The following is a 72,089-nucleotide window of genomic DNA, read 5'->3' as shown; positions in this document are numbered from 1 at the left end:
AGTTCTCCAGAGCTTTCATTGAAATGATCTTTTTCACCATTTAATGGTTCCAAAATGAATGGAAACCCACAGTGCCTCCAACTTAATCCTTTAAAAATGGATAGATAAATACCATGCAATCTTTGAAATTCCCATGACCAGGTGGCACTGGAGAAGCTTTTGATGTTCTGTTGCTGATCATGAGTATACCAGACAGGTGCCTTGATTGACGGGTTTCATGAAAATGATGAAGAACAGAGATGCCAGTAAGGTGGGGCCTGCTGAGTAGTGGGCCTAGAGCAGTGGTGTGCAGGTGTGTGATAAAACATCTGTGGTGAGGCAATGTGGATCTGCCATGGGCTTCCAAATGTCTTGTGACTTACATGGTGCAGCCAGCAGAACCTTATATGTAAAGGCACCTTGTTATATGGAGAGGTTTCAGAACAATTTTCAGAATCAGGTTGCTATAATCAAGGGGCTAAGCTCTGTTGGATGGAAGCATAATTGGTGCATTCTCCTAGGACCCTGACCCACCACACGTGACAGAACTCCCTACAGCACTGTGTCCCAGTTGAATGCCTTGTATTTCGTGAAGCAAATACCAAACTCCCAGTGCAGCAGCAAGAAACACCACGAAACGTGGAGGATGACCAAATGGCTTCACAGTCCCCAAGGGAAGACACTTAGCCCCCAGTGGACACAGTTTACCTACAAAGAGAGAATTCAGCACTTCTGCCTCATGTTCATTGGAAAATCAGAAACCGTGTCCTCCAGGTCACATAGATGCAGACCCAGCTTTGATGGTCTCACTACAAAGGAAGCTAAAGCTCCTGACAACAACATATATTTCAAGAGCCCAACCTCAGAGGCAGTTTCTCAAGAAGTCTTTAGGTCAGCAGAGCTCCATGTTTGTGGAGTGTTTATCCTGTCCCTTACTTATGGAAACTCCTCTACCACCTCCAAAGTTGTGAACTCCTGAGCATTTTTCATTCCACATATGTATTCAAAGATTTTCTAACTCTTCTCCTCGAATTGCATCTTACTTGGGGCAAGGGTATTGTCAAGGCATTTTTCTGGATGACAGTGGGGCATTTTGTGTAGCACATATTTGCATACACATTGGATTCATTTTCCTTTTTTCCATTCCGAATACTGAATCCCTGACACTAACCCATACCCTACTAGACTCTGACTACGAATCCTAATATGATAGAGAAAAATAACCCAAACAAAATAGAAATACAAGCAGTTCAGAGGAGGCATGGTGTGTAGTTGGACAGGCCTTTTGCATTCTAAAGGGTAGATGTTATGAATCTAGTCCAATGTAATAGTTCATGTGTTTTTAAACTTAACAAATATGTGAATTCCTGTCTCCCTTTCTCTGCAGCCTATTAAGCACATGTATTTTTACATGCACATATAGATTCCTACCTGGTTTCCCAGCTACATTCTTGTGAGGTGGCTGACTTGGCAGATACAAACTGTGAGAAGAAATCACTCCTCCTAAATGCTGTTGGAACTGAAAATCAACCTATGGGTGAGCTTCCTACTTGAACAACATGATACATACATCCATGTTCAGTAAAATAAATATTTTTGGATCTTTGGATGATATATATTTCATGATGAATTTCAATTGGCATATATATTTTTACTTTTTAATGTCTCTGTGTGTGTGTTTTGTGTGTATATACATATGTATATATACACACACACACTCTCCAGATTTTTCAAAATATAAAATATATGTGTCTTATTTTACACTCCCTAAATTCATGTTCATGTATGTGGATTTATAATCAACTTTTCACAAGATTATTCTCAGAAATATTCATCCACCTGAAATACATATTTGTTTCCTAGTACTGAAAACTAACTTCAGGGAATGGTGCATAAAAATCCTAACATTACTACAGTAACTGACCCTGTTTAATATCAGTGCAAGTAGACTCCTATGGGACATGATGTGTATTTTCACATTTATTTTTATTCAACACTGCTACATTACTATTTCTTCAGTTGATGCACATCATAGGATATATATTTCATCCTCAAATTCACAAATTTCTAGGCATTTGGTTCAATTTCAATTAAATCCTGCTTCAGAACACATGTATTCCTCCATGTTTCTTGACTGGTCTTTTCATGAGACTTCTTTGCAAACACATAATTTTGGATTTCCATAATCACTTTGGAACCAAAACTCACACACTCCTCATGGTAAACCATAACCCTAATATTACCATTAGATGTATAACTGGTTGGAATAAATGATCGTGTATCAATATATGATTTCCTATATGTTTTCAGATATCCATTCAATCCATTATTTAAATTGGAACCAGTTATGTTCTTTATTCACAGTATGGTCTATTCATGCATTATGTCTATACTCATAGACCCAGGGTACACCTATTTGTACCCCCAAATTCTAATTTATAGGTCTTCAACATATTGCTTCCCAAAATAGTGGAAGAAATGCTCATGTCACCTGATATACATATATATTTTATCACAGTGATATTCTGGACACAAAATGCAAAGGTCACACTTATGACTGAACCTAAGCCTAATTGGAAAGTGAGCATGGATTACTAAAACCAAACTTGTCTAGGTTGCCTAATGCTCTCAAATGTCAATCCTATTGGTGACTACACATTTGTTTCTGCCTAAGATTATATATTCAACCTCAACCCTGTTGAAAATGTCTAATCCTATCACTCACTTTATACTTTGCCTGATTTCCTAATGTCTACATTCATAACTGCTTTCCTACATATCTTCCCCACTTCATCATTGTGACTGACTCTTCACATATGCTGACATTCACATTCACTCTCTAACAGACAGCCTATTGCTAAAGAACTTTTGGTCCAAATTTTATACCCAATCTTCTTCCAAAACCTACTGACTATTTCCTAATCCTACCTACTATCTCTTTTTGACTGGATCTTCTCTTCTACATTCAGTCATCCAAGGTACAAGGTCCTATGCCATTGTATATGGATTTATGAGAAACATCTGTACAGAATGTAATTCAAAGCTAAGTATCCCAATCAAGGGCCCAATGCCCTTCTGGCCTTCAAATCTTACTTAGATTTCTGTTTTCATACATATATTTCACCTCTATATTATTATAAATATCACAGGTTCCCAATACCATTCTTCATCCAGCAGAATGATTTCCTACCCAAATCGAACATGTTCTTAACCCCAAGCATTCACTGTTCCCTCAATCTAACTTTAGAGAAGAGCAGGGACAGAGTTGGTCTTACAATACAGGCATGTAGGAGATCTTCCAGCTGCTGAGAACCTCAAAGGTCCATGCAGAAATGATCCCTGGAGAAGATATAGGCGGCTAGGAAGAACCTGAGGGAGCAAAAGTCATCTTCCGTGGCAAACAACTTGGTCAGGATGAAAGGATGTGTCTGAATGAGCCTCTCTCTTCTTAATGTAGACAACATGGACCAAACCAGGCCTGTGTGGAGAGCTTTTCCTGGGTGCCTATGGTTGATATACCATTCTAACTTGTGAAATGTCACAGGAAGCAGGGGCAGCCTCCATCTCATGGCACCCTTGAAAGCAACAGTTAGGACAAAATGGTTTCCAAGGCAGTGACCTCATAAAGTTCCTAAAGGAAGTGACCTCACCACACTTCCTTGGTGATGGAACTCTCTGAACTTGGGATCCAGGAAGCCAGGCACACAGAGGCAGTCCCAGTGCAAGTCCCAGTGGGCACACTTGTCTGGATTTACCAAGGACAGAGTCAGTCTTTCTTGATACCTACAGATGTGAGGATGGCCAATTGCCAGTACAGATCTGAAAGAAGTCTTTCCTGAGAAAGCAGGTAGTGGCTCACCCCTGGCTCCTGACAACTTCACAGAATTGGCCAAGAAGGCCAGATCTGAGACAGGACAGGCCATTTTGGGGGCACATAGTATGGCCCACCAGTCAGAGGACACTGCGTGTAGTCACAGACCTCTTTGGGGGAAGGAGGTGGCTTTGTGGGTGTGGGTGTGAGATTGTGGTTTGGTCTCATGTTAGGAGAAGAGCTAGGAAAGGCGGTTTGTTTGGTTTGGAGTGGACTGTTTCTAGCAAGTCGTTTGACTAGGCGACTGTTGCTATGTCTGTGTATCGCACTGTGTCCGTGGTTGTAGACATAAGGAAAGAGAATGCATCAATGGATGTGTCCTGTCTAGTAGAAAGCTTCCAGCATTCATCCTGCTTAATTTATGAATGGACTGCGGCTTGCCTTATCCATGGGCAAAACCTACTATCTTCCTAAATTCCTGTTTTCTTCCTGAATTCTGGCCACTCTTCAGAATAGGTTCATGGTTTTGTGTTTAAGATATGTACCACCTCCAAGCTTGGTGATATGGCCATGTACTAGATAGCTGAAAGGAATGGCGAGCATCTCAGTAAACTCAGATATCAGTGGGCCCAGTAAACTCTCAGTGGAGAAACCCTGCTTAGGGCCTTTTGCTTACCTATTGTTCTGTTTCCCTGGATGTCAGCAAGGTCTTTGCCTCAGGACATCCCTTTGTGAAGCCTGAAGAAAACAGTTTTCAAATGCAAACAAACAGGCATCTCTTGTGGCTCTTTGCTTAATTGCTTTGCAAAGGGATGTGTCTGAATCAGCCTCTTGGCCCTGTGTGAGGCTGTGGCTTAGATTGTCAGCACCTGATGGATCTCAAGAAAGATCCCATATGTGCATGCAAAGCCAATATGGCAACAAAGCAGTCATTGTGGATGAAGTCTCTCGCCTTCCTCTGTAAGTTTCCTGAACTCCATCAAGTCAGGACAGGGATCCTTTGGGTCAAATGAGTTTTTGAAAGCCCTGCAGAGGCTAGCCATTATGTGATTGCGTTTTCTCATGACTCCAATTCACACAATGAATCTATACCCCACAATCAGCAGGCTTCCAAGTGGAGAAGCTGAGCAGTTTTAAAGGTAGGCCTATTTGATCAATCCTGGTTCAAAGGAAGGGTGTCCAGGCCACCCTGACATTAGGCAAATGAGGGGCAAGGGAGCTTATTGTGGACACTGTCTTAGGCTGCGCCCCTCATGGAAACCTCCAGCCAGAGGTTATGAGGAGTGTCTATATGGAAGAAGATGAGGGCCTTGTGGCAGTGTTTTGGTTTGAATTGTGGTCATTTGTGTGGCGGTGGAAGAGATGACTGGGTCCGCCTGGGCTTGAACTCTGGTGTGATACCCCTTGGAGACTGAGTTCTGGAACTGACCTCAGAGAAGTATTGCCAAGAATTGAGTGGGGATTTTCCAAGGCCACGCATGAGAATCCCCCCTGGAAACTGAGATCGAAGCCCAGGTTGACTTTCCACAGACAACTGGGAATCTCAGCCAGGATATCACATGGTTTTATTCTTAAAGACCTGGCAGCCATAGTTGAGAGTCAAAACACACATGGACCTCACATTGTAGACCTCAGTGGGCCTGGTTTCATGTGACATTTTGGCCACTCTTTGGGAAGCCTTGTTTGTGAGAGTTCTCCAGAGCTTTCATTGAAATGATCTTTTTCACCATTTAATGGTTCCAAAATGAATGGAAACCCACAGTGCCTCCAACTTAATCCTTTAAAAATGGATAGATAAATACCATGCAATCTTTGAAATTCCCATGACCAGGTGGCACTGGAGAAGCTTTTGATGTCCTGTTGCTGATCATGAGTATACCAGACAGGTGCCTTGATTGACGGGTTTCATGAAAATGATGAAGAACAGAGATGCCAGTAAGGTGGGGCCTGCTGAGTAGTGGGCCTAGAGCAGTGGTGTGCAGGTGTGTGATAAAACATCTGTGGTGAGGCAATGTGGATCTGCCATGGGCTTCCAAATGTCTTGTGACTTACATGGTGCAGCCAGCAGACCCTTATATGTAAAGGCACCTTGTTATATGGAGAGGTTTCAGAACAATTTTCAGAATCAGGTTGCTATAATCAAGGGGCTAAGCTCTGTTGGATAGAAGCATAATTGGTGCATTCTCCTAGGACCCTGACCCACCACACGTGACAGAACTCCCTCCAGCACTGTGTCCCAGTTGAATGCCTTGTATTTCGTGAAGCAAATACCAAACTCCCAGTGCAGCAGCAAGAAACACCACGAAAAGTGGAGGATGACCAAATGGCTTCACAGTCCCCAAGGGGAGACACTTAGCCCCCAGTGGACACAGTTTACCTACAAAGAGAGAATTCAGCACTTCTGCCTCATGTTCATTGGAAAATCAGAAACCATGTCCTCCATGTCACATAGATGCAGACCCAGCTTTGATGTTCTCACTACAAAGGAAGCTAAAGCTCCTGACAACAACATATATTTCAAGAGCCCAACCTCAGAGGCAGTTTCTCAAGAAGTCTTTAGGTCAGCAGAGCTCCATGTTTGTGGAGTGTTTATCCTGTCCCTTACTTATGGAAACTCCTCTACCACCTCCAAAGTTGTGAACTCCTGAGCATTTTTCATTCCACATATGTATTCAAAGATTTTCTAACTCTTCTCCTCGAATTGCGTCTTACTTGGGGCAAGGGTATTGTCAAGGCATTTTTCTGGATGACAGTGGGGCATTTTGTGTAGCACATATTTGCATACACATTGGATTCATTTTCCTTTTTTCCATTCCGAATACTGAATCCCTGACACTAACCCATACCCTACTAGACTCTGACTACGAATCTTAATATGATAGAGAAAAATAACCCAAACAAAATAGAAATACAAGCAGTTCAGAGGAGGCATGGTGTGTAGTTGGACAGGCCTTTTGCATTCTAAAGGGTAGATGTTATGAATCTAGTCCAATGTAATATTTCTCCATGTGTTTTTAAACTTAACAAATATGTGAATTCCTGTCTCCCTTTCTCTGCAGCCTATTAAGCACATGTATTTTTACATGCACATATAGATTCCTACCTCGTTTCCCAGCTACATTCTTGTGAGGTGGCTGACTTGGCAGATACAAACTGTGAGAAGAAATCACTCCTCCTAAATGCTGTTGGAACTGAAAATAAACCTATGGGTGAGCTTCCTACTTGAACAACATGATACATACATCCATGTTCAGTAAAATAAATATTTTTGGATCTTTGGATGATATATATTTCATGATGAATTTCAATTGGCATATATATTTTTACTTTTTAATGTCTCTGTGTGTGTGTTTTGTGTGTATATACATATGTATATATACACACACACACTCTCCAGATTTTTCAAAATGTAAAATATATGTGTCTTATTTTACACTCCCTAAATTCATGTTCATGTATGTGGATTTATAATCAACTTTTCACAAGATTATTCTCAGAAATATTCATCCACCTGAAATACATATTTGTTTCCTAGTACTGAAAACTAACGTCAGGGAATGGTGCTTAAAATCCTAACATTACTACAGTAACTGACCCTGTTTAATATTAATGCAAGTAGTCTCCTATGGGACATGATGTGTATTTTCACATTTATTTTTATTCAACACTGCTACATTACTATTTCTTCAGTTGATGCACATCATAGGATATATATTTCATCCTCAAATTCACAAATTTCTAGGCATTTGGTTTAATTTCAATTAAATCCTGCTTCAGAACACATGTATTCCTCCATGTTTCTTGACTGGTCTTTTCATGAGACTTCTTTCCAAACACCTAATTTTGGATTTCCATAATCAATTTGGAACCAAAGCTCACACACTCCTCATGGTAAACCATCACCCTAAAATTACCATTAGATGTATAACTGGTTGGAATAAATGATCGTGTATCAATATATGATTTCCTATATGTTTTCAGATATCCATTCAATCCATTATTTAAATTGGAACCAGTTATGTTCTTTATTCACAGTATGGTCTATTCATGCATTATGTCTATACTCATAGACCCAGGGTACACCTATTTGTACCCCCAAATTCTAATTTATACGTCTTCAACATATTGCTTCCCAAAATAGTGGAAGAAATGCTCATGTCACCTGATATACATATATATTTTATCACAGTGATATTCTGGACACAAAATGCAAAGGTCACACTTATGACTGAACCTAAGCCTAATTGGAAAGTGAGCATGGATTACTAAAACCAAACTTGTCTAGGTTGCCTAATGCTCTCAAATGTCAATCCTATTGGTGACTACACATTTGTTTCTGCCTAAGATTATATATTCAACCTCAACCCTGTTGAAAATGTCTAATCCTATCACTCACTTTATACTTTGCCTGATTTCCTAATGTCTACATTCATAACTGCTTTCCTACATATCTTCCCCACTTCATCATTGTGACTGACTCTTCACATATGCTGACATTCACATTCACTCTCTAACAGACAGCCTATTGCTAAAGAACTTTTGGTCCAAATTTTATACCCAATCTTCTTCCAAAACCTACTGACTATTTCCTAATCCTACCTACTATCTCTTTTTGACTGGATCTTCTCTTCTACATTCAGTCATCCAAGGTACAAGGTCCTATGCCATTGTATATGGATTTATGAGAAACATCTGTACAGAATGTAATTCAAAGCTAAGTATCCCAATCAAGGGCCCAATGCCCTTCTGGCCTTCAAATCTTACTTAGATTTCTGTTTTCATACATATATTTCACCTCTATATTATTATAAATATCACAGGTTCCCAATACCATTCTTCATCCAGCAGAATGATTTCCTACCCAAATCGAACATGTTCTTAACCCCAAGCATTCACTGTTCCCTCAATCTAACTTTAGAGAAGAGCAGGGACAGAGTTGGTCTTACAATACAGGCATGTAGGAGATCTTCCAGCTGCTGAGAACCTCAAAGGTCCATGCAGAAATGATCCCTGGAGAAGATATAGGCGGCTAGGAAGAACCTGAGGGAGCAAAAGTCATCTTCCGTGGCAAACAACTTGGTCAGGATGAAAGGATGTGTCTGAATGAGCCTCTCTCTTCTTAATGTAGACAACATGGACCAAACCAGGCCTGTGTGGAGAGCTTTTCCTGGGTGCCTATGGTTGATATACCATTCTAACTTGTGAAAGTGTCACAGGAAGCAGGGGCAGCCTCCATCTCATGGCACCCTTGAAAGCAACAGTTAGGACAAAGTGGTTTCCAAGGCAGTGACCTCATAAAGTTCCTAAAGGAAGTGACCTCACCACACTTCCTTGGTGATGGAACTCTCTGAACTTGGGATCCAGGAAGCCAGGCACACAGAGGCAGTCCCAGTGCAAGTCCCAGTGGGCACACTTGTCTGGATTTACCAAGGACAGAGTCAGTCTTTCTTGATACCTACAGATGTGAGGATGGCCAATTGCCAGTACAGATCTGAAAGAAGTCTTTCCTGAGAAAGCAGGTAGTGGCTCACCCCTGGCTCCTGACAACTTCACAGAATTGGCCAAGAAGGCCAGATCTGAGACAGGACAGGCCATTTTGGGGGCACATAGTATGGCCCACCAGTCAGAGGACACTGCGTGTAGTCACAGACCTCTTTGGGGGAAGGAGGTGGCTTTGTGGGTGTGGGTGTGAGATTGTGGTTTGGTCTCATGTTCAAAGAAGAGCTAGGAAAGGCGGTTTGTTTGGTTTGGAGTGGACTGTTTCTAGCAAGTCGTTTGACTAGGCTAGTGTTGCTATGTCTGTGTATCGCACTGTGTCCGTGGTTGTAGACATAAGGAAAGAGAATGCATCAATGGATGTGTCCTGTCTAGTAGAAAGCTTCCAGCATTCATCCTGCTTAATTTATGAATGGACTGCGGCTTGCCTTATCCATGGGCAAAACCTACTATCTTCCTAAATTCCTGTTTTCTTCCTGAATTCTGGCCACTCTTCAGAATAGGTTCATGGTTTTGTGTTTAAGATATGTACCACCTCCAAGCTTGGTGATATGGCCATGTACTAGATAGCTGAAAGGAATGGCGAGCATCTCAGTAAACTCAGATATCAGTGGGCCCAGTAAACTCTCAGTGGAGAAACCCTGCTTAGGGCCTTTTGCTTACCTATTGTTCTGTTTCCCTGGATGTCAGCAAGGTCTTTGCCTCAGGACATCCCTTTGTGAAGCCTGAAGAAAACAGTTTTCAAATGCAAACAAACAGGCATCTCTTGTGGCTCTTTGCTTAATTGCTTTGCAAAGGGATGTGTCTGAATCAGCCTCGTGGCCCTGTGTGAGGCTGTGGCTTAGATTGTCAGCACCTGATGGATCTCAAGAAAGATCCCATATGTGCATGCAAAGCCAATATGGCAACAAAGCAGTCATTGTGGATGAAGTCTCTCGCCTTCCTCTGTAAGTTTCCTGAACTCCATCAAGTCAGGACAGGGATCCTTTGGGTCAAATGAGTTTTTGAAAGCCCTGCAGAGGCTAGCCATTATGTGATTGCGTTTTCTCATGACTCCAATTCACACAATGAATCTATACCCCACAATCAGCAGGCTTCCAAGTGGAGAAGCTGAGCAGTTTTAAAGGTAGGCCTATTTGATCAATCCTGGTTCAAAGGAAGGGTGTCCAGGCCACCCTGACATTAGGCAAATGAGGGGCAAGGGAGCTTATTGTGGACACTGTCTTAGGCTGCGCCCCTCATGGAAAACTCCAGCCAGAGGTTATGAGGAGTGTCTATATGGAAGAAGATGAGGGCCTTGTGGCAGTGTTTTGGTTTGAATTGTGGTCATTTGTGTGGCGGTGGAAGAGATGACTGGGTCCGCCTGGGCTTGAACTCTGGTGTGATACCCCTTGGAGACTGAGTTCTGGAACTGACCTCAGAGAAGTATTGCCAAGAATTGAGTGGGGATTTTCCAAGGCCACGCATGAGAATCCCCCCTGGAAACTGAGATCGAAGCCCAGGGTGACTTTCCACAGACAACTGGGAATCTCAGCCAGGATATCACATGGTTTTATTCTTAAAGACCTGGCAGCCATAGTTGAGAGTCAAAACACACATGGACCTCACATTGTAGACCTCAGTGGGCCTGGTTTCATGTGACATTTTGGCCACTCTTTGGGAAGCCTTGTTTGTGAGAGTTCTCCAGAGCTTTCATTGAAATGATCTTTTTCACCATTTAATGGTTCCAAAATGAATGGAAACCCACAGTGCCTCCAACTTAATCCTTTAAAAATGGATAGATAAATACCATGCAATCTTTGAAATTCCCATGACCAGGTGGCACTGGAGAAGCTTTTGATGTCCTGTTGCTGATCATGAGTATACCAGACAGGTGCCTTGATTGACGGGTTTCATGAAAATGATGAAGAACAGAGATGCCAGTAAGGTGGGGCCTGCTGAGTAGTGGGCCTAGAGCAGTGGTGTGCAGGTGTGTGATAAAACATCTGTGGTGAGGCAATGTGGATCTGCCATGGGCTTCCAAATGTCTTGTGACTTACATGGTGCAGCCAGCAGACCCTTATATGTAAAGGCACCTTGTTATATGGAGAGGTTTCAGAACAATTTTCAGAATCAGGTTGCTATAATCAAGGGGCTAAGCTCTGTTGGATAGAAGCATAATTGGTGCATTCTCCTAGGACCCTGACCCACCACACGTGACAGAACTCCCTCCAGCACTGTGTCCCAGTTGAATGCCTTGTATTTCGTGAAGCAAATACCAAACTCCCAGTGCAGCAGCAAGAAACACCACGAAAAGTGGAGGATGACCAAATGGCTTCACAGTCCCCAAGGGGAGACACTTAGCCCCCAGTGGACACAGTTTACCTACAAAGAGAGAATTCAGCACTTCTGCCTCATGTTCATTGGAAAATCAGAAACCATGTCCTCCATGTCACATAGATGCAGACCCAGCTTTGATGTTCTCACTACAAAGGAAGCTAAAGCTCCTGACAACAACATATATTTCAAGAGCCCAACCTCAGAGGCAGTTTCTCAAGAAGTCTTTAGGTCAGCAGAGCTCCATGTTTGTGGAGTGTTTATCCTGTCCCTTACTTATGGAAACTCCTCTACCACCTCCAAAGTTGTGAACTCCTGAGCATTTTTCATTCCACATATGTATTCAAAGATTTTCTAACTCTTCTCCTCGAATTGCGTCTTACTTGGGGCAAGGGTATTGTCAAGGCATTTTTCTGGATGACAGTGGGGCATTTTGTGTAGCACATATTTGCATACACATTGGATTCATTTTCCTTTTTTCCATTCCGAATACTGAATCCCTGACACTAACCCATACCCTACTAGACTCTGACTACGAATCTTAATATGATAGAGAAAAATAACCCAAACAAAATAGAAATACAAGCAGTTCAGAGGAGGCATGGTGTGTAGTTGGACAGGCCTTTTGCATTCTAAAGGGTAGATGTTATGAATCTAGTCCAATGTAATATTTCTCCATGTGTTTTTAAACTTAACAAATATGTGAATTCCTGTCTCCCTTTCTCTGCAGCCTATTAAGCACATGTATTTTTACATGCACATATAGATTCCTACCTCGTTTCCCAGCTACATTCTTGTGAGGTGGCTGACTTGGCAGATACAAACTGTGACAAGAAATCACTCCTCCTAAATGCTGTTGGAACTGAAAATAAACCTATGGGTGAGCTTCCTACTTGAACAACATGATACATACATCCATGTTCAGTAAAATAAATATTTTTGGATCTTTGGATGATATATATTTCATGATGAATTTCAATTGGCATATATATTTTTACTTTTTAATGTCTCTGTGTGTGTGTTTTGTGTGTATATACATATGTATATATACACACACACACTCTCCAGATTTTTCAAAATGTAAAATATATGTGTCTTATTTTACACTCCCTAAATTCATGTTCATGTATGTGGATTTATAATCAACTTTTCACAAGATTATTCTCAGAAATATTCATCCACCTGAAATACATATTTGTTTCCTAGTACTGAAAACTAACGTCAGTGAATGGTGCTTAAAATCCTAACATTACTACAGTAACTGACCCTGTTTAATATTAATGCAAGTAGTCTCCTATGGGACATGATGTGTATTTTCACATTTATTTTTATTCAACACTGCTACATTACTATTTCTTCAGTTGATGCACATCATAGGATATATATTTCATCCTCAAATTCACAAATTTCTAGGCATTTGGTTTAATTTCAATTAAATCCTGCTTCAGAACACATGTATTCCTCCATGTTTCTTGACTGGTCTTTTCATGAGACTTCTTTCCAAACACCTAATTTTGGATTTCCATAATCAATTTGGAACCAAAGCTCACACACTCCTCATGGTAAACCATCACCCTAAAATTACCATTAGATGTATAACTGGTTGGAATAAATGATCGTGTATCAATATATGATTTCCTATATGTTTTCAGATATCCATTCAATCCATTATTTAAATTGGAACCAGTTATGTTCTTTATTCACAGTATGGTCTATTCATGCATTATGTCTATACTCATAGACCCAGGGTACACCTATTTGTACCCCCAAATTCTAATTTATACGTCTTCAACATATTGCTTCCCAAAATAGTGGAAGAAATGCTCATGTCACCTGATATACATATATATTTTATCACAGTGATATTCTGGACACAAAATGCAAAGGTCACACTTATGACTGAACCTAAGCCTAATTGGAAAGTGAGCATGGATTACTAAAACCAAACTTGTCTAGGTTGCCTAATGCTCTCAAATGTCAATCCTATTGGTGACTACACATTTGTTTCTGCCTAAGATTATATATTCAACCTCAACCCTGTTGAAAATGTCTAATCCTATCACTCACTTTATACTTTGCCTGATTTCCTAATGTCTACATTCATAACTGCTTTCCTACATATCTTCCCCACTTCATCATTGTGACTGACTCTTCACATATGCTGACATTCACATTCACTCTCTAACAGACAGCCTATTGCTAAAGAACTTTTGGTCCAAATTTTATACCCAATCTTCTTCCAAAACCTACTGACTATTTCCTAATCCTACCTACTATCTCTTTTTGACTGGATCTTCTCTTCTACATTCAGTCATCCAAGGTACAAGGTCCTATGCCATTGTATATGGATTTATGAGAAACATCTGTACAGAATGTAATTCAAAGCTAAGTATCCCAATCAAGGGCCCAATGCCCTTCTGGCCTTCAAATCTTACTTAGATTTCTGTTTTCATACATATATTTCACCTCTATATTATTATAAATATCACAGGTTCCCAATACCATTCTTCATCCAGCAGAATGATTTCCTACCCAAATCGAACATGTTCTTAACCCCAAGCATTCACTGTTCCCTCAATCTAACTTTAGAGAAGAGCAGGGACAGAGTTGGTCTTACAATACAGGCATGTAGGAGATCTTCCAGCTGCTGAGAACCTCAAAGGTCCATGCAGAAATGATCCCTGGAGAAGATATAGGCGGCTAGGAAGAACCTGAGGGAGCAAAAGTCATCTTCCGTGGCAAACAACTTGGTCAGGATGAAAGGATGTGTCTGAATGAGCCTCTCTCTTCTTAATGTAGACAACATGGACCAAACCAGGCCTGTGTGGAGAGCTTTTCCTGGGTGCCTATGGTTGATATACCATTCTAACTTGTGAAAGTGTCACAGGAAGCAGGGGCAGCCTCCATCTCATGGCACCCTTGAAAGCAACAGTTAGGACAAAGTGGTTTCCAAGGCAGTGACCTCATAAAGTTCCTAAAGGAAGTGACCTCACCACACTTCCTTGGTGATGGAACTCTCTGAACTTGGGATCCAGGAAGCCAGGCACACAGAGGCAGTCCCAGTGCAAGTCCCAGTGGGCTCACTTGTTTGGATTTACCAGGGACAGAGTCAGTCTTTCTTGGTACCTACAGATGTGAGGATGGCCAATTGCCAGTACAGATATGAAAGAAGTCTTTCCTGAGAAAGCAGGTAGTGGCTCACCCCTGGCTCCTGACAAATTCACAGAATTGGCCAAGAAGGCCAGATCTGAGACAGGACAGGCCATTTTGGGGGCACATAGTATGGCCCACCAGTCAGAGGACACTGCGTGTAGTCACAGACCTCTTTGGGGGAAGGAGGTGGCTTTGTGGGTGTGGGTGTGAGTTTGTGGTTTGTCTCATGTTCGGAGAAGAGCTAGGAAAGGCGGTTTGTTTGGTTTGGAGTGGACTGTTTCTAGCAAGTCGTTTGACTAGGCTAGTGTTGCTATGTCTGTGTATCGCACTGTGTCCGTGGTTGTAGACATAAGGAAAGAGAATGCATCAATGGATGTGTCCTGTCTAGTAGAAAGCTTCCAGCATTCATCCTGCTTAATTTATGAATGGACTGCTGCTTGCCTTATCCATGGCCAAAACCTACTATCTTCCTAAATTCCTGTTTTCTTCCTGAATTCTGGCCACTCTTCAGAATAGGTTCATGGTTTTGTGTTTAAGATATGTACCAACTCCAAACTTGGTGATATGGCCATGTACTAGATAGCTGAAAGGAATGGCGAGCATCTCAGTAAACTCAGATATCAGTGGGCCCAGTAAACTCTCAATGGAGAAACACTGCTTAGGGCCTTTTGCTTACCTATTGTTCTGTTTCCCTGGATGTCAGCAAGGTCTTTGCCTCAGGACATCCCTTTGTGAAGCCTGAAGAAAACAGTTTTCAAATGCAAACAAACAGGCATCTCTTGTGGCTCTTTGCTTAATTGCTTTGCAAAGGGATGTGTCTGAATCAGCCTCATGGCCCTGTGTGAGGCTGTGGCTTAGATTGTCAGCACCTGATGGATCTCAAGAAAGATCCCATATTTGCATGCAAAGCCAATATGGCAACAAAGCAGTCATTGTGGATGAAGTCTCTCGCCTTCCTCTGTAAGTTTCCTGACCTCCATCAAGTGAGAATAGGGATCCTTTGGGTCAAATGAGGTTTTGAAAGCCCTGCAGAGGCTAGCCATTATGTGCTTGGGTTTTCTCATGACTCCAATTCACACAAAGAATCTATACCCCACCATCAGCAGGCGTCCAAGTGGAGAAGCTGAGCAGTATTAAAGGTAGGCCTATTTGATCAATCCTGGTTCAAAAGAAGGGTGTCCAGGCCCCACTGACATTACGCAAATGAGGGGCAAGGGAGCTTATTGTGGACACTGTCTTAGGCTGCGCCCCTCATGGAAACCTCCAGCCAGAGCTTATGAGGAGTGTCTATATGGAAGAAGATGAGGGCCTTGTGGCAGTGTTTTGGTTTGAATTGTGGTCATTTGTGTGGCGGTGGAAGAGATGACTGGGTCCGCCTGGGCTTGAACACTGGTGTGATTCCCCTTGGAGACTGAGTTCTGGAACTGACCTCAGAGAAGTATTGCCAAGAATTGAGTTGGGATTTTCCAAGGCCACGCATGAGAATCCCCCCTGGAAACTGAGATCGAAGCCCAGGGTGACTTTCCACAGAACACTGGGAATCTCAGCCAGGATATCACATGATTTGGTTCTTAAAGACCTGGCAGCCATAGTTGAGAGTCAAAACACACATGGACCTTACATTGTAGACCTCAGTGGGCCTGGTTTCATGTGACGTTTTGGCCACTCTTTGGGAAGCCTTGTTTGTGAGAGTTCTCCAGAGCTTTCATTGAAATGATCTTTTTCAATATTTAATGGTTCCAAAATGAATGGAAACCCACAGTGCCTCCAAGTTAATCCTTTAAAAATGGATAGATAAATATCATGCAACCTTTGAAATTCCCATGACCAGGTGGCACTGGAGAAGCTTTTGATGTCATGTTGCTGATCATGAGTATACCAGACAGGTGCCTTGATTGACGGGTTTCATGAAAATGATGAAGAACAGAGATGCCTGTAAGGTGGGGCCTGCTGAGTAGTGGGCCTAGAGCAGTGGTGTGCAGGTGTGTGATAAAACATCTGTGGTGAGGCAATGTGGATCTGCCATGGGCTTCCAAATGTCTTGTGACTTACATGGTGCAGCCAGCAGACCCTTATATGTAAAGGCATCTTGTTATATGGAGAGGTTTCAGAACAATTTTCAGAATCAGGTTGCTATAATCAAGGGGCTCAGCTCTGTTAGATAGAAGCATAATTGGTGCATTCTCCTAGGACCCTGACCCACCACACGTGACAGAACTCCTTCCAGCACTGTGTCCCAGTTGAATTTCTTGTATTTCGTGAAGCAAATACCAAACTCCCAGTGCAGCAGCAAGAAACACCACGAAAAGTGGAGGATGACCAAATGGCTTCACAGTCCCCAAGGGGAGACACTTAGCCCCCAGTGGACACAGTTTACCTACAAAGAGAGAATTCAGCACTTCTGCCTCATGTTCATTGGAAAATCAGAAACCATGTCCTCCAGGTCACATAGATGCAGACCCTGCTTTGATGGTCTCACTACAAAGGAAGCTAAAGCTCCTGACAACAACATATATTTCAAGAGCCCAACCTCAGAGGCAGTTTCTCAAGAAGTCTTTAGGTCAGCAGAGCTCCATGTTTGTAAAGTGTTTATCCTGTCCCTTACTTATGGAAACTCCTCTACCACCTCCAAAGTTGTGAACTCCTGAGCATTTTTCATTCCACATATGTATTCAAAGATTTTCTAACTCTTCTCCTCGAATTGCATCTTACTTGGGGCAAGGGTATTGTCAAGGCATTTTTCTGGATGACAGTGGGGCATTTTGTGTAGCACATATTTGCATACACATTGGATTCATTTTCCTTTTTTCCATTCCGAATACTGAATCCCTGACACTAACCCATACCCTACTAGACTCTGACTACGAATCCTAATATGATAGAGAAAAATAACTCAAACAAAATAGAAATACAAGCAGTTCAGAGGAGGCATGGTGTGTAGTTGGACAGGCCTTTTGCATTCTAAAGGGTAGATGTTATGAATCTAGTCCAATGTAATATTTCTCCATGTGTTTTTAAACTTAACAAATATGTGAATTCCTGTCTCCCTTTCTCTGCAGCCTATTAAGCACATGTATTTTTACATGCACATATAGATTCCTACCTGGTTTCCCAGCTACATTCTTGTGAGGTGGCTGACGTGGCAGATACAAACTGTGAGAAGAAATCACTCCTCCTAAATGCTGTTGGAACTGAAAATCAACCTATGGGTGAGCTTCCTACTTAAACAACATGATACATAAATCCATGTTCAGTAAAATAAATATTTTTGGAACTTTGGATGATATATATTTCTTGATAAATTTCAATTGGCATATATATTTTTACTTTTTAATGTCTCTGTGTGTGTGTTTTGTTTGTATATACATATGTATATATACACACACACACTCTCCAGATTTTTCAAAATATAAAATATATGTGTCTTATTTTACACTCCCTAAATTCATGTTCATGTACGTGGATTTATAATCAACTTTTCACAAGATTATTCTCAGAAATATTCTTCCACCTTAAATACATATTTGTTTCCTAGTACTGAAAACTAACTTCAGTGAATGGTGCATAAAAATCGTAACATTACTGCAGTAACTTACCCTGTTCAATATCAATGCAAGTAGACTCCTATGGGACATGATGTGTATTTTCACATTTATTTTTATTCAACACTGCTACATTACTATTTCTTCAGTTGATGCATATCATAGGATATATATTTCATCCTCAAATTCACAAATTTCTAGGCATTTGGTTCAATTTCAATTAAATCCTGCTTCAGAGCACATATATTCCTCCATGTTTCTTGACTGGTCTTATCATGAGACTTCTTTCCAAACACATAATTTTGGATTTCCACAATCTCTTTGGAACCAAAACTCACACACTCCTCATGGTAAACCATCACCCTAATATTACCATTAGATATATAACTGGTTGGAATAAATGATCGTGTATCAATATAAGATTTCCTATATGTTTTCAGATTTCCATTCAATTTATTATTTAAATTGGAACCAGTTATTTTCTTTATTCACAGTATGGTCTATTCATGCATTATCTCTATACTCATCGACCCAGAGTACACCTATTTGTACCCCCGAATTCTAATTTATATGTCTTCAACATATTGCTTCCCAAAATAGTGGAAGAAATACTCATGTCACCTGATCTACATATATATTTTATCACAGTGATATTCTGGACACAAAATGCAAAGGTCACACTTATGATTGTACCTAAGCCTAATTGGAAAGTGAGCATGGATTACTAAAACCAAACTTGTCTAGGTTGCCTAATGCTCTCAAATGTCAATCCTATTGGTGACTACACATTTGTTTCTGCCTAAGATTATATATTCAACCTCAACCCTTTTGAAAATGTCTAATCCTATCACTCACTTTATACTTTGCCTGATTTCCTAATATCTATATTCATATCTGCTTTCCTACATATCTTCCCCACTTCATCATTGTGACTCTCTTCACATGTGCTGACATTTACATTCACTCTCTAACAGACAGCCTATTGCTAAAGGACTTTTGGTCCAAATTTTATACTCACTCTTCTTCCTAAACCTACTGACTATCTTCCTAATCCGACCTACTATCCCTTTTTGACTGGATCTTCTCTTCTACATTCAGTCATCCAAGGTACAAGGTCCTATGCCATTGTATATGGATTTATCAGAGACATCTCTACAGAATGTAATTCAAATCTAAGTAGCCCAATCAAGGGCCCAATGCCCTTCTGGCCTTCAAATCTTACTTAGATTTCTGTTTTCATACATATATTTCACCTGTATATTATTATAAATATCACAGGTTCCCAATACCATTCTTCATCCAGCAGAATAATTTCTAACCCAAATCGAACATGTTCTTAACCCCAGGCATTCACTGTTCCCTCAATCTAACTTTACAGAAGAGCAGGGACAGATTTGGTCTTACAATACAGGAATGTCGGGGATCTTCCACCTTCTGAGAACCTCAAAGGTCCATGCAGAAATGATCCCTGGAGAAGATTTAGGCAGCTAGGAAGGACGTGAGAGAGCAAAAGTCATCTTCCCTGGCTAACAGCCTGGTCAGGATGAAGGGATGTGTCTAAATGAGCCTCTCTCTTCTTAATGTAGACAAGATGGACCAAACCAGGCCTGTGTGGAGAGCTTTTCCTGGGTGCCTATGGATGATATACCATTCTAACTTGTGAAAGCGTCACAGGAAGCAGGGGCAGCCTCCATCTCATGGCACCCTTGGAAGCAACAGTTAGGACAAAGTGGTTTCCAAGGCAGTGACCTCATAAAGTTCCTGAAGGAAGTGACCTCACCACACTTCCTTGGTGATGGAACTCTCTGAACTTGGGATCCAGGAAGCCAGGCACACAGAGGCAGTCCCAGTGCAAGTCCCAGTGGGCTCACTTGTTTGGATTTACCAAGGACAGAGTCAGTCTTTCTTGGTACCTACAGATGTGAGGATGGCCAATTGCCTGGACAGATCTGAAAGGGGTCTTTCCTGAGAAAGCAGGTAGTGGCTCACCCCTGGCTTCTGAAAACTTCAAAGAATTGGCCAAGGAGGCCAGATCTGAGACAGGACAGGCCATTTTGGGGGCACATAGTATGGCCCACCAGTCAGAGGACACTGCAAGAGCTTGTATGATCATAGCCTCATCTTGAGCACTACGAGCTTTAAGGCGACAGAGAAACCACAAACAGAGGAACATACCAAAACAACACAGTGCACTAAAAATGCCTACTCCCACCCACTCCTTAAAAAAGGAAAAGGCAGAAAATATCCAATTGGTGAATTGACCCAGAGTCACGGGATCGACACGGGTACTATTCAAGACAGCTATCTGGGTTAGCTGAGACTGGATCATGTCTTCCGCTTCCATGGACCAATTCCCGGCCAAATATCCACCAATGATGTGGTAAGCATTCCTGGAATCATTATATCTGACAGAGGTTATACATAAATGTGCACGTTGGTCAATGCAGCCTAAAAGTACTAGGTCAGCCAATTCCTCTACCTGATCTTGAAGAAAATCTATTCTTTGGTTGGCAGCTAAAATCCCTGACAAAATATGTTGATTAATCGCATTTTGTGATTCAAGTATAGTGGACGTTTGTTGAACATCTTGATTAATAGTGGCAGCAGTTTGTACTTGACTGGCCATGGGTACTCCGGCCGTAACTGCTACAGCAGAAGATGCCGCCACGGCTGTCACTATAGCTGCTGTGATTCCAAAATCTCTGCAGACTCTAAGTAGCTCTACAATAGGAACTTTATCTGGATCCGCAGTGACTGGGATTGGGACAAAAGTTGGAATTTTCATAATCACTGCTACAGTCCAAGAACCATTCCAACACTCAGATAAGAAACAGATAATATTAGAACAATCCAGCATCCCCGAGGAGGTGTCATTAGCTAAAAGGAACAGGAACGGGGATTGGATACAGACCATTGCAGGAGGCAATGTGGCATAATTAAACAGAGAGTTGAACAAAACAGATGTAAGCCTATTACCTCGTTCACTCTCCTTAGTAGTGCCAGAAACATTAGCCAGCCAACTTTTGGCTTCTAGTAATTGAGCCAATGCAGAAATATCGGCTGAAGCCCCCTTCTCATTGGAAATGAGCCATTGAAACCAGGACCAACCTGTTCCCGTAGAGGAGTTGGCAGTGTTGTTAAAGTTATAAACATATCTCTTTTTTTTTTTTTTTTCCGGCGGACACAACATCTCTGTACGTGGTGCTGAGGATCGAACCCGGGCCGCACGAATGCCAGGCCAGCGCGCTACCGCTTGAGCCACATCCCCAGCCCCAACATATCTCTTAAGAGGGGGGGAAAAGGAGAAACCTTTAGCAACTTGATGTTTCTCCCAAGAATGATCCTGACAAGGCGTAAATGTTGGGGGAAAACCAAAATTAGGGGTACAGTAAGGAGAGGCCTTGAAATGAGTGACATTGCAAGTACTATTAGAAGAAGGAGGCATTGGGATTAGTACCTCGGAGATAATAGCTAAAGTAGTTATGTTTAAAACAGAGCTATTTGCGGGGGTCCCTGAGCCTGATTGCTTCCCTGAAACTACTTGGCTCAATACAGCACTGAAAATACTCCTTGAGACTCGACTGGACCGCAATGGGTCCTCCCAGTTAGTCAAATTTTTGGTCTTAAGGCTAATACAATTAGTGTTCCCAAGGCTGAAACAAAAAACTCCTGTGAGATTAACTTGAGACTGATTAAAAATATTTTCCATGTCCCCTCTAGGAGAGGTACAAGGAGCAGACATCTCACATGAGGTAGAAAAAAGATTGGGGAAGACGCTAGAATTACTATGAACTGGCATTGGCATTGGCCATGCCCGTGCCACTGCCCACCACTGCATTGGTGTCATCTGTACCGTTGGCACCAGCATCAGAGCCAGAGCACTCATCAGAATGAAGCTCCTCATCATGGGACTGTTGTGGCACCTCCTGCTTCTGGTTAGTAGATCTCGAGACTCTTCTTGTCAGGCGTTCAGGGATCCACAGCGGCTCCATGCGATCCTGGGGAAAAACACATACAGATCCTCGTGCCCATGTCAGCACGGGGTCAGGGCCGTTCCATTGGCCCGTAAGAACATCCTTCCACTTAACATAGCCAGTCACAGAGGGCTGAGGGGACACATGTCTATCGGCCACAGAGCGGCCATGAATATCCAAATTCAAAAAATTAATGGTAAAAAGAGCTAAGGACAGGCGTTCTTTAGGAGTGTGGTCAACTCCTATTCCCCCTTTTTGTTTTTCCAAAGTTTCTTTTAAGGTGCGGTGGGCACGTTCAACAATGCCTTGCCCTTGAGGATTGTAAGGCAACCCATGAGCAAGGTGTACTCCCATAGTAGAACAAAAAGATGTAAACTGTCTGCCAGTATAAGCAGGTCCATTATCAGTCTTAAGGGATGCAGGTGCACCCCATGCTGCCCATGCCTCTAAGCAATGAGTAATGACATTACTTGCCTTTTCTCCCGATAAAGCAGAAGCATGAATAATTCCAGAGTATGTGTCAATAGAAACATGGACATATTTGAGGTTACCAAAGTCAGGCACGTGAGTTACGTCCATTTGCCAGACAACCAATGGCTTCAATCCTCGTGGGTTTACACCATAAGTAGAAGGATGAAGAAATGTGACACAACGGGGACATTGTAATACTATCTGACGAGCCTCCACCCTTGAGATGGAAAAGCGTCTGCGCACTGTCATAGCATTGACATGAAAGTTGTGATGAAACAATTTAGCTTCTTCTAAGGAGGAGGCCAAGCATACCAACTGGCTTCTAGTTGCCGAGTCAGCACAGGCATTACCCTGTGATAACGGGCCAGGAAGAGAGGTGTTAGCCCGAATGTGCATTGGATAGAAAGAGGCCTTATGGCTATGGATAAGCTGCTGAAGCTGACTAAAGTAAGCAGATACATTATGGGTGTCACTAATAGCTCCTACAGCCTCCAGAATTTTGAGTGCCTGCACCACATAGATGGAGTCCGAAATGAGATTGAAAGGAAAAGAACACTGTTTAAAAACTTCAATGACAATTTGTAGTTCTACCCATTGTGGATTTCCAGGAGCAAATTGATGCTGGACAGGGGGAGAGTCATTAATCACATAAGCTCCCATTCCAGACTTAGAGCCATCAGTAAAAATGTTAACAGCCCCCGGAATTGGAGTGGGTGAAGTTACTTTAGGGAAAATGATGGGATGTTCTTTAACAAAATGGAGTAATGGATGAGAAGGGTAATGATTATCAATATCCCCTTGAAACGAGCAACATAGAATGGCCCAGTTGTCTAGAGTAGCACACAAAACATTAATTAGAACTTTAGAATAGGGTATGATAAGAGAAGAAGGTGCTTGTCCGAAAAATTGAATGCTCTGTTGAATCCCTCTAAGTGCTAACGCTGCAACAGCATCAGGATAGTATTCTAAAGATTTTCCTGGGGATACATGTGGGTGGATCCATAGTAAAGGCCCATCTTGCCACAATACTCCAGTAGGCTGCCGCATAGTGGCAAGCACACATAACTGGAAAGGTTTATCACTCTGAAGCCTGTATAGAGAAGCATGTTGTATAGCTTCTTCTACTTTTATAAGGGCCACTCTGGCCTCTTTAGTGAGGGTACGAGGGGAAGTAAGATCTGGATCACCCTTAAGAATAGCATACAAAGGCTGGAGCACGATATTAGGAATATGTAAATAACCTCTTATCCAATTAATATATCCCAACAGTTTTTGAAAATCATTTAGAGTTTGGAGATCTTGAGTTCTTATAGTAACTTTTTGTGGTTTTAATATGTCATATCCAATCATCGCTCCCAAATACTTAATAGAATCCCCTGTTTGAACCTTTTCAGGTGCAATATGTAATCAATATTGAGCTAACAACTTCACCAGGTCTTTATAGGCCTCATTAACTGACTTCTCTAATTTGGCTGCCAATAATACATCATCCATATAATGAATAATCTTGATGGAAGGATATTTTTGTCTGAGAGGTGCGAGTGCCTTCCCTACATACATCTGACAAATCGTGGGACTGTTAGACATTCCCTGTGGTAAAACAACCCACTCAACCCTTTGATCTGGTTCCTCGTGATTACACGAGGGAAGGGTGAAGGCAAAACGCTGTGAGTCTTTAGGATGCAAAGGAATAGAAAAGAAACAGTCTTTAATGTCAATAGCAATGATATGCCAGCCCTGAGGAACAGAGGAAAGCAGCGGCAGCCCTCTTTGAATGGGCCCCATAAGTTGCATTTGAGCATTAACTGCTCGTAAATCATGCAGTAGGCGCCACTTCCCTGATTTTTTCTTAATGACAAATATGGGAGTATTCCATGGAGAAGTAGAATGTTGAATGTGGCCCAAGTCAAGTTGTTCTTTAACTAGGTCATGGGCTGCTGCCAGTTTAGCCGAGGGAAGGGGCCACTGAGGCACCCAAACAGGCTCCTCGGTGAGCCAAGTTATGGGTATTTGAGCCCCAGCGGCCCCTATGAAAACCCAGACCGAATCTGTCAAGTTTTTGACGACCTTGCACAGGGTGTTTACGCCCCTGCAGATGTTTTCCTAGTCCTAGACCTGGCCTATACCCCATATTTTGCATAATCTGTTGAGACATTAGGGAATAGTCATTACTAAGGGTGAACCCCATGTCTTTCATCAGGTCACGGCCCCATAAAGAAATAGGTAAATCAAGCACATAAGGTTGAAAGGTACCACTGTGTCCCTCTGGGTCCTTCCAGGATAGATGTCTGCAGCTAATTTGAGGAGCTTGGGCATATCCAAGTCCCCTTAAGGATTGATAAGAAGTCTGTACTGGCCATCCCTTAGCCCAGTCTTTAAGGGCTATAATACTACGATCTGCTCCTGTATCCAGCAGTCCCACAATAGATTTACCCTCTATGATTAATTCCAAAGTGGGGCGGTTGCTCATACCCACAATTCCCTCCAGTGCTACCAATCTCACTTCCCATCCGTGACCGTGAGTCAGCTGGGAAGTGGTTATGTAAACTAGGCAAAATTAGTAATTGAGCAATCCGATCCCCTGGGGAGATAGACACAATGCCTCTTGGAGCTTCCACCATGACTTTTACTGTCCCCACAGTATCAGGGCTTATGACTCCGGGAAAAACATGAAGACCTTGTAAAATAGAGGAAGCACGTCCAATCAATAAGCCCACAGTGCCAGGTGGTAAAGGCCCTTTGAACTCAGTTTCTACCAACTGGACTCCCATCTTAGGTGTTAATACGAGTCTGGAGGTGGAACAGAGGTCCAATCCCGCTGCACCTGTAGTGGCTCTCCGCATCTCATGGGATGGCGTAGAGATGGCCATGTCTCGGGTTCGGGTGTGACATTCTCCATTGCCCCATATATTTGTGGGCTCTGGGCTCGAGGGCCCCTCCGGCCGTTTTTTGACCCAGTTAAAATAGGCTGCCCATGGATGTCCCTCACTGATCTACACTCTTTTGCCCAATGCTTCCCCTTTTTACATCTTGGACACAACCCCGGTAAACGAGGGCCATTGGAAAAGCCACCATGGGGAGGTCCATTGAAATTGTCTTTTTTGGGACATTCACGCTTGAGATGACCAGGCTGACCACAACGGAAGCATGTTCCGGCACCAGAACCTCCCCTTTTTGTAATCCAAAGGACAGCAGCTGCAAGACCTGCATTAGTTAAAGGTCCTCCAAGCTCTCTACACACCTTCATCCATGCTTCTATGCCTTTATTTTTATAAGGAGTAATCGCTGTTTTACATTCTTTGGTGCATTGCTCAAAAACCAATTGCTTGATAAGGGGCATGGCTCTATCAGGATCTCCAGAAATCTTTCCAGCGGCATCCACCATCCTTGCTACAAAATCTGAAAAGGGTTCTGTAGGGCCTTGTATAATTTTAGTCAGGTTACCAGACACCTCTCCACTATTTGGAAGTGATTTCCATGCCCGAATGCAAATATTATTAATCTGGTCATATGCTTCAAGAGGAAATCCTGTCTGTTGATTAGCAAATCTCCCTTGTCCCAAAAGCATGTCTTTGTCCCAATGGGGGTGTCCCGCTGCATGATTTTGGGCGGCCTGCTCTGCTGCGCCCTCTAGCACAAATGCTCTCCAGTCCAAATATTTGCCTGGGGAGACGCAAGCCCGAATGAGGCTAGCCCAATCAGAGGGAGTCATGCAGTATCTAGACAGATTCTCTACCTGAGTTAGTGTAAAAGCGGCATCGACCCCATAAGTGCGCACAGACTCCGCCAGGGTCATTACCATTTTGAAATCCAAAGGCTCATGAAATCTTCCCCTATTATCATCCTGAAAAACTGGATAAGCAAGACCCATCTCAACGTTAACAGCCCTCCATGTTTGGGCGTGGAAACTTCGTCCCAAACCACCCCCGGCATATGGAGGCGGATCTGGAGGCCGTCCTTTCTTGAGCCCTTGCTTATCTCTGTTCCCTTTATCTAGACTCCCTAGCTGTCGAGACAGCGTCCTCAGCTCCTCATTGTCTTCTACCTCTGACCCACTTTCGAATGGGGGCGTGCGCAGCACACTGAGATCTGGATACAGTCGTCTCTTCCCGTTCTCCACGCCCCGCACACTCCCCTCCTCTTGAGACACTTCACTCTCTGTCGTTTCTGACTTTTCTTCATGCAATTGTTCTAAAACTTCCTGCCCTTTAACAAGCGCTTCTTGGCATCTGCTATCTGTAAGGCAACTACAGACCATCTTCCAGGGGTTATCATCCCACCCTCTCACATGCCCTGCTCACGAGCAAAATCAAGACCTTTGCCTAATTTATCCCAGCTGGGTGTAGTGAGGCTGCCCAAAAATACGAACCATGGTGTGGCAGTATCAACCCGCTGTAAAAATTTCTATAAGGTACTATGTTTCACCTCCAGTCCCTTGGAACGTAAAAGGCCATCTAAGGACAGAAGAAGTGGAATTGAAGTCACGGCACCTATGAACGCAACACAAGAAAACACAGAAAACGAAAGTGAAAATACACACAAAAAAAACGAAAATACACAGAAAACAAAAACGAAAATACAGAGTGCAATTGCTATGAGATGTAACGCCCTCTCTTTATTTACAGAGGAGCAATTACCTTTTAACGCTCCCTCTTTATTGACAGAGGAGCATCCCGCTTTTAACAGCAGGTCCCACTTTACCTGGGACTTACTGGCGTGCCTCCCTGGCTGCTGAAAGTTGTGATTCCTGGGTTTTTCTTTTTTTTTATTTCTCCCGGGTTTCGGCACCACTTGTCAGGACCCCCTTGCCTGCAAGGAAGACGCAACTCAGGAATCTTATTTCAGCAGTTTATTCAGGCCCTTGATAAACTTCTAATAATTCTTCTAATAATTCTCGGATGCCCCTCTCAGCCTTAATAAAGCAACGCGAACCCCAATGTGAAGCTGACACGTGGACCCTTCTCACATGGTGCTAGAAAACAACACGCCAACTCTCTCTGATATGGAGTTGTCCTTCACAGACCACAGCGGAGACAGCGCCATCATGTAATAACAACCACAGTCCGCAGGAAAGGCTCACCACAGGTACCTACAGATGTGAGGATGGCCAATTGCCAGGAAAGCTCTAACTGGTTGGAATGAATGATCCTGTATCAATATAAGATTTCCTATATGTTTTTAGATATCAATTCAATCCATCATTTAAATTGGAACCAGTTATATTCTTTATTCACAGTACGGTCTATTCATGCATTATCTCTATACTCATAGACCCAGGGTACACCTATTTGTACCCCCGAATTCTAATTTATATGTCTTAAACATATTGCTCCCAAAAATTGTGGAAGAAATACTCATGTCACCTGATCTACATATATATTTTATCACAGTGATATTCTGAACACAAAATGCAAAGGTCACACTTATGATTGTACCTAAGCCTAATTGGAAAGTGAGCAAGGATTACTAAAACCATCCTTGTCTAGGTTGCATTATGCTCTCAAATTTCAATCCTATTGGTGACTACACATTTTTTTCTGCCTAAGATTATATATTCAACCTCAACGCTGTTGAAAATATCTAAGCCTATCACTCACTTTATACTTTGCCTGATTTCCTAATGTCTATATTCATAAGACAGTGGACTCATTTGTTTGGATTTACCAAGGACAGAGTCAGTCTTTCTTGGTACCTACAGATGTGAAAATGGCAAATTGCTAGGAAAGCTCTGAAGGCAGTCTTTCCTGAGAAAGCAGGTAGTGGCTCACCCCTGGCTCCTGACAACTTCACAGAATTGGCCAAGAAGGCTAGATCTGAGAGAGGACAGGCCATTTCGGGGGAACATAGTATGGCCCACTAGTCAGAGGACACTGCGGGTAGTCACAGACCTCCTTGGGGGAAGGAGTTGGCTTTGTAGCTGTGAGTGTGAGTTTGTGGTTTGGTCTCATATTTTGAGAAGAGCTAGGAAAGGTGGTTTGTTTCGATTGGAGTGGACTTTTTCTAGCAAGTCTTTTGAGAAGGCGAGTGTTACTATGTGTGTATATTGCACTGTGTCCATGGTTGTGGACATTAGAAAAGAGAATTCATCAATGGATGTGTCCTGTCTAGTAGAAAGCTTCCTCCATTCATCCTGCTTAATTTATGAATGGACTGTGGCTTGCCTTATCCATGGGCAAAACCTACTATCATCCTAAATTTTTGTTTTCTTCCTGAATTCTCTCCACTCTTCAGAATAGGCTCATGGTTTTGTGTCCATGATATATACCACCTCGAAGCTTGGTGACATGGCCATGTACTAGATAGCTGAAAGGAATGGCGAGCATCTCAGAAAACTCAGATATCAGTGGGCCCAGTTAAGTGTCAGTGGAGAAACCCTGCTTTGAGCCTTTTGCTTATCTATTTTCTGTTTCCCTGGATGTCAGCAAGGTCTTTGCCTCAGGACACTTCTTTGTGAAGCCTGAAGAAAACAGTTTTCAAATGCAAACGAATGGGCATCACTTGTGGCTCTTTGCTTAATTGCTTTGCAAAAGGATGTGTCTGATTCAGCCTCTTGGCCCTATGTGAGGCTGTGGCTTAGATTGTCAGCACCTGATGGATCTCAAGAAAGATCCCATATGTGCATCCAAAGCCAATATGGCAAGAAAGCAGTCATTGTGGATGAAGTCTCTCGCCTTCCTCTGTAAGTTTCCTGACCTCCATCAAGTGAGAATAGGGATCCTTTGGGTCAAATGAGTTTTTGAAAGCCCTGCAGAGGCTAGCCATTATGTGTTTGGGTTTTCTCATGACTCCAATGCACACAAAGAATCTATACCCCACCATCAGCAGGCCTCCAAGTTGAGAAGCTGAGCAGTATTAAAGGCAGGCCTATTTGATCAATCCTGGTTCAAAGAAAGGGTGTCCAGACCACACTGACATTAGGCAAATGAGGGGCAAGGGAGCTTATTGTGGACACTGTCTTAGGCTGCGCTCCTCATGGAATCCTCCAGCCAGAGGTTATGAGGATTGTCTATATGGAAGAAGATGAGGGCCTTGTGGCTGTGTTTTGCTTTGAATTGTGGTCATTTGTGTGGCGGTGGAAGAGATGACTGGGTCCGCCTGGGCTCTAACTCAGGTGTGATTTCCCTTGGAGACTGAGTTCTGGAACTGACCTCAGAGAAGTATTGCCATGAATTGAGTTGGGATTTTCTGAGGCCACGCATGAAGAGTCCCTTTTGGAAACTGAGATCGAAGCCCAGGGTGACATTCCACAGTACACTGGGAATCTCATCCAGGATATCACATGATTTTACTCTTAGAGACCTGGAAGAAATAGTTGAGAGTCAAAACACACATGGACCTCACATTGTAGACCTCAGTGAGCCTTGTTTCATGTGAAGTTTTTGCCACTTTTGGGAAGACTTGTTTGTGAGAGTTCTCCAGAGCTTTCATTGAAATGATCTTTCTCACCATTTAATGGTTCCTGAATGAATGGAAACCCACAGTGCCTCCATCTTTATCCTTTAAGAACGGCTAGATAAATACCATGCAATCTTTAAAATTCCCATGACCAGGTGGCACTGGAGAACCTTTGGGTGTCCTGTTGCTGATCATGAGTGTACCAGACAGGTGCCTTGATTGACACGTTTCATGAAAATAATGAAGAACAGAGATGCCAGTAAGGTGGGGCCTGCTGAGTAGTGGGCCTAGAGCAGTGGTGTGCAGGTGTGTGATAAAACATCTGTGGTGAGGCAATGTGGATCTGCCATGGGCTTCCAAATGTCTTGAGACTGACATGGTGCAGCCAGCAGACCCTTATATGTAAAGGCATCTTGTTATATGGAGAGTTTTCAAAACAATGTTCAGAATCAGGTTGCTATGGACAAGGGGCCAAGCTCTGTGGGATAGATCATGGTTAGTGCATTCTCCTAGGATCCTGACCCACCACACGTGACAGAACTCTCTTTAGCACTGTGTCCCAGTTGAACTCCTTGTATTTCGTGAAGCAAAAACCAAACTCCCAGTGCAGCAGCAAGAAACACCACGAAAAGTGGAGGATGACCAAATGGCTTCACAGTCCCCAAGGGGAGACACTTAGCCCCCAGTGGACACAGTTTACCTACAAAGAGAGAATTCAGCATTTCTGCCTCATGTTCATTGTAAAATCAGGAACAATGTCCTTCAGGTCACATAGATGCAGACCCAACTTTGATGGTCTCACTACAAAGGAAGCTAAAGCTCCTGACAACAACATATATTTTAAGAGCCCAACCTCAGAGGCAGTTTCTCAAGAAGTCTTTAGGCCAGCAGAGCTCCATGTTTGTGGAGTGTTTATCCTGTCGTTACTTATGGAAACTCCTCTACAACTTCCAAAGTTTTGAAATCCTGATCATTTTTCATTCCACATATGTATTCAAAGATTTTCTAACTCTTCTCCTCGAATGGCGTCTTACTAGGGGCAAGGGTATTGTCAAGGCATTTTTCTGGATGACAGTGGGAAGATTTTGTGTAGCACATATTTGCATACATATTGGATTCATTTTTCTATTTTCCATTCCAAATACTGAATCCCTGACACTAACACATAACCTACTCGACTCTGACTATGAATACTAATTTGATAGAGAAAGATAACCCAAACAGAATAGAAATACAAGCAGTTCACTGAAGGCATGGTGTGTAGTTGGACAGAATTTTGAATTTTAAAGGGTAGATGTTATGTATCTAGTCCAATGTAATAGTTCTCCATGTGTTTTTAAACGTAACAAATATGTGAATTTCTTTCTCCTTTTCTCTGCAGCCTATTCAGCACATGTATTTTTACATGCACACATAGAATCCTACCTGGTTTCCCAGCTACATTCTTGTGAGGTGGCTGTCTTGGCAGATACAAACTGTGAGAAGGAATCACTCCTCCTAAATGCTGTTGGAACTGAAAATCAACCTTTGGGTGAGCTTTCTACTTGAACAACATGATTCATACATCCATGTTCAGTAAAATAAATATTTTTGGATCTTTGGATGATATATATTTCATGATGAATTTCAATTGGCATATATATTTTCACTTTTTAATGTCTCTGTGAGTGTGTGTTTTGTGTGTGTATATATATATATATATATGTATATATACACACACACACTCTCCAGATTTTTCAAAATATAAAATATATGTGTGTTATTTTACACTCCCTAAATTCATGTTCATGTATGTGGATTTATAATCAACTTTTCACAAGATTATTCTCAGAAATATTCATCCACCTGAAATACATATTGTTTCCTAGTACTGAAAACTAACTTCAGTGAATGGTGCATAAAAATCCTAACATTACTACAGTAACTGACCCTGTTTAATATCAATGCAAGTAGATTCCTATGGGACATGATATGTATTTTCACATTTATTTTTATTCAACAATGCTACATTACTATTTCTTCAGTTGATGCACATCATAGGATATATATTTCATCCTCAAATTCACAAATTTCTAGGCATTTGGTTCAATTTCAATTAAATCCTGCTTCAGAACACATGTATTCCTCCATGTTTCTTGACTGGCCTTTTCATGAGACTTCTTTCCAAACACCTAATTTTGGATTTCCATAATCACTTTGGAACCAAAACTCACACACCCATCATGGTAAACCATCACCCTAATATTACCATTAGTTGTATAACTGGTTGGAATGAATGATCGTGTATCAATATAAGATTTTCTATATGTTTTAAGATATCTATTCAATCCATTATTTAAATTGGAAACAGTTATATTCTTTATTCACAGTACGGTCTATTCATGCATTATCTCTATACTCATAAACCCAGGGTACACCTATTTGTACCCCCGAATTCTAATTTATATGTCTTCAACATATTGCTCCCAAAAAGTGTGGAAGAAATACTCATGTCACCTGATCTATATATATATTTTATCACAGTGATATTCTGGACACAAAATGCAAAGGTCACACTTATTATTGTACCAAAGCCTAATTGGAAGTTGAGCAAGGATTACTAAAACCATCCTTGTCTCAGTTGACTAATGCTCTCAAATGTCAATCCTATTGGTGACTACACATTTGTTTCTGCCTAAGATTATATATTCAACCTCAACCCTGTTGAAAATGTCTAATCCTATCACTCACTTTTTTACATTGCCTGATTTCCTAATGTCTATATTCATATCTGCTTTCCTACATATCTTCCCCACTTCCTCATTGTGACTGACTCTTCACATGTGCTGACATTTACATGAACTCTCTAACAGACACCCTTTTTCTAAAGAACTTTTGGTCCAAATACTATACTCACTCTTCTTCCTAAACCTACTGACTATCTTCCTAATCCTACCTACTATCCCGTTTTGACTGGATCTTCTTTTCTACATTCAATTATCCAAGGTACAAGGTCCAATGCCATTGTATATGGATTTATCAGAGATATCTGTACAGAATGTAATTCAAAGCTAGGTATCCCAATCAAGGGCCCAATGCCCTTCTGGCCTTCAAATCTTACTTAGATTTCTGTTTTCATACATATATTTCACCTTTATATTAATATAAATATCACAGGTTCCCAATACCACTCTTCATCCAGCAGAATGATTTCTAACCCAAATTGAACATGTTCTTAACCCCAAGCATTCACTGTTCCCTCAATCTAACTGTACAAAAGAGCAGGGTCAGAGTTCATCTTATAATACAGGAATGTAGGGGATCTTCCACCTGCTGAGAACCTCAAAGGTCCATGCAGAAATGATCCCTGGAGATGATTTAGGCAGCTTGGAAGTACCAGAGAAAGCAAAAGTCATCTTTTGTGGCAAACAGCCTGGTCAGCATGAAGGGATGTGTCTGAATGAGCCTCTCTCTTCTTAATGTAGACAAGATGGACCAAATCAGGCCTGTGTGGAGAGCTTTTCCTGGGTGCCTGTGGTTGATATACCAGTCTAACTTGTGAAAGTGTCACAGGAAGCAGGGGCAGCCTCCATCTCATGGCACCCTTGGAAGCAACAGTTAGGACAAAGTGGTTTCCAAGGCAGTGACCTCATTAAGTTCCTGAAAGAAGTGACCTCACCACACTTCTTGGTGATGGAACTCTCTGAACTTGGGATCCAGGAAGCCAGGCACCCAGAGGCAGTCCCAATGCCAGTCCCAGTGGGCTCACTTGTTTAGATTTACTAAAAACAGAGTCAGTCTTTCTTGGTACCTACAGATGTGAGGATGGCCAATTGCCAGGACAGATCTGAAAGGGGTCTTTCCTGAGAAAGCAGGTAGTGGCTCACGCCTGGCTCCTGACAACTTCACAGAATTGGCCAAGGAGGCCAGATCTGAGACAGGACAGGCCATTTTGAGGGCACATAGTATGGCCCACCAGTCAGAGGACACTGTGGGTAGTCACAGACCTCTTTGGGGGAAGGAGGTGGCTTTGTGGGTGTGGGTGTGAGTTTGTGGTTTGGTCTCATGTTCGGAGAAGAGCTAGGAAAGGCGGTTTGTTTGGTTTGGAGTGGACTGTTTCTAGCAAGTCTTTTGACAAGGCGAGTGTTGCTATGTCTGTGTATTGCACTGTGTCCGTGGTTGTGGACATTAGAAAAGAGAATTCATCAATGGATGTGTCCTGTCTAGTAGAAAGCTTCCTGCATTCATTCTGCCCAATTTATGAGCGGACTGCGGTTTGCCTTATCCATGGGCAAAACCTACTATCATCCTAAATTTTTGTTTTCTTCCTTAATTCTCTCCACTCTTCAGAATAGGCTCATGGATTTGTGTCCAAGATATATACCACCTCGAATCTTGGTGACATGGCCATGTAACAGATAGCTGAAAGGAATGGCGAGCATCTTAGAAAACTCAGATAAAAGTGGGCCCAGTTAAGTGTCAGTTAAGAAACCCTGCTTTGGGCCTTTTGCTTACCTATTTTCTGTTTCCCTGGATGTCAGCAAGGTCTTTGCCTCAGGACACTTCTTTGTGAAGCCTGAAGAAAACAGTTTTCAAATGCAAAAGAATGGGCATCACTTGTGGCTCTTTGCTTAATTGCTTTGCAAAAGGATGTGTTTGATTCAGCCTCTTGGCCCTATGTGAGGCTGTGGCTTAGATTGTCAGCACCTGATGGATCTCAAGAAAGATCCTATATGTGCATCCAAAGCCAATATGGCAAAAAAGCCGTCATTGTGGATGAAGTCTGTCCCCTTCCTCTGTAATGTTCCTGTAATTCATCAAGTGAGAATAGGGATTTTTGGGTCAAATGAGTTATTCAAAGCCATGCAGAGGCAAGCCATTATGTGTTTGGGTTTACTCATGACTCCAATTGACACAAAGAATCTATACCCCCCCCCCATCAGCAGGCCTTCAAGTAGAGAAGCTGAGGAGTATTAAAGGCAGGCCTATTTGATCACTCCTGGTTCAAAGGAGTGGTGTCCAGGCCACCCTGACATTAGGCAAATGAGGGGCAAGGGAGCTTATTGTGGACATTGTCTTAGGCTGTGCCACTTATGGAAACCTCCAGCCAGAGGTTATGAGGATTGTCTATATGGAAGAAGATGAGGGCCTTGTGGCAATGTTTTGGTTTGAATTGTGGTCATTTGTGTGGCGGTGGAAGAGATGACTGGGTCTGCCAGGGCTTGAACTCTGGTGTGATTCCCCTTGGAGACTGAGTACTGGAACTGACCTCAGAGAAGTATTGCCATGAATTGAGTTGGGATTTTCCGAGGCCACGCATGAGAGTCCCCCCTGGAAACTGAGATCGAAGCCCAAAATGACTTTTCATAAAACACTGGGAATCTCAGCCAGGATATCACATGATTTTCTTCTTAAAGACCTGGCAGCTATAGTTGAGAGTCAAAACACACATGGACCTCACATTGTAGACCTCAGTGAGCCTGGTTTCATGTGATGTTTTGGCCACTCTTTGGAAAGCCTTGTTTGTGAGAATTCTCCAGAGCTTTCATTGAAATGATCTTTCTCACCGTTAAATTATTTTGGAATGAATGGAAACCCACAGTGCCTCCAAATTCATCCTTTAAAAATGGCTAGATAAATACCATGCAATCTTTGAAATTCCCATTACCATGTGGCACTGGTGAACCTTTGGATGTCCTGTTGCTGATCATGAGGGTACCAGACAGGTGCCTTGATTGACGGGTTTCAGGAAAATGTTGAAGAACAGAGATGCCAGTAAGGTGGGGCCTGCTGAGTAGTTGGCCTAGAGCAGTGGTGTGCAGGTGTGTGATAAAACATCTGTGGTGGGGCCATGTGGATCTGCCATGGGCTTTCAAATGTCTTTTGACTGACATGGTGCAGCCAGCAGACCCTTATATGTAAAGGCATCTTGTTATATGGAGAGGTTTCAGAACAATGTTCAGAATTAGGTTGCTATGGTCAAGGGGCCGAGCTCTGTGGGATAGAAGCATGCTTGGTGCCTTATTCTAAGACCCTGACCCACCACACGTGACAGAACTCCCTCCAGCACTGTGTCCCAGTTGAACTCTTTGTATTTTGTGAAGCAAATACCAAACTCCCAGTGCAGCAGCGAGAAACACTACTAAAAGTGGAGGATGACCAAATGGCTTCACAGTCCCCACGGGAAGACACTTAACCCCCAGTGGCCACAGTTTACCTACAAAGAGAGAATTCAGCACTTCTGCCTCATGTTCATTGGAAAATCAGAAACCATGTCCTCCAGGTCACATAGATGCAGACCCGACTTTGATGGTCTCACTACAAAGGAAGCTAAAGCTCCTGAAAACAATGTATATTTCAAGAGCCCAACCTCAGAGGCAGTTTCTCAAGAAGTCTTTAAGCCAGCAGAGCTCCATGTTTGTGAACTGTTTATCTTGTCCCTTACTTATGGAAACTCCTCTACCACCTCCAAAGTTGTAAACTCCTGGTCATTTTTCATTCCACATATGTATTCAAAGATTTTCTAACTCTTCTCTTCGAATTGCGTCTTACTTAAGGCAAGGGTATTGTCAAGGCATTTTTCTGGATGACAGTGTGAAGATATTGTGTAGCACATATTTGCATACACATTGGATTCATTTTCTTATTTTCCATTCCAAATACTGAATCCCTGACACTAACCCATAACCTACTAGACTCTGACTACAAATCCTAATATGATAAAGAAAATTAACCCAAACAGAATAGAAATACAAGCAGTTCAGAGGAGGCATGGTGTGTAGTTGGAAAGGCCTTTTGCATTATAAAGGGTAGATGTTATGAATCTAGTCCAATGTAATAGTTCTCCATGTGTTTTTAAACTTAAAAATATGTGAATTCCTGTCTCTTTTTCTCTGAAGAGTATTCAGGACAAGTATTTTTACATGCACATATAGAATCCTACCTGTTTTCCCAGCTAACTTCTTTTGAGTTGGCTGCCTTGGCAGATACAAACTGTGAGAAGAAATCACTACTAGTAAATGCTGTTGGAACTGAAAATCAACATATGGGTGAGCTTCCTACTTGAACAACATGATACATATATCCATGTTTAGTAAAATAAATATTTTTGGATCTTTGGATGATATATATTTCATGATGAACTTCAATTGGCATATATATTTTTACTTTTTAATATCTCTGTGTGTGTGTTTTGTGTATATGTATATATACACACACACACTCTCCAGATTTTTCAAAATATACAATATATGTGTCTTATTTAACACTCCCTAAATTTTTTTTCATGTATGTGGATTTATATTCAACTTTTCACAAGATTATTCTCAGAAATATTCATCCACCTGAAATACATATTGTTTTCTAGTACTGAAAACTAACTTAAGTGAATGTTGCATAGAAATCCTAACATTTCTACAGTAACTGACCCTGTTTAACATTAATGCAAGTAGACTCCAATGGACATGATGTGTATTTTGACATTCATTTTTATTCAACACTGGTACATTACTATTTCTTAAGTTGATGCACATCATAGGATATATATTTCATCCTCAAATTCACAAATTTCTAGGCATTTGGTTCACTTTCAATCAAATCCTGTTTCAGAACACATGTATTCCTCCATGTTTTTTGACTGGACTTTTCATGAGACCCCTTTCCAAACACATTATTTTGGATTTCCATAATCACTTTGGAACCAAAACTCACACACCCGTCATGGTAAACCATCACCCTAATATTAGCATTAGATGTATAACTGGTTGGAATGAATGATCGTGTATCAATATAAGATTTCTTATATGTTTTCAGATATCAATTCAATCCATTATTTAAATTGGAACCAGTTATACTCTTTATTCATGCATTATCTCTATACTCATAGACCCAGGGTACACCTATATGTACACCCGAATTCTAATTTATACGTCTTCAACATAATGCTTCCAAAAATAGTGGAAGAAATACTCATGTCACCTGATCTACATATATATTTTATCACAGTGATATTCTGGACACAAAATGCAAAGGTCACACTTATGATTGTACCTAAGCCTAATTGGAAAGTGAACATGGATTACTAAAACCAAACTTGTCTAGGTTGCCTAATGCTCTCAAATGTCAATCCTATTGGTGACTACACATTTGTTTCTGCCTAAGATTATATATTCAACCTCAACCCTGTTGAAACTGTCTAATCCTATCACTCACTTTATACTTTGCTGATTTCCTAATGTCTATATTCATATCTGCTTTCCTACATATCTTCCCCACTTCATCATTGTGACTGACTCTTCACATGTGCTGACATTTACATTCACTCTCTAACAGACAGCCTATTGCTAAAGAACTTTTGGTCCAAATTTTATACTCACTCTTCTTCCTAAACCTACTGACTATCTTCCTAATCCTACTTACTATCCCTTTTTGACTGGATCTTCTCTTCTACATTCAGTCATCCAAGGTACAAGGTCCTATGCCAGCATATATGGATTTATCAGAGACATCTGTACATAATGTAATTCAAAGCTAAGTATCCCAAGCAAGGGCCCAATGCCTTCACTCTCTAACAGACAGCCTATTGCTAAAGAACTTTTGGTCCAAATTTTATACTCACTCTTCTTCCTAAACCTACTGACTATCTTCCTAATCCTACTTACTATCCCTTTTTGACTGGATCTTCTCTTCTACATTCAGTCATCCAAGGTACAAGGTCCTATGCCAGCGTATATGCATTTATCAGAGACATCTGTACAGAATGTAATTCAAAGCTAAGTATCCCAAGCAAGGGCCCAATGCCCTTCTGGCCTTCAAATCTTACTTAGATTTCTGTTATCATACATATATTTCACATCTATATTATTATAAATATCACAGGTTCCCAATACCATTCTTCATCCAGCAGAATGATTTCCTACCCAAATCGAACATGTTCTTAACCCCAAGCATTCACTGTTCCCTCAATCTAACTTTAGAGAAGAGCAGGGACAGAGTTGGTCTTACAATACAGGCATGTAGGAGACCTTCCACCTGCTGAGAACCTCAAAGGTCCATGCAGAAATGATCCCTGGAGAAGATATAGGCGGCTAGGAAGGACCTGAGGGAGCAAAAGTCATCTTCCGTGGCAAACAACTTGGTCAGGATGAAAGGATGTGTCTGAATGAGCCTCTCTCTTCTTAATGTAGACAAGATGGACCAAACCCGGCCTGTGTGGAGAGCTTTTCCTGGGTGCCTATGGTTGATATACCATTCTAACTTGTGAAATGTCACAGGAAGCAGGGGCAGCCTCCATCTCATGGCACCCTTGAAAGCAACAGTTAGGACAAAGTGGTTTCCAAGGCAGTGACCTCATAAAGTTCCTAAAGGAAGTGACCTCACCACACTTCCTTGGTGATGGAACTCTCTGAACTTGGGATCCAGGAAGCCAGGCACACAGAGGCAGTCCCAGTGCAAGTCCCAGTGGGCTCACTTGTCTGGATTTACCAAGGACAGAGTCAGTCTTTCTTGGTACCTACAGATGTGAGGATGGCCAATTGCCAGTACAGATCTGAAAGAAGTCTTTCCTGAGAAAGCAGGTAGTGGCTCACCCCTGGCTCCTGACAACTTCACAGAATTGGCCAAGAAGGCCAGATCTGAGACAGGACAGGCCATTTGGGGGGCACATAGTATGGCCCACCAGTCAGAGGACACTGCGTGTAGTCACAGACCTCTTTGGGGGAAGGAGGTGGCTTTGTGGGTGTGGGTGTGAGTTTGTGGTTTGGTCTCATGTTCGGAGAAGAGCTAGGAAAGGCGGTTTGTTTGGTTTGGAGTGGACTGTTTCTAGCAAGTCGTTTGACTAGGCTAGTGTTGCTATGTCTGTGTATCACACTGTGTCCGTGGTTGTAGACATAAGGAAAGAGAATGCATCAATGGATGTGTCCTGTCTAGTAGAAAGCTTCCAGCATTCATCCTGCTTAATTTATGAATGGACTGCGGCTTGCCTTATCCATGGGCAAAACCTACTATCTTCCTAAATTCCTGTTTTCTTCCTGAATTCTGGCCACTCTTCAGAATAGGTTCATGGTTTTGTGTTTAAGATATGTACCACCTCCAAGCTTGGTGATATGGCCATGTACTAGATAGCTAAAAGGAATGGCGAGCATCTCAGTAAACTCAGATATCAGTGGGCCCAGTAAAGTCTCAGTGGAGAAACCCTGCTTAGGGCCTTTGCTTATCTATTGTTCTGTTTCCCTGGATGTCAGCAAGGTCTTTGCCTCAGGACATCCCTTTGTGAAGCCTGAAGAAAACAGTTTTCAAATGCAAACAAACAGGCATCACTTTTGGCTCTTTGCTTAATTGCTTTGCAAAGGGATGTGTCTGAATCAGCCTCTTGGCCCTGTGTGAGGCTGTGGGTTAGATTGTCAGCACCTGATGGATCTCAAGAAAGATCCCATATGCGCATGCAAAGCCAATATGGCAACAATGCAGTCATTGTGGATGAAGTCTCTGGCCTTCCTCTGTAAGTTTCCTGACCTCCATCAAGTCAGGACAGGGATCGTTTGGGTCAAATGAGTTTTTGAAAGCCCTGCAGAGGCTAGCCATTATGTGCTTGGGTTTTCTCATGACTCCAATTCACACAAAGAATCTATACCCCACCATCAGCAGGCGTCCAAGTGGAGAAGCTGAGCAGTTTTAAAGGTAGGCCTATTTGATCAATCCTGGTTCAAAGGAAGGGTGTCCAGGCCACCCTGACATTAGGCAAATGAGGGGCAAGGGAGTTATTGTGGACACTGTCTTAGGCTGCGCCCCTCATGGAAACCTCCAGCCAGAGGTTATGAGGAGTGTCTATATGGAAGAAGATGAGGGCCTTGTGGCAGTGTTTTGGTTAGAATTGTGGTCATTTGTGTGGCGGTGGAAGAGATGACTGGTCCACCTGGGCTTGAACTCTGGTGTGATACCCCTTGGAGACTGAGTTCTGGAACTGACCTCAGAGAAGTATTGCCAAGAATTGAGTGGGGATTTTCCAAGGCCACGCATGAGAATCCCCCCTGGAAACTGAGATCGAAGCCCAGGGTGACTTTCCACAGAACACTGGGAATCTCAGCCAGGATATCACATGGTTTTATTCTTAAAGACCTGGCAGCCATAGTTGAGAGTCAAAACACACATGGACCTCACATTGTAGACCTCAGTGGGCCTGGTTTCATGTGACATTTTGGCCACTCTTTGGGAAGCCTTGTTTGTGAGAGTTCTCCAGAGCTTTCATTGAAATGATCTTTTTCACCATTTAATGGTTCCAAAATGAATGGAAACCCACAGTGCCTCCAACTTAATCCTTTAAAAATGGATAGATAAATACCATGCAATCTTTGAAATTCCCATGACCAGGTGGCACTGGAGAAGCTTTTGATGTCCTGTTGCTGATCATGAGTATACTAGACAGGTGCCTTGATTGACGGGTTTCATGAAAATGATGAAGAACAGAGATGCCAGTAAGGTGGGGCCTGCTGAGTAGTGGGCCTAGAGCAGTGGTGTGCAGGTGTGTGATAAAACATCTGTGGTGAGGCAATGTGGATCTGCCATGGGCTTCCAAATGTCTTGTGACTTACATGGTGCAGCCAGCAGACCCTTATATGTAAAGGCACCTTGTTATACCTGTTGAAAATGTCTAATCCTATCACTCACTTTATACTTTGCCTGATTTCCTAATGTCTATATTCATATCTGTTTTCCTACATATCTGCCCCACTTCCTCATTGTGACTGACTCTTCACATGTGCTGACATTTACATTCACTCTCTAACAGACAGCCTATTGCTAAAGAACTTTTGGTCCAAATTTTATACTCACTCTTCTTCCTAAACCTACTGACTATCTTCCTAATCCTACCTACTATCCCTTTTTGACTGGATCTTCTCTTCTACATTCAGTCATCTAAGGTACAAGGTCCTATGCCAGCGTATATGGATTTATCAGAGACATCTGTACAGAATGTAATTCAAAGCTAAGTATCCCAATCAAGGGCCCAATGCCCTTCTGGCCTTCAAATCTTACTTAGATTTCTGTTATCACACATATATTTCACCTCTATATTACTATAAATATCACAGGTCCCAATACCATTCTTTATACAGCAGAATGATTTCCTACCCAAATCGAACATGTTCTTAACCCCAAGCATTCACTGTTCCCTCAATCTAACTTTAGAGAAGAGCAGGGACAGAGTTGGTCTTACAATACAGGCATGTAGGAGATCTTCCACCTGCTGAGAACCTCAAAGGTCCATGCAGAAATGATCCCTGGAGAAGATATAGGCGGCTAGGAAGGACCTGAGGGAGCAAAAGTCATCTTCCAAGGCAAACAACTTGGTAAGGATAAAAGGATGTGTCTGAATGAGCCTCTCTCTTCTTAATGTAGACAAGATGGACCAAACCAGGCCTGTGTGGAGAGCTTTTCCTGGGTGCCTATGGTTGCTATACCATTCTAACTTGTGAAAGTGTCACAGGAAGCAGGGGCAGCCTCCATCTCATGGCACCCTTGGAAGCAACAGTTAGGACAAAGTGGTTTTTAAGGAAGTGACCTCATAAAGTTTCTAAAGGAAGTGACCTCACCACACTTCCTTGGTGATGGAACTCTCTGAACTTGGGATTCAGGAAGCCAGGCACACAGAGGCAGTCCCAGTGCAAGTCCCAGTGGGCACACTTGTCTGGATTTACCAAGGACAGAGTCAGTCTTTCTTGATACCTACAGATGTGAGGATGGCCAATTGCCAGGACAGATCTGAAAGAAGTCTTTCCTGAGAAAGCATGTAGTGGCTCACCCCTGGCTCCTGACAACTTCACAGAATTGGCCAAGGAGGCCAGATCTGAGACAGGACAGGCCATTTTGGGGGCACATATTATGCCCCACCAGTCAGAGGACACTGCGGGTAGTCACACACCTCTTTGGGGGAAGGAGGTGGCTTTGTGGGTGTGGGTGTGAGTTTGTGGTTTGGTCTCATGTTCGGAGAAGAGCTAGGAAAAGTGGTTTGTTTGGTTTCGAGTGGACTGTTTCTAGCAAGTCGTTTGACTAGGTGAGTGTTGCTATGTCTGTGTATCGCACTGTGTCCGTGGTTGTAGACATTAGAAAAGAGAATGCATCAGTGGATGTGTCCTGTCTAGTAGAAAGCTTCCAGCATTCATCCTGCTTAATTTATGAATGGACTGCGGCTTGCCTTATCCATGGGCAAAACCTACTATCTTCCTAAATTCCTGTTTTCTTCCTGAATTCTGGCCACTCTTCAGAATAGGTTCATGGTTTTGTGTTTAAGATATGTACCACCTCCAAGCTTGGTGATATGGCCATGTACTAGATAGCTGAAAGGAATGGCGAGCATCTCAGTAAACTCAGATATCAGTGGGCCCAGTAAAGTCTCAGTGGAGAAACCCTGTTTAGGGCCTTTTGCTTACCTATTGTTCTGTTTCCCTGGATGTCAGCAAGGTCTTTGCCTCAGGACATCCCTTTGTGAAGCCTGAAGAAAACAGTTTTCAAATGCAAACAAACAGGCATCTCTTGTGGCTCTTTGCTTAATTGCTTTGCAAAGGGATGTGTCTGAATCAGCCTCTTGGCCCTGTGTGAGGCTGTGGCTTAGATTGTCAGCACCTGATGGATCTCAAGAAAGATCCCATATGTGCATGCAAAACCAATATGGCAACAAAGCAGTCATTGTGAATGAAGTCTCTCGCCTTCCTCTGTAAGTTTCCTGACCTCCATCAAGTGAGGACATGGATCCTTTGGGTCAAATGAGTTTTTGAAAGCCCTGCAGAGGCTAGCCATTATGTGCTTGGGTTTTCTCATGACTCCAATTCACACAAAGAATCTATACCCCACCATCAGCAGGCGTCCAAGTGGAGAAGCTGAGCAGTTTTAAAGGTAGGCCTATTTGATCAATCCTGGTTCAAAGGAAGGGTGTCCAGGCCACCCTGACATTAGGCAAATGAGGGGCAAGGGAGCTTATTGTGGACACTGTCTTAGGCTGCGCCCCTCATGGAAACCTCCAGCCAGAGGTTATGAGGAGTGTCTATATGGAAGAAGATGAGGGCCTTGTGGCAGTGTTTTGGTTAGAATTGTGGTCATTTGTGTGGCGGTGGAAGAGATGACTGGTCCACCTGGGCTTGAACTCTGGTGTGATACCCCTTGGAGACTGAGTTCTGGAACTGACCTCAGAGAAGTATTGCCAAGAATTGAGTGGGGATTTTCCAAGGCCACGCATGAGAATCCCCCCTGGAAACTGAGATGGAAACCCAGGGTGACTTTCCACAGAACACTGGGAATCTCAGCCAGGATATCACATGGTTTTATTCTTAAAGACCTGGCAGCCATAGTTGAGAGTCAAAACACACATGGACCTCACATTGTAGACCTCAGTGGGCCTGGTTTCATGTGACATTTTGGCCACTCTTTGGGAAGCCTTGTTTGTGAGAGTTCTCCAGAGCTTTCATTGAAATGATCTTTTTCACCATTTAATGGTTCCAAAATGAATGGAAACCCACAGTGCCTCCAACTTAATCCTTTAAAAATGGATAGATAAATACCATGCAATCTTTGAAATTCCCATGACCAGGGGGCACTGGAGAAGCTTTTGATGTCCTGTTGCTGATCATGAGTATACCAGACAGGTGCCTTGATTGACGGGTTTCATGAAAATGATGAAGAACAGAGATGCCAGTAAGGTGTGGCCTGCTGAGTAGTGGGCCTAGAGCAGTGGAGTGCAGGTGTGTGATAAAACATCTGTGGTGAGGCAATGTGGATCTGCCATGGGCTTCCAAATGTCTTGTGACTTACATGGTGCAGCCTGCAGACCCTTATATGTAAAGGCACCTTGTTATATGGAGAGGTTTCAGAACAATTTTCAGAATCAGGTTGCTATAATCAAGGGGCTAAGCTCTGTTGGATAGAAGCATAATTGGTGCATTCTCCTAGGACCCTGACCCACCACACGTGACAGAACTTCCTCCAGCCCTGTGTCCCAGTTGAAGGCCTTGTATTTCGTGAAGCAAATACCAAACTCCCAGTGCAGCAGCAAGAAACACCACGAAAAGTGGAGGATGACCAAATGGCTTCACAGTCCCCAAGTTGAGACACTTAGCCCCCAGTGGATACAGTTTACCTACAAAGAGAGAATTCAGCACTTCTGCCTCATGTTCATTGGAAAATCAGAAACCATGTCCTCCAGGTCACATAGATGCAGACCCAGCTTTGATGGTCTCACTACAAAGGAAGCTAAAGCTCCTGACAACAACATATATTTCAAGAGCCCAAACTCAGAGGCAGTTTCTCAAGAAGTCTTTAGGTCAGCAGAGCTGCATGTTTGTGGAGTGTTTTTCCTGTCCCTTACTTATGGAAACTCATCTACCACCTCCAAAGTTGTGAACTCCTGAGCATTTTTCATTCCACATATGTATTCAAAGATTTTCTAACTCTTCTCCTCGAATTGCGTCTTACTTGGGGCAAGGGTATTGTCAAGGCATTTTTCTGGATGACAGTGGGGCATTTTGTGTAGCACATATTTGCATACACATTGGATTCATTTTCCTTTTTTCCATTCCGAATACTGAATCCCTGACACTAACCCATACCCTACTAGACTCTGACTACGAATCCTAATATGATAGAGAAAAATAACCCAAACAAAATAGAAATACATGCAGTTCAGAGGAGGCATGGTGTGTAGTTGGACAGGCCTTTTGCATTCTAAAGGGTAGATGTTATGAATCTAGTCCAATGTAATAGTTCTCCATGTGTTTTTAAACTTAACAAATATGTGAATTCCTGTCTCCCTTTCTCTGCAGCCTATTCAGCACATGTATTTTTACATGCACATATAGATTCCTACATGGTTTCCCAGCTACATTCTTGTGAGGTTGCTGACTTGGCAGATACAAACTGTGAGAAGAAATCACTCCTCCTAAATGCTGTTGGAACTGAAAATCAACCTATGGGTGAGCTTCCTACTTGAACAACATGATACATACATCCATGTTCAGTAAAATAAATATTTTTGGATTTTTGGACGATATATATTTCATGATGAATTTCAATTGGCATATATATTTTTACTTTTTAATGTCTCTGTATGTGTGGTTTGTGTGTATATACATATGTATATATACACACACACACTCTCCAGATTTTTCAAAATATAAAATATATGTGTCTTATTTTACACTCCCGAAATTCATGTTCATGTAAGTGGATTTATAATCAACTTTTCACAAGATTATTCTCAGAAATATTCATCCACCTGAAATACATATTTGTTTCCTAGTACTGAAAACTAACTTCAGGGAATGGTGCATAAAAATCCTAACATTACTACAGTAACTGACCCTGTTTAATATCAGTGCAAGTAGACTCCTATGGGACATGATGTGTATTTTCACATTTATTTTTATTCAACACTGCTACATTACTATTTCTTCAGTTGATGCACATCATAGGATATATATTTCATCCTCAAATTCACGAATTTCTAGGCATTTGGTTCAATTTCAATTAAATCCTGCTTCAGAACACATGTATTCCTCCATGTTTTTGACTGGTCTTTTCATGAGACTTCTTTCCAAACACATAATTTTGGATTTCCATAATCACTTTGGAATCAAAACTCACACACTCCTCATGGTAAACCATCACCCAAATATTACCATTAGATGTATAACTGGTTGGAATGAATGATCATGTATCAATATAAGATTTCCTATATGTTTTCAGATATCCATATCCATTCAATCCATTATTTAAATTGGAACCAGTTATTTTCTGTATTCACAGTATGGTCTATTCATGCATTATCTCTATACTCATAGACCCAGGGTACACCTATTTACCCCCAAATTCTAATTTATAGGTCTTCAACATATTGCTTGCCAAAATAGTGGAAGAAATACTCATGTCACCTGATCTACATATATATTTTATCACAGTGATATTCTGGACACAAAATGCAAAGGTCACACTTATGATTGTACCTAAGCCTAATTGGAAAGTGAACATGGATTACTAAAACCAAACTTGTCTAGGTTGCCTAGTGCTATCAAATGTCAATCCTATTGGTGACTACACATTTGTTTCTGCCTAAGATTATATATTCAACCTCAACCCTGTTGAAAATGTCTAATCCTATCACTCACTTTATACTTTGCCTGATTTCCTAATGTCTATATTCATATCTGCTTTCCTACATATCTTCCCCACTTCATCATTGTGACTGACTCTTCACATGTGCTGACATTTACATTCACTCTCTAAAAGACAGCCTATTGCTAAAGTACTTTTGGTCCAAATTTTATACTCACTCTTCTTTCTAAACCTACTGACTATCTTCCTAATCATACCTACTATCCTTTTTTGACTGGATCTTCTCTTCTACATTCAGTCATCCAAGGTACAAGGTCCTATGCCAGCGTATATGCATTTATCAGAGACATCTGTACAGAATGTAATTCAAAGCTAAGTATCCCAATCAAGGGCCCAATGCCCTTCTGGCCTTCAAATCTTACTTAGATTTCTGTTATCATACATATATTTCACATCTATATTTTTATAAATATCACAGGTTCCCAATACCATTCTTCATCCAGCAGAATGATTTCCTACCCAAATCGAACATGTTCTTAACCCCAAGCATTCACTGTTCCCTCAATCTAACTTTAGAGAAGAGCAGGGACAGAGTTGGTCTTACAATACAGGCATGTAGGAGATCTTCCACCTGCTGAGAACCTCAAAGGTCCATGCAGAAATGATCCCTGGAGAAGATATAGGTGGCTAGGAAGGACCTGAGGAAGCAAAAGTCATCTTCCGTGGCAAACAACTTGGTCAGGATGAAAGGATGTGTCTGAATGAGCCTCTCTCTTCTTAATGTAGACAAGATGGACCAAACCAGGCCTGTGTGGAGAGCTTTTCCTGGGTGCCTATGGTTGATATACCATTCTAACTTGTGAAAGTTTCACAGGAAGCAGGGGCAGCCTCCATCTCATGGCACTCTTGAAAGCAACAGTTAGGACAAAGTGGTTTCCAAGGCAGTGACCTCATAAAGTTCCTAAAGGAAGTGACCTCACCACACTTCCTTGGTGATGGAACTCTCTGAACTTGGGATCCAGGAAGCCAGGCACACAGAGGCAGTCCCAGAGCAAGTCCCAGTGAGCTCACCTGTCTGGATTTACCAAGGACAGAGTCAGTCTTTCTTGGTACCTACAGATGTGAGGATGGCCAATTGCCAGTACAGATCTGAAAGAAGTCTTTCCTGAGAAAGCAGGTAGTGGCTCACCCCTGGCTCCTGACAACTTCACAGAATTGGCCAAGGAGGCCAGATCTGAGACAGGACAGGCCATTTTGGGGGCACATAGTATGGCCCACCAGTCAGAGGACACTGCGGGTAGTCACAGACCTCTTTGGGGGAAGGAGGTGGCTTTGTGGGTGTGGGTGTGAGTTTGTGGTTTGGTCTCATGTTCAAAGAAGAGCTAGGAAAGGCGGTTTGTTTGGTTTGGAGTGGACTGTTTCTAGCAAGTCGTTTGACTGGGCGAGTGTTGCTATGTCTGTGTATCGCACTGTGTCTGTGGTTGTAGACATAAGGAAAGAGAATGCATCAATGGATGTGTCCTGTCTAGTAGAAAGCTTCCAGCATTCATCCTGCTTAATTTATGAATGGACTGCGGCTTGCCTTATCCATGGGCAAAACCTACTATCTTCCTAAATTCCTGTTTTCTTCCTGAATTCTGGCCACTCTTCAGAATAGGTTCATGGTTTTGTGTTTAAGATATGTACCACCTCCAAGCTTGGTGATATGGCCATGTACTAGATAGCTGAAAGGAATGGCGAGCATCTCAGTAAACTCAGATATCAGTGGGCCCAGTAAAGTCTCAGTGGAGAAACCCTGCTTAGGGCCTTTTGCTTACCTATTGTTCTGTTTCCCTGGATGTCAGCAAGGTCTTTGCCTCAGGACATCCCTTTGTGAAGCCTGAAGAAAACAGTTTTCAAATGCAAACAAACAGGCATCTCTTGTGGCTCTTTGCTTAATTGCTTTGCAAAGGGATGTGTCTGAATCAGCCTCTTGGCCCTGTGTGAGGCTGTGGCTTAGATTGTCAGCACCTGATGGATCTCAAGAAAGATCCCATATGTGCATGCAAAGCCAATATGGCAACAAAGCAGTCATTGTGGATGAAGTCTCTCGCCTTCCTCTGTAAGTTTCCTGACCTCCATCAAGTGAGGACAGGGATCCTTTGGGTCAAATGAGTTTTTAAAAGCCCTGCAGAGGCTAGCCATTATGTGCTTGGGTTTTCTCATGACTCCAATTCACACAAAGAATCTATACCCCACCATCAGCAGGCGTCCAAGTGGAGAAGCTGAGCAGTTTTAAAGGTAGGCCTATTTGATCAATCCTGGTTCAAAGGAAGGGTGTCCAGGCCACCCTGACATTAGGCAAATGAGGGGCAAGGGAGCTTATTGTGGACACTGTCTTAGGCTGCGCCCCTCATGGAAACCTCCAGCCAGAGGTTATGAGGAGTGTCTATATGGAAGAAGATGAGGGCCTTGTGGCAGTGTTTTGGTTTCAATTGTGGTCATTGGTGTGGCGGTGGAAGAGATGACTGGGTCCGCCTGGGGCTTGAACTCTGGTGTGATACCCCTTGGAGACTGAGTTCTGGAACTGACCTCAGAGAAGTATTGCCATGAATTGAGTGGGGATTTTCCAAGGCCATGCATGAGAATCCCCCCTGGAAACTGAGATCGAAGCCCAGGGTGACTTTCCACAGAACACTGGGAATCTCAGCCAGGATATCACATGTTTTTATTCTTATAGACCTGGCAGCCATAGTTGAGAGTCAAAACACACATGGACCTCACATTGTAGACCTCAGTGGGCCTGGTTTCATGTGACATTTTGGCCACTTTTGGGGAAGCCTTGTTTGTGAGAGTTCTCCAGAGCTTTCATTGAAATGATCTTTTTCACCATTTAATGGTTCCAAAATGAATGGAAACCCACAGTGCCTCCAACTTAATCCTTTAAAAATGGATAGATAAATACCATGCAATCTTTGAAATTCCCATGACCAGGTGGCACTGGAGAAGCTTTTGATGTCCTGTTGCTGATCATGAGTATACCAGACAGGTGCCTTGATTGACGGGTTTCATGAAAATGATGAAGAACAGAGATGCCAGTAAGGTGGGGCCTGCTGAGTAGTGGGCCTAGAGCATTGGTGTGCAGGTGTGTGATAAAACATCTGTGGTGAGGCAATGTAGATCTGCCATGGGCTTCCAAATGTCTTGTGACTTACATGGTGCAGCCAGCAGACCCTTATATGTAAAGGCACCTTGTTATATGGAGAGGTTTCAGAACAATTTTCAGAATCAGGTTGCTATAATCAAGGGGCTAAGCTCTGTTGGATAGAAGCATAATTGGTGCATTCTCCTAGGACCCTGACCCACCACACGTGACAGAACTCCCTACAGCACTGTGTCCCAGTTGAATGCCTTGTATTTCGTGAAGCAAATACCAAACTCCCAGTGCAGCAGCAAGAAACACCACGAAAAGTGGAGGATGACCAAATGGCTTCACAGTCCCCAAGGGGAGACACTTAGCCCCCAGTGGACACAGTTTACCTACAAAGAGAGAATTCAGCACTTCTGCCTCATGTTTATTGGAAAATCAGAAACCATGTCCTCCAGGTCACATAGATGCAGACCCAGCTTTGATGGTCTCACTACAAAGGAAGCTAAAGCTCCTGACAACAACATATATTTCAAGAGCCCAACCTCAGAGGCAGTTTCTCAAGAAGTCTTTAGGTCAGCAGAGCTCCATGTTTGTGGAGTGTTTATCTTGTCCCTTACTTATGGAAACTCCTCTACCACCTCCAAAGTTGTGAACTCCTGAGCATTTTTCATTCCACATATGTATTCAAAGATTTTCTAACTCTTCTCCTCGAATTGCATCTTACTTGGGGCAAGGGTATTGTCAAGGCATTTTTCTGGATGACAGTGGGGCATTTTGTGTAGCACATATTTGCATACACATTGGATTCATTTTCCTTTTTTCCATTCCGAATACTGAATCCCTGACACTAACCCATACCCTACTAGACTCTGACTACGAATCCTAATATGATAGAGAAAAATAACCCAAACAAAATAGAAATACAAGCAGTTCAGAGGAGGCATGGTGTGTAGTTGGACAGGCCTTTTGCATTCTAAAGGGTAGATGTTATGAATCTAGTCCAATGTAATAGTTCTCCATGTGTTTTTAAACTTAACAAATATGTGAATTCCTGTCTCCCTTTCTCTGCAGCCTATTCAGCACATGTATTTTTACATGCACATATAGATTCCTACATGGTTTCCCAGCTACATTCTTGTGAGGTGGCTGACTGGGCAGATACAAACTGTGAGAAGAAATCACTCCTCCTAAATGCTGTTGGAACTGAAAATCAACCTATGGGTGAGCTTCCTACTTGAACAACATGATACATACATCCATGTTCAGTAAAATAAATATTTTTGGATCTTTGGATGATATATATTTCATGATGAATTTCAATTGGCATATATATTTTTACTTTTTAATGTCTCTGTGTGTGTGTTTTGTGTGTATATACATATGTATATATACACACACACACTCTCCAGATTTTTCAAAATATAAAATATATGTGTCTTATTTTACACTCCCTAAATTCATGTTCATGTATGTGGATTTATAATCAACTTTTCACAAGATTATTCTCAGAAATATTCATCCACCTGAAATACATATTTGTTTCCTAGTACTGAAAACTAACTTCAGGGAATGGTGCATATAAATTCTAACATTACTACAGTAACTTACCCTGTTTCATATCAATGCAAGTAGACTCCTACGGGGCATGATGTGTATTTTCACATTTATTTTTATTCAACACTGCTACATTACTATTTCTTCAGTTGATGCACATCATAGGATATATATTTCATCCTCAAATTCACAAATTTCTAGGCATTTGGTTCAATTTCAATTAAATCCTGCTTCAGAACTCATGTATTCCTCCATGTTTCTTGACTAGTCTTTTCATGAGACTTCTTTCCAAACACATAATTTTGGATTTCCATAATCACTTTGGAACCAAAACTCACACACTCCTCATGGTAAACCATCACCCTAATATTACCATTAGATGTATAACTGGTTGGAATGAATGATCATGTATCAATATAAGATTTCCTATATGTCTTCAGATATCCATATCCATTCAATCCATTATTTAAAATGGAACCAGTTATTTTCTTTATTTACAGTATGGTCTATTCATGCATTATCTCTATACTCATAGACCCAGGGTACACTTATTTGTACCCCCGAATTCTAATTTATAGGTCTTCAACATGTTGCTTCCCAAAATAATGGAAGAAATACTCATGTCACCTGATCTACATATATATTTTATCACTGTGATATTCTGGACACAAAATGCAAAGGTCACACTTATGATTGTACCTAAGCCTAATTGGAAAGTGAGCATGGATTACTAAAACCAAACTTGTCTAGGTTGCCTAATGCTCTCAAATGTCAATCCTATTGGTGACTAAACATTTGTTTCTGCCTAAGATTATATATTCAACCTCAACCCTGTTGAAAATGTCTAATCCTATCACTCACTTTATACTTTGCATGATTTCCTAATGTCTATATTCATATCTGCTTTCCTACATATCTTCCCCACTTCATCATTGTGACTGACTCTTCACATGTGCTGACATTTACATTCACTCTCTAACAGACAGCCTATTGCTAAAGAACTTTTGGTTTAAATTTTATACTCACTCTTCTTCCTAAACCTACTGACTATCTTCCTAATCCTACCTACTATCCCTTTTTGACTGGATCTTCTCTTCTACATTCAGTCATCCAAGGTACAAGGTCCTATGCCAGCGTATATGGATTTATCAGAGACATCTGTACAGAATGTAATTCAAAGCTAAGTATCCCAATCAAGGGCCCAATGCCCTTCTGGCCTTCAAATCTTACTTAGATTTCTGTTATCATACATATATTTCACATCTATATTATTATAAATATCACAGGTTCCCAATACTATTCTTCATCCAGCAGAATGATTTCCTACCCAAATCGAACATGTTCTTTACCCCAAGCATTCACTCTTCCCTCAATATAACTTTAGAGAAGAGCAGGGACAGAGTTGGTCTTACAATACAAGCATGTAGGAGATCTTCCACCTGCTGAGAACCTCAAAGGTTCATGCAGAAATGATCCATGGAGAAGATATAGGCGGCTAGGAAGGACCTGAGGGAGCATAAGTCATCTTCCGTGGCAAACAACTTGGTCAGGATGAAAGGATGTGTCTGAATGAGCCTCTCTCTTCTTAATGTAGACAAGATGGACCAAACCAGGCCTGTGTGGAGAGCTTTTCCTGGGTGCCTATGGTTGATATATCATTCTAACTTGTGAAAGTGTCACATGAAGCAGGGGCAGCCTCCATCTCATGGCACCCTTGAAAGCAACAGTTAGGACAAAGTGGTTTCCAAGGCAGTGACCTCATAAAGTTCCTAAAGGAAGTGACCTCACCACACTTCCTTGGTGATGGAACTCTCTGAACTTGGGATCCAGGAAGCCAGGCACACAGAGGCAGTCCCAGTGCAAGTCCCGGTGAGCTCACTTGTCTGGATTTACCAAGGACAGAGTCAGTCTTTCTTGGTACCTACAGATGTGAGGATGGCCAATTGCCAGTACAGATCTAAAAGAAGTCTTTCCTGAGAAAGCAGGTAGTGGCTCACCCCTGGCTCCTGACAACTTCACAGAATTGGTTAAGAAGGCCAGATCTGAGAAGGACAGGCCATTTTGGGGGCACATAGTATGGCCCATGAGTCAGAGGACACTGCGGGTAGTCACAGACCTCTTTGGGGGAAGGAGGTGGCTTTGTGGGTGTGGGTGTGAGTTTGTGGTTTGGTCTCATGTTCAGAGAAGAGCAAGGAAAAGCGGTTTGTTTGGTTTGGAGTGGACTGTTTCTAGCAAGTCGTTTGACTAGGCGAGTGTTGCTATGTCTGTGTATCGCACTGTGTCTGTGGTTGTAGACATAAGAAAAGAGAATGCATCAATGGATGTGTCCTGTCTAGTAGAAAGCTTCCAGCATTCATCCTGCTTAATTTATGAATGGACTGCGGCTTGCCTTATCCATGGGCAAAACCTACTATCTTCCTAAATCCCTGTTTTCTTCCTGAATTCTGGCCACTCTTCAGAATAGGTTCATGGTTTTGTGTTTAAGATATGTACCACCTCCAAGCTTGGTGATATGGCCATGTACTAGATAGCTGAAAGGAATGGCGAGCATCTCAGTAAACTCAGGTATCAGTGGGCCCAGTAAAGTCTCAGTGGAGAAACCCTGCTTAGGGCCTTTTGCTTACCTATTGTTCTGTATCCCTGGATGTCAGCAAGGTCTTTGCCTCAGGACATCCCTTTGTGAAGCCTGAAGAAAACAGTTTTCAAATGCAAACAAACAGGCATGACTTGTGGCCTTTGCTTAATTGCTTTGCAAAGGGATGTGTCTGAATCAGCCTCTTGGCCCTGTGTGAGGCTGTGGCTTAGATTGTCAGCACCTGATGGATCTCAAGAAAGATCCCATATGTGCATCTAAAGCCAATATGGCAACAAAGCAGTCATTGTGGATGAAGTCTCTCGCCTTCCTCTGTAAGTTTCCTGACTTTCATCAAGTGAGAACAGGGATCCTTTGGGTCAAATGAGTTTTTAAAAGCCCTGCAGAGGCTAGCCATTATGTGCTTGGGTTTTCTCATGACTCCAATTCACACAAAGAATCTATACGCCACCATCAGCAGGCGTCCAAGTGGAGAAGCTGAGCAGTATTAAAGGTAGGCCTATTTGATCAATCCTGGTTCAAAGGAAGGGTGTCCAGGCCACCCTGACCTTAGGCAAATGAGGGTCAAGGGAGCTTATTGTGGACACTGTCTTAGGCTGCGCCCATCATGGAAACCTCCAGCCAGAGGTTATGAGGAGTGTCTATATGGAAGAAGATGAGGGCCTTGTGGCAGTGTTTTGGTTTCAATTGTGGTCATTTGTGTGGCGGTGGAAGAGATGACTCGGTCCGCCTGGGCTTGAACTCTGTTGTGATACCCCTTGGAGACTGAGTTCTGGAACTGTCCTCAGAGAAGTATTGCCAAGAATTGAGTTGGGATTTTCCAAGGCCACGCATGAGAATCCCCCCTGGAAACTGATATCGAAGCCCAGGGTGACTTTCCACAGAACACTGGGAATCTCAGCCAGGATATCACATGATTTGATTCTTAAAGACCTGGCAGCCATAGTTGAGAGTCAAAACACACATGGACCTCACATTGTAGACCTCAGTGGGCCTGGTTTCATGTGACATTTTGGCCACTCTTTGTGAAGCCTTGTTTGTGAGAGTTCTCCAGAGCTTTCATTGAAATGAACTTTTTCACCATTTAATGGTTCCAAAATGAATGGAAACCCACAGTGCCTAAAACTTAATCCTTTAAAAATGGATAGATAAATACCATGCAATCTTTGAAATTCCCATGACCAGGTGGCACTGGAGAAGCTTTTGATGTCCTGTTGCTGATCATGAGTATACCAGACAGGTGCCTTGATTGACGGGTTTCATGAAAATGATGAAGAACAGAGATGCCAGTAAGGTGGGGCCTGCTGAGTATTGGGCCTAGAGCAGTGGTGTGCAGGTGTGTGATAAAACATCTGTGGTGAGGCAATGTAGATCTGCCATGGGCTTCCAAATGTCTTGTGACTTACATGGTGCAGCCAGCAGACCCTTATATGTAAAGGCATCTTGTTATATGGAGAGGTTTCAGAACAATTTTCAGAATCAGGTTGCTATAATAAAGGGGCTAAGCTCTGTTGGATAGAAGCATAATTGGTGCATTCTCCTAGGACCCTGACCAACCACACGTGAGAGAACTCCCTCCAGTACTGTGTCCCAGTTGAATTCCTTGCATTTCTTGAAGCAAATACCAAACTCCCAGTGCAGCAGCAAGAAACACCACGAAAAGTGGAGGATGACCAAATGGCTTCACAGTCCCCAAGGGGAGACACTTAGCCCCCAGTGGACACAGTTTACCTACAAAGAGAGAATTCAGCACTTCTGCCTCATGTTCATTGGAAAATCAGAAACCATGTCCTCCAGGTCACAGAGATGCAGACCCAGCTTTGATGGTCTCACTACAAAGGAAGCTAAAGCTCCTGACAACAACATATATTTCAAGAGCCCAACCTCAGAGGCAGTTTCTCAAGAAGTCTTTAGGTCAGCAGAGCTCCATGTTTGTGGAGTGTTTATCCTGTCCCTTACTTATGGAAACTCCTCTACCACCTCCAAAGTTGTGAACTCCTGAGCATTTTTCATTCCACATATGTATTCAAAGATTTTCTAACTCTTCTCCTCGAATTGCATCTTACTTGGGGCAAGGGTATTGATAAGGCATTTTTCTGGATGACAGTGGGGCATTTTGTGTAGCACATATTTGCATACACATTGGATTCATTTTCCTTTTTTCCATTCCGAATACTGAATCCCTGACACTAACCCATACCCTACTAGACTCTGACTACGAATCCTAATATGATAGAGAAAAATAACCCAAACAAAATAGAAATACAAGCAGTTCAGAGGAGGCATGGTGTGTAGTTGGACAGGCCTTTTGCATTCTAAAGGGTAGATGTTATGAATCTAGTCCAATGTAATAGTTCTCCATGTGTTTTTAAACTTAACAAATATGTGAATTCCTGTCTCCCTTTCTCTGCAGCCTATTCAGCACATGTATTTTTACATGCACATATAGATTCCTACCTGGTTTCCCAGCTACATTCTTGTGAGGTGGCTGACTTGCAGATACAAACTGTGAGAAGAAATCACTCCTCCTAAATGCTGTTGGAACTGAAAATCAACCTATGGGTGAGCTTCCTACTTGAACAACATGATACATACATCCATGTTCAGTAAAATAAATATTTTTGGATCTTTGGATGATATATATTTCATGATGAATTTCAATTGGCATATATATTTTTACTTTTTAATGTCTCTGTGTGTGTGTTTTGTGTGTATATACATATGTATATATACACACACACTCTCCAGATTTTTCAAAATATAAAATATATGTGTCTTATTTTACACTCCCTAAATTCATGTTCATGTATGTGGATTTATAATCAACTTTTCACAAGATTATTCTCAGAAATATTCATCCACCTGAAATACATATTTGTTTCCTAGTACTGAAAACTAACTTCAATGAATGGTGCATAAAAATCCTAACATTACTACAGTAACTGACCCTGTTTAATATCAGTGCAAGTAGACTCCTATGGGACATGATGTGTATTTTCACATTTATTTTTATTCAACACTGCTACATTACTATTTCTTCAGTTGATGCACATCATAGGATATATATTTCATCCTCAAATTCACAAATTTCTAGGCATTTGGTTCAATTTCAATTAAATCCTGCTTCAGAACACATGTATTCCTCCATGTTTTTTGACTGGTCTTTTCATGAGACTTCTTTCCAAACACATAATTTTGGATTTCCATAATCACTTTGGAACAAAAACTCACACACTCCTCATGGTTAACCATCACCCTAATATTACCATTAGATGTATAACTGGTTGGAATGAATGATCATGTATCAATATAAGATTTCCTATATGTTTTCAGATAAACATATCCATTCAATACATTATTTAAATTGGAACCAGTTATTTTCTTTATTCACAGTATGGTCTATTCATGCATTATCTCTACACTCATAGACCCAGGGTACACCTATTTGTACCCCCGAATTCTAATTTATAGGTCTTCAACATATTGCTTCCCAAAATAGTGGAAGAAATACTCATGTCACCTGATCTACATATATATTTTATCACAGTGATATTCTGGACACAAAATGCAAAGGTCACACTTATGATTGTACCTAAGCCTAATTGGAAAGTGAGCATGGATTACTAAAACCAAACTTGTCTAGGTTGCCTAATGCTCTCAAATGTCAATCCTATTGGTGACTACACATTTGTTTCTGCCTAAGATTATATATTCAACCTCAACCCTGTTGAAAATGTCTAATCCTATCACTCACTGTATACTTTGCCTGATTTCCTAATGTCTATATTCATATCTGCTTTCCTACATATCTTCCCCACTTCATCATTGTGACTGACTCTTCACATGTGCTGACATTTACATTCTCTCTCTAACAGACAGCCTATTGCTAAAGAACTTTTGGTCCAAATTTTATACTCACTCTTCTTCCTAAACCTACTGACTATCTTCCTAATCCTACCTACTATCCCTTTTTGACTGGATCTTCTCTTCTACATTCAGTCAGCCAAGGTACAAGGTCCTATGCCAGCTTATATGGATTTATCAGAGACATCTGTACAGAATGTAATTTAAAGCTAAGTATCCCAATCAAGGGCCCAATGCCCTTCTGGCCTTCAAATCATACTTAGATTTCTGTTATCATACATATATTTCACATCTATATTATTATAAATATCACAGGTTCCCAATACCATTCTTCATCCAGCAGAATGATTTCCTACCCAAATCGAACATGTTCTTAACCCCAAGCATTCACTGTTCCCTCAATCTAACTTTAGAGAAGAGCAGGGACAGAGTTGGTCTTACAATACAGGCATGTAGGAGATCTTCCACCTGCTGAGAACCTCAAAGGTCCATGCAGAAATGATCCCTGGAGAAGATATAGGCGGCTAGGAAGGACCTGAGAGAGCAAAAGTCATCTTCCGTGGCAAACAACTTGGTCAGGATGAAAGGATGTGTCTGAATGAGCCTCTCTCTTCTTAATGTAGACAAGATGGACCAAACCAGGCCTGTGTGGAGAGCTTTTCCTGGGTGCCTATGGTTGATATACCATTCTAACTTGTGAAAGTGTCACAGGAAGCAGGGGCAGCCTCCATCTCATGGCACCCTTGAAAGCAACAGTTAGAACAAAGTGGTTTCCAAGGCAGTGACCTCATAAAGTACCTAAAGGAAGTGACCTCACCACACTTCCTTGGTGATGGAACTCTCTGAACTTGGGATCCAGGAAGCCAGGCACACAGAGGCAGTCCAAGTGCAAGTCCCAGAGGGCTCACTTGTCTGGATTTACCAAGGACAGAGTCAGTCTTTCTTGGTACCTACAGATGAGAGGATGGCCAATTGCCAGTACAGATCTGAAAGAAGTCTTTCCTGAGAAAGCAGGTAGTGGCTCACCCCTGGCTCCTGACAACTTCACAGAATTGGCCAAGGAGGCCAGATCTGAGACAGGACAGGCCATTTTGGGGGCACATAGTATGGCCCACCAGTCAGAGGACACTGCGGGTAGTCACAGACCTCTTTGGGGGAAGGAGGTGGCTTTGTGGGTGTGGGTGTGAGTTTGTGGTTTGGTCTCATGTTCAAAGAAGAGCTAGGAAAGGCGGTTTGTTTGGTTTGGAGTGGACTGTTTCTAGCAAGTCGTTTGACTGGGCGAGTGTTGCTATGTCTGTGTATCGCACTGTGTCCGTGGTTGTAGACATAAGGAAAGAGAATGCATCAATGGATGTGTCCTGTCTAGTAGAAAGCTTCCAGCATTCATCCTGCTTAATTTATGAATGGACTGCGGCTTGCCTTATCCATGGGCAAAACTTACTATCTTCCTAAATTCCTGTTTTCTTCCTGAATTCTGGCCACTCTTCAGAATAGGTTCATGGTTTTGTGTTTAAGATATGTACCACCTCCAAGCTTGGTGATATGGCCATGTACTAGATAGCTGAAAGGAATGGCGAGCATCTCAGTAAACTCAGATATCAGTGGGCCCAGTAAAGTCTCTGTGGAGAAACCCTGCTTAGGGCCTTTTGCTTACCTATTGTTCTGTTTCCCTGGATGTCAGCAAGGTCTTTGCCTCAGGACATCCCTTTGTGAAGCCTGAAGAAAACAGTTTTCAAATGCAAACAAACAGGCATCACTTGTGGCCCTTTGCTTAATTGCTTTGCAAAGGGATGTGTCTGAATCAGCCTCTTGGCCCTGTGTGAGGCTGTGGCTTAGATTGTCAGCACATGATGGATCTCAAGAAAGATCCCATATGTGCATGCAAAGCCAATATGGCAACAAAGCAGTCATTGTGGATGTAGTCTCTCGCCTTCCTCTGTAAGTTTCCTGAATTCCATCAAGTGAGAATAGGGATCCTTTGGGTCAAATGAGTTTTTGAAAGCCCTGCAGAGGCTAGCCATTATGTGGTTGGGTTTTCGCATGACTCCAGTTCCACAAAGAATCTATACCCCACCATCAGCAGGCCTCAAAGTGGAGAAGCTGAGCAGTATTAAAGGTAGGCCTATTTGATCAATCCTGGTTCAAAGCAAGGGTGTCCAGGCCACCCTGACATTAGGCAAATGAGGGGCAAGGGAGCTTATTGTGGACACTGTCTTAGGCTGCGCCCCTCATGGAAACCTCCAGCCAGAGGTTATGAGGAGTATCTATATGGAAGAAGATGAGGGCCTTGTGGCAGTGTTTTGGTTTGAATTGTGGTCATTTGTGTGGCGGTGGAAGAGATGACTGGGTTCGCCTGGGCTTGAACTCTGGTGTGATTCCCCTTGGAGACTGAGTTCTGGAACTGACCTCAGAGAAGTATTGCCAAGAATTGAGTGGGGATTTTCCAAGGCCACGCATGAGAATCCCCCCTGGAAACTGAGATCGAAGCCCAGGGTGACTTTCCACAGAACACTGGGAATCTCAGCCAGGATATCACATGGTTTTATTCTTAAAGACCTGGCAGCCATAGTTGAGAGTCAAAACACACATGGACCACACATTGTAGACCTCAGTGGGCCTGGTTTCATGTGACATTTTGGCCACTCTTTGGGAAGCCTTGTTTGTGAGAGTTCTCCAGAGCTTTCATTGAAATGAACTTTTTCACCATTTAATGGTTCCAAAATGAATGGAAACACACAGTGCCTAAAACTTAATCCTTTAAAAATGGATAGATAAATACCATGCAATCTTTGAAATTCCCATGACCAGGTGGCACTGGAGAAGCTTTTGATGTCCTGTTGCTGATCATGAGTATACCAGACAGGTGCCTTGATTGACGGGTTTCATGAAAATGATGAAGAACAGAGATGCCAGTAAGGTGGGGCCTGCTGAGTATTGGGCCTAGAGCAGTGGTGTGCAGGTGTGTGATAAAACATCTGTGGTGAGGCAATGTAGATCTGCCATGGGCTTCCAAATGTCTTGTGACTTACATGGTGCAGCCAGCAGACCCTTATATGTAAAGGCATCTTGTTATATGGAGAGGTTTCAGAACAATTTTCAGAATCAAGTTGCTATAATCAAGGGGCTAAGCTCTGTTGGATAGAAGCATAATTGGTGCATTCTCCTAGGACCCTGACCAACCACACGTGAGAGAACTCCCTCCAGTACTGTGTCCCAGTTGAATTCCTTGCATTTCTTGAAGCAAATACCAAACTCCCAGTGCAGCAGCAAGAAACACCACGAAAAGTGGAGGATGACCAAATGGCTTCACAGTCCCCAAGGGGAGACACTTAGCCCCCAGTGGACACAGTTTGCCTACAAAGAGAGAATTCAGCACTTCTGCCTCATGTTCATTGGAAAATCAGAAACCATGTCCTCCAGGTCACAGAGATGCAGACCCAGCTTTGATGGTCTCACTACAAAGGAAGCTAAAGCTCCTGACAACAACATATATTTCAAGAGCCCAACCTCAGAGGCAGTTTCTCAAGAAGTCTTTAGGTCAGCAGAGCTCCATGTTTGTGGAGTGTTTATCCTGTCCCTTACTTATGGAAACTCCTCTACCACCTCCAAAGTTGTGAACTCCTGAGCATTTTTCATTCCACATATGTATTCAAAGATTTTCTAACTCTTCTCCTCGAATTGCTTCTTACGTGGGGCAAGGGTATTGTCAAGGCATTTTTCTGGATGACAGTGGGGCATTTTGTGTAGCACATATTTGCATACACATTGGATTCATTTTCCTTTTTTCCATTCCGAATACTGAATCCCTGACACTAACCCATACCCTACTAGACTCTGACTACGAATCCTAATATGATAGAGAAAAATAACCCAAACAAAATAGAAATACAAGCAGTTCAGAGGAGGCATGGTGTGTAGTTGGACAGGCCTTTTGCATTCTAAATGGTAGATGTTATGAATCTAGTCCAATGTAATAGTTCTCCATGTGTTTTTAAACTTAACACATATGTGAATTCCTGTCTCCCTTTCTCTGCAGCCTATTAAGCACATGTATTTTTACATGCACATATAGATTCCTACCTGGTTTCCCAGCTACATTCTTGTGAGGTGGCTGACTTGCAGATACAAACTGTGAGAAGAAATCACTCCTCCTAAATGCTGTTGGAACTGAAAATCAACCTATGGGTGAGCTTCCTACTTGAACAACATGATACATACATCCATGTTCAGTAAAATACATATTTTGGATCTTTGGATGATATATATTTCATGATGAATTTCAATTGGCATATATATTTTTACTTTTTAATGTCTCTGTGTGTGTGTTTTGTGTGTATATACATATGTATATATACACACACACTCTCCAGATTTTTCAAAGTATAAAATATATGTGTCTTATTTTACACTCCCTAAATTCATGTTCATGTATGTGGATTTATAATCAACTTTTCACAAGATTATTCTCAGAAATATTCATCCACCTGAAATACATATTTGTTTCCTAGTACTGAAAACTAACTTCAATGAATGGTGCATAAAAATCCTAACATTACTACAGTAACTGACCCTGTTTAATATCAGTGCAAGTAGACTCCTATGGGACATGATGTGTATTTTCACATTTATTTTTATTCAACACTGCTACATTACTATTTCTTCAGTTGATGCACATCATAGGATATATATTTCATCCTCAAATTCACAAATTTCTAGGCATTTGGTTCAATTTCAATTAAATCCTGCTTCACAACACATGTATTCCTCCATGTTTCTTGACTGGTCTTTTCAGGAGACTTCTTTCCAAACACATAATTTTGGATTTCCATAATCACTTTGGAACCAAAACTCACACACTCCTCATGGTAAACCATCACCCTAATATTAACATTAGATGTATAACTGGTTGGAATAAATGATCCTGTATCAATATAAGATTTCCTATAGGTTTTCAGATATCCATTCAATCCATAATTTAAATTGGAACCAGTTATTTTCTTTATTCACAGTGTGGTCTATTCATGCATTATCTCTATACTCATAGACCCAGGGTACACCTATTTGTACCCCTGAATTCTAATTTATAGGTCTTCAACTTATTGCTTCCCAAAATAGTGGAAGAAATACTCATGTCACCTGATCTACATATATATTTTATCAAAGTGATATTCTGGACACAAAATGCAAAGGTCACACTTATGATTGTACCTAAGCCTAATTGGAAAGTGAGCATGGATTACTAAAACCAAACTTGTCTAGGTTGCCTAATGCTATCAAATGTCAATCCTATTGGTGACTACACATTTGTTTCTGCCTAAGATTATATATTCAACCTCAACCCTGTTGAAAATGTCTAATCCTATCACTCACTTTATACTTTGCCTGATTTCCTAATGTCTATATTCATATCTGCTTTCCTACATATCTTCCCCACTTCATCATTGTGACTGACTCTTCACATGTGCTGACATTTACATTCACTCTCTAACAGACAGCCCATTGCTAAAGAACTTTTGGTCCAAATTTTATACTCAATCTTCTTCCAAAACCTACTGACTATTTCCTAATCCTACCTACTATCTCTTTTTGACTGGATCTTTTCTTCTACATTCAGTCATCCAAGGTACAAGGTCCTATGCCATTGTATATGGATTTATGAGAGACATCTGTACAGAATGTAATTCAAAGCTAAGTATCCCAATCAAGGCCGAATGCCCTTCTGGCCTTCAAATCTTACTTAGATTTCTGTTTTCATACATATATTTCACCTCTATATTATTATAAATATCACAGATTCCCAATACCATTCTTCATCCAGCAGAATGATTTCCTACCCAAATCGAACATGTTCTTAACCCCAAGCATTCACTGTTCCCTCAATCTAACTTTAGAGAAGAGCAGGGACAGAGTTGGTCTTACAATACAGGCATGTAGGAGATCTTCCACCTGCTGAGAACCTCAAAGTTCCATGCAGAAATGATCCCTGGAGAAGATATAGGCAGCTAAGAAGGACCTGAGAGAGCAAAAGTCATCTTCCATGGCAAACAACTTGGTCAGGATGAAAGCATGTGTCTGAATGAGCCTCTCTCTTCTTAATGTAGACAAGATGGACCAAACCAGGCCTGTATGCAGATCTTTTCCTGGGTGCCTATGGTTGATATACCATTCTAACTTGTGAAAGTGTCACAGGAAGCAGGGGCAGCCTCCATCTCATGGCACCCTTTGAAGCAACAGTTAGGACAAAGTGGTTTCCAAGGCAGTGACCTCATTCAGTTCCTGAAGGAAGTGACCTCACCACACTTCCTTAATGATGGAACTCTCTGAACTTGGGATCCAGGAAGCCAGGCACACAGAGGCAGTCCCAGTGCAAGTCCCAGTGGGCTCACTTGTTTGGATTTACCAAGGACAGAGTCAGTCTTTCTTGGTACCTACAAATGTGAGGATGGCCAATTGCCAGGACAGATCTTAAAGGGGTCTTTCCTGAGAAAGCAGGTAGTGGCTCACCCCTGGCTCCTGACAACATCACAAAATTGGCCAAGGAGGCCAGATCTGAGACAGGACAGGCCATTTTGGGGGCACATAGTATGGCCCACCAGTCAGAGGACACTGCGGGTAGTCACAGACCTCTTTGGGGGAAGGAGGTGGCTTTGTGGGTGTGGGTGTGAGTTTGTGGTTTGGTCTCATGTTCAGAGAAGAGCTAGGAAAGGCGGTTTGTTTGGTTTGGAGTGGACTGTTTCTAGCAATTCGTTTGACTAGGCGAGTGTTGCTATGTCTGTGTATCGCACTGTGTCCTTGGTTGTAGACATTAGTAAAGAGAATGCATCAATGGATGTGTCCTGTCTAGTAGAAAGCTTCCAGCATTCATCCTGCTTAATTTATGAATGGACTGCGGCTTGCCTTATCCATGGGCAAAACCTACTATCTTCCTAAATTCCTGTTTTCTTCCTGAATTCTGGCCACTCTTTAGAATAGGTTCATTGTTTTGTGTTTAAGATATGTACCACCTCCAAGCTTGGGGATATGGCCATGTACTAGATAGCTGAAAGGAATGGCGAGCATCTCAGTAAACTCAGGTATCAGTGGGCACAGTAAAGTCTCAGTGGAGAAACCCTACTTAGGGCCTTTTGCTTACCTATTGGTCTGTTTCCCTGGATGTCAGCAAGGTCTTTTCCTCAGGACATCCCTTTGTGAAGCCTGAAGAAAACAGTTTTCAAATGCAAACAAACTGGCATCACTTGTGGCCCTTTGCTTAATTGCTTTGCAAAAAGATGTGTCTGAATCAGCCTCTTGGCCCTGTGTGAGGCTGTGGCTTAGATTGTCAGCACCTGATGGATCTCAAGAAAGATCCCATATGCGCATCTAAAGCCAATATTTCAACAAAGCAGTCATTGTGGATGAAGTCTCTCGCCTTCCTCTGTAAGTTTCCTGACCTTCATAAAGTGAGAACAGAGATCCTTTGGGTCAAATGAGTTTTTGAAAGCCCTGCAGAGGCTAGCCATTATGTGCTTGGGTTTTCTCATGACTCCAATTCACACAAAGAATCTATACCCCACCATCAGCAGGCCTCCATGTGGAAAAGCTGAGCATTATTAAACGTAGGCCTATTTGATCAATCCTGGTTCAAAGGAAGGGTGTCCAGGCCACCCTGACCTTAGGCAAATGAGGGGCAAGGGAGCTTATTGTGGACACTGTCTTAGGCTGCGCCCCTCATGGAAACCTCCAGCCAGAGATTATGAGGAGTGTCTATATGGAAGAAGATGAGGTCCTTGTGGCAGTGTTTTGGTTTGAATTGTGGTCATTTGTGTGGCGGTGGAAGAGATGACTGGGTCTGCCTGGGCTTGAACTCTGGTGTGATACCCCTTGGAGACTGAGTTCTGGAACTGACCTCAGAGAAGTATTGCCAAGAATTGAGTTGGGATTTTCCATGGCCACGCATGAGAATTCCCCCTGGAAACTGAGATCGAAACCCAGGGTGACTTTCCACAGAACACTGGGAATCTCAGCCAGGATATCACATGATTTGATTCTTAAAGACCTGGCAGCCATAGTTGAGAGTCAAAACACACATGGACCTCACATTGTAGACCTCAGTGGGCCTCGTTTCATGTGACATTTTGGCCACTCTTTGGGAAGCCTTGTTTGTGAGAGTTCTCCAGAGCTTTCATTGAAATGATCTTTTTCACCATTTAATGGTTCCAAAATGAATGGAAACCCACAGTGCCTCCAACTTAATCCTTTAAAAATAGATAGATAAATACCATGCAATCTTTGAAATTCCCATGACCAGGTGGGAAGCACTGGAGAAGCTTTTGATGTCCTGTTGCTGATCATGAGTATACCAGACAGGTGCCTTGAAAGACGGGTTTCATGAAAATGATGAAGAACAGAGATGCCAGTAAGGTGGGGCCTGCTGAGTAGTGGGCCTAGAGCAGTGGTGTGCAGGTGTGTGATAAAACATCTGTGGTGAGGCAATGTGGATCTGCCATGGGCTTCCAAATGTCTTGTGACTTACATGGTGCAGCCAGCAGACCCTTATATGTAAAGGCATCTTGTTATATGGAGAGGTTTCAGAACAATTTTCAGAATCAGGTTGATATAATCAAGGGGCTAAGCTCTGTTGGATAGAAGCATAATTGGTGCATTCTCCTAGGACCCTGACCCACCACACGTGACAGAACTCCCTCCAGTACTGTGTCCCAGTTGAATTCCTTGCATTTCGTGAAGCAAATACCAAACTCCCAGTGCAGCAGCAAGAAACACCACGAAAAGTGGAGGATGACCAAATGGCTTCACAGTCCCCAAGGGGAGACACTTAGCCCCCAGTGGACACAGTTTACCTACAAAGAGAGAATTCAGCACTTCTGCCTCATGTTCTTTGGAAAATCAGAAACCATGTCATCCAGGTCACATAGATGCAGACCCAGCTTTCATGGTCTCACTACAAAGGAAGCTAAAGCTCCTGACAACAACATATATTTCAAGAGCCCAACCTCAGAGACAGTTTCTCAAGAAGTCTTTAGGTCAGCAGAGCTCCATGTTTGTGGAGTGTTTATCCTGTCCCTTACTTATGGAAACTCCTCTACCACCTCCAAAGTTGTGAACTCCTGAGCATTTTTCATTCCACATATGTATTCAAAGATTTTCTAACTCTTCTCCTCGAATTGCTTCTTACGTGGGGCAAGGGTATTGTCAAGGCATTTTTCTGGATGGCAGTGGGGCATATTGTGTAGCACATATTTGCATACACATTGGATTCATTTTCCTTTTTTCCATTCCGAATACTGAATCTCTGACACTAACCCATACCCTACTAGACTCTGACTACGAATCCTAATATGATAGAGAAAAATAACCCAAACAAAATAGAAATACAAGCATTTCAGAGGAGGCATGGTGTGTAGTTGGACAGGCCTTTTGCATTCTAAAGGGTAGATGTTATGAATCTAGTCCAATGTAATAGTTCTCCATGTGTTTTTAAACTTAACAAATATGTGAATTCCTGTCTCCCTTTCTCTGCAGCCTATTAAGCACATGTATTTTTACATGCACATATAGATTCCTACCTGGTTTCCCAGCTACATTCTTGTGAGGTGGCTGACTTGGCAGATACAAACTGTGAGAAGAAATCACTCCTTCTAAATGCTGTTGGAACTTAAAATCAACCTATGGGTGAGCTTCCTACTTGAACAACATGATACATACATCCATGTTCAGTAAAATAAATATTTTTGGATCTTTGGATGATATATATTTCATGACGAATTTCAATTGGCATATGTATTTTAACTTTTTAATGTCTCTGTGTGTGTGCTTTGTGTGTATATACATATGTATATATACACACACACACTCTCCAGATTTTTCAAAATATAAAATATATGTGTCTTATTTTACACTCCCTAAATTCATGTTCATGTATGTGCATTTATAATCAACTTTTCACAAGATTATTCTCAGAAATATTCATCCACCTGAAATACATATTTGTTTCCTAGTACTGAAAACTAACTTCAGTGAATGGTGCATAAAAATCCTAACATTACTACAGTAACTGACCCTGTTTAATATCAATGCAAGTAGACTCCTATGGGATATGATGTGTATTTTCACATTTATTTTTATTCAACACTGCTACATTACTATTTCTTCACTTGATGCACATCATAGGATATATATTTCATCCTCAAAATTCACAAATTTCTAGGCATTTAGTTCAATTTCAATTAAATCCTGCTTCAGAACACATGTATTCCTCCATGTTTCTTGACTGGTCTTTTCAAAAGACTTCTTTCCAAACACATAATTTTGGATTTCCATAATCACTTTGGAACCAAAACTCACACACTCCTCATGGTAAACCATCACCCTAATATTAGTATTAGATGTATAACTGGTTGGAATGAATGATCGTGTATCAATATAAGATTTCCTATATGTTTTCAGATATCCATTAAATCCATTATTATAATTGGAACCAGTTATTTTCTTCATTCACAGTATGGTCTATTCATGCATTATCTCTATACTCATCGACCCAGGGTACACCTATTTGTACCCCCAAATTCTAATTTATACGTCTTCACATATTGCTTCTGAAAATAGTGGAAAAAATACTCATGTCACCTGATCTATATATATATTTTATCACAGTGATAATCTGGACACAAAATGCAAAGGTCACACTTATGATTGTACCTAAGCCTAATTGGAAAGTGAGCATGGATTACTAAAACCAAACTTTTCTAGGTTGCCTAATGCTCTCAAATGTCAATCCTATTGGTGACTACACATTTGTTTCTGCCTAAGATTATATATTCAAACTCAACCCTGTTGAAATGTCTAATCTTATCACTCACTTTATACTTTGTCTGAATTCCTAATGTCTATATTCATATCTGCTTTCCTACATATCTTCCCCACTTCATCATTGTGACTGACTCTTCACATGTGCTGACATTTACATTCACTCTCTAACAGACAGCCTATTGCTAAAGAACTTTTGGTCCAAATTTTATAATCTCTCTTCTTCCTAAACCTACTGACTATCTTCCTAATCCTACCTACTATCCCTTTTTGACTGGATCTTCTCTTCTACATTCAGTCATCCAAGGTACAATGTCCTATGCCATTGTATATGTACTTATCAGAGAAATCTGTACAGAATGTAATTCAAAGCTAAGTATCCCAGTCAAGGGCCCAATGCCCTTCTGGCCTTCAAATCTTACTTAGATTTCTGTTTTCATATATATATTTCACCTCTATATTATTATAAATATCACAGGTTCCCAATACCATTCTTCATCCAGCAGAATGATTTCCTACCCAAATCGAACATGTTCTTAACCCCAAGCATTCACTGTTCCCTCAATCTAACTTTAGTGAAGAGAAGGGACAGACTTGGTCTTACAATACAGGCATGTAGGAGATCTTCCACCTGCTGAGAACCTCAAAGGTCCATGCAGAAATGATCCCTGGAGAAGATATAGGCGGCTAAGAAGGACATGAGAGAGCAAAAGTCATCTTCCATGGCAAACAACTTGGTCAGGATGAAAGGATGTGTCTGAATGAGCTTCTCTCTTCTTTTGTAGACAAGATGGACCATACCAGGCCTGTGTGGAGAGCTTTTCCTGGGTGCCTATGGTTGATATAACATTCTAACTTGTGAAAGTGTCACAGGAAGCAGGGGCAGCCTTTATCTCATGGCACCCTTGGAAGCTACAGGTAGGACAAAGTGGTTTCCAAGGCAGTGACCTCATTCAGTTCCTGATGGAAGTGACCTCACCACACTTCCTTGGTGATGGAACTCTCTGAACTTGGGATCCAGGAAGCCAGGCACACAGAGGCAGACCAAGTGCAAGTCCCAGTGGGCTCACTTGTTTGGATATACCAAGGACAGAGTCAGTATTTCTTGGTACCTACAGATGTGAGGATGGTCAATTGCCAGGACAGATCTGAAAGGGGTCTTTCCTGAGAAAGCAGGTAGTGGCTCACCCCTGGCTCCTGACAACTTCACAGAATTAGCCAAGGGGGCCAGATCTGAGACAGGACAGGCCATTTTGGGGGCACATAGTATGGCCCACCAGTCAGAGGACACTGCGTGTAGTCACAGACCTATTTGGGGGAAGGAGGTGGCTTTGTGGGTGTGGGTGTGAGTTTGTGGTTTGGTCTCATGTTCGGAGAAGAGCTAGGAAAGGCGGTTTGTTTGGTTTGGAGTGGACTGTTTCTAGCAAGTCGTCTGACTAGGCGAGTGTTGCTATGTCTGTGTATCGCACTGTGTCCGTGGTTGTAGACATTAGAAAAGAGAATGCATCAAAGGGTGTGTCCTGTGTAGTAGAAAGCTTCCAGCATTCATCCTGCTTAATTTATGTATGGACTGCGGCTTGCCTTCTCCATGGGCAAAACCTACTATCTTCCTAAATTCCTGTTTTCTTCCTAAATTCTGGCCACTCTTCAGAATAGGTTCATGGTTTTGTGTTTAAGATATGTACCACCTCCAAGCTTGGTGATATGGCCATGTACTAGATAGCTGAAAGGAATGGCGAGCATCTCAGTAAACTCAGATATCAGTGGGCCCAGTAAAGTCTCAGTGGAGAAACCCTGCTTAGGGCCTTTTGCTTACCTATTGTTCTGTTTCCCTGGATGTCAGCAAGGTCTTTGCCTCAGGACATCCCTTTGTGAAGCCTGAAGAAAACAGTTATCAAATGCAAACAAACAGGCATCACTTGTGGCCCTTTGCTTAATTGCTTTGCAAAGGGATGTGTCTGAATCAGCCTCTTGGCCCTGTGTGAGGCTGTGGCTTAGATTGTCAGCACCTGATGGATCTCAAGAAAGATCCCATATGTGCATCCAAAGCCAATATGGCAACAAAGCAGTCATTGTGGATGAAGTCTCTCGCCTTCCTCTGTAAGTTTCCTGACCTCCATCAAGTTAAAATAGGGATCCTTTTGGTCAAATGTGTTTTTGAAAGCCCTGCAGAGGCTAGCCATTATGTGCTTGGGTTTTCTCATGATTCCAATTCACACAAAGAATCTATACCCCACCATCAGCATGCCTCCAAGTGGAGAAGCTGAGCAGTGTTAAAGGTAGGCCTATTTGATCAATCCTGGTTCAAAGGAAGGGTGTCCAGGCCACCCTGACATTAGGCAAATGAGGGGAAAGGGAGCTTATTGTGGACACTGTCGTAGGCTGCGCCCCTCATGGAAACCTCCAGCCAGAAGTTATGAGGAGTGTCTATATGGAAGAAGATGAGGGCCTTGTGGCAGTGTTTTGGTTTGAATTGTGGTCATTTGTGTGGCGGTGGAAGAGATGACTGGGTCCACCTGGGCTTGAACTCTGGTGTGATTCCCCTTGGAGACTGAGTTCTGGAACTGACCTCAGAGAAGTATTGCCAAGAATTGAGTTGGGATTTTCCAAGGCCACGCATGAGAATCCCCCCTGGAAACTGAGATCGAAGCCCAGGGTGACTTTCCACAGAACACTGGGAATCTCAGCCAGGATATCACATGATTTGATTCTTAAAGACCTGGCAGCCATAGTTGAGAGTCAAAACACACATGGACCTTACATTGTAGACCTCAGTGGGCCTGGTTTCATGTGACGTTTTGGCCAATCTTTGGGAAGCCTTGTTTGTGAGAGTTCTCCAGAGCTTTCATTGAAATGATCTTTTTCACCTTTTAATGGTTCCAAAATGAATGGAAACCCACAGTGCCTCCAACTTAATCCTTTAAAAATGGAT

Source organism: Ictidomys tridecemlineatus, chromosome 13 (assembly GCF_052094955.1).
Source record: "Ictidomys tridecemlineatus isolate mIctTri1 chromosome 13, mIctTri1.hap1, whole genome shotgun sequence".
NCBI classification, from domain to species: Eukaryota; Metazoa; Chordata; class Mammalia; order Rodentia; family Sciuridae; genus Ictidomys; species Ictidomys tridecemlineatus.
This window is presented reverse-complemented; position numbering follows the sequence as displayed.